Here is a 72089-nt window from a genome sequence, read left to right as displayed (position 1 = left end):
TTTTCAAGAAACCTCGGGAAGTACGGTTTTCCGATACCAACAAATCAAGGCTATCCCATGGTAGTCCAGCGAAGCCTCCTATTTTCTCTAAAAGAGGAGTCATTTCTATGTCGCCAAAATGGAAGATGACTCTCTTATCATCCCAAAACATGGTGGCGACCTCAATTAATGCATTTTTTGGCTGAATGTCTAATAACATATTCCCGAGGACTCTTTTTACATGGTTTTTGTCACATGGTGAGAGGTTTTTTCACCAATCTAGCAGCAAAGATGGGATATTTTGAACCATGTCGAACCTGGAGACTTTGTGCCTCATTTGTGCAAAACAAATAAAGTTAGCCCTTTTCCCCTCCTAATTTGACTATTTACCCATTAATGATCGGCATACAGTCATGTTTTCTCCAAATAATGCACATATCGTGATGGTATCCATTGGGATTACGGAAATTCCGGCGGACTTTGGACACGGCTTGCGTTAGCGGGTTATCACGTGGACAGCATTCTAACCCATGCTAGGTTTGGACATGATGCATGTACAGTTAATATTAGAGTGGAGTTTCTAGAAAAGTTTAGACAGGTACTCTCAAGCGGACAACTTGAGAGGGAAAGGCACAGAACCATCGACTGCACCGCTGATCGACTAGTTTTACTGCAAATAAGCCTTTCCAAATTTAAAGGGTGATTTCGGAAGAGCGCGGATACTCATCAAGCGCCGGCTATGGTATTAATTGGGCACGAGTAGAATATGATGTGGAGCATGCTTTATGTAAAGATAAACAACACGTTTTCAAATATGTTGCATGTTTAAATGCAGTATTAAAACGAAACGTAAAGACATGAAAAGAAAGGAAAACAAGAAGAAGTTAGTTCGCGTAATGCAGAAGTTGTAATAAAGTAAGCGAGGGAGTAAGGGTGGGGAGAGGCATGTTGTAGCAATTTAAAAGGCGACTTGGAAAAAATAAGTACGACTAAAAAAGGAACACGCATGTTAGAGCCAATTTGAGAAAAAGAAGGGAAAATAAGTGAAGGGATTTGCATACGAATTCAAATAGAGGTAGAATAATGGAAAGGGTGTGCATGAAGCAATTAAAAAAAGAAAACAGGGGCGGGATATTCATGTAGCAACAAAATAATAAAAGAACAAGGAAACACGTTTATCAGAGGAGACTAATTCACATGAGCCAAGTTTGTTATGGTAAGAGCCTAAGTGTAAGTCCCCAACAGAGTCGCCATGCTGTCGCGCCCCTTTTTCTCGCGAAATCGGGTTTCGACATGTGAAAACTCTTTTAAGGATGTATTAAAAGCGGAGAGTCACCACCTAACGGTTTAAGGTGTGTTAGGGAACTTATTTGCATATGACTCAGGTTTGACTAGTTTGCATCACCAGAGATCGGGTAAGGGCTCGAAATTACCTCGATGAGAAGGTGTTAGGCACTCTTCGAGGTCCACAATTGTGGGTCCCGATCTTGCTTTGTTCGTAGCTATTGGGGTCACGTTCTATCTTTCTTTTGTTGTTCTTTACTCAAGACAGTATATGTACTCGAGGCAGACAATTGTATTGTTATGTTACTCCTTTAGACGATTCATGAATTGTGCTATTAGTTACCAGGGGGTTGTATTTAGTATTCCATATTGTCTCAGATCTATCTTGCACTTTGTTCATATTATGACTGTAAGACATTATTATATTATCTCGTTTCATGATTATTTTCAATTTTAACAGGCTTAGTAGTTAGGTTAGCTAGGTACCATCACTGTCTTGGTGGTATTTGAGTTGTGACAAATTTGAAATGGCGAAAGGTGCCAAATGATATAAAAATATTTTGGGAGTATTCTTAGATAACTAAGAAAATACTTGCAAAGGAGGGTCAAATACCCAAAGCTACATGTACCAGTGTCATCGTAATTACATTAGTTTGCACAATTAAATAGTCATCCGTGATTTGGGTCTCCTTGGATGGGATTATGATTGCTAACAAAATTGTCGAAATCACAAGGTATTCTTCTGGAGACGCCTAGTCAATATGGGATAGGTGCTCGACTTCCATGAATATACACATAGTGATAGACATTATCAGGGGCGGCCCAAGAAGATTGGTGGCCTAAAGTTAATTTTTAATTTGGGGCCTTTCAGAAGGAAAAACAGAATTATCATAACATCAATGATTCATTCCGATGTTCCTACACATAGAACAACACAATTTAGCGCAATTGTCGCACAATAACTCACTTAAACCAACAAAATATAGGGCGAGTAATGTGCTAAAAGTATAGAGTTTTGGCCTAACATAAGTTGTTAATAGTTTCTTTTATAAATAATTTAGTCTCTCCTAAGATATTGTTGATCTTAGATAATAGAACCAAATTCATATAGATACCTCACTAATGATATCACTCGTAAAATTTAAAAAATGAAAAGTTTTATATCCGCGACAAGGGTTTAGGGAGAGTGATTCTCTTTTTCTATTTTTTGCTCAAACGGTTACATCACTACTAAATTAAAAGTTATCTTGACTTTTTATAAAATATTTTATTTTTTATTTTAATATACCCAATATATTTAGACTCTACCTCTAAAAATTGTTGTGAGATGTATTTGATCCAACTTACCTTAATTAGATATATTGGGTTCGAGTCGTGTAGTTAAACAAATCCCGTTAAAACGTGTTCTCTCTTTTATTAGGCCTTACGCGGTACGAGTCTAGATTAGTCGGGGTCTCAATACAAATACGAGTAAAAAAATAAATGAAAAATTTGGAACCTAAATCCTTTGCTTTAGTGGCTTGACCCTTGGGCCGCCCCTGGACATTATGTCAGTGATCAAGGACTCCTACGAAATATAAGAGTTTGTTTAAAGTTTCAAACTTAATTATGAATTACGAAATAATTTTAATTGCTGAATTGAGTTTTTTATGAAATATATTTATTGAATTGATATTGAATATGATCTTACCATGTCTTTCCAAAAAATCTCGACTCACTTTATAATTGAGGGGGTATATGATGCGCATTGAGTACTTGTGATTTTGTACTCACATACTTGCTCGGTGACGCTAGATCTCTTCGTGGATGCATGTATTATGATTCAAAATGATATGGATATTTACTATATAGGTTTCTCCCTCTCTTCTCTGGCTATTATAGTGAGCCCGCTACTGTTTATGTGGTACCTTCTAGTCTAGTTTATTTTATGCACTTAGGTAATCATTATTATATAAGTTCCATATACACTACAGGGGTCATGTATTTATGTATAGAGCATTTTCATTGTATTCATTAAGGTATGTATAAAGTTTTCAATAGCTATTATGCCGAACATTAATAATTCTAAAATATTTTTAGAATTTGTTTATCATGAAGCATGCATTGTTGAAGTCAAATAATAAAATTGATATTGATTCTCTCGGTCACAAATTTTAAAGCATCAGGTGCCATGTCTCGCTCCTCCAGCTTTGAGGCGTGAAAGTAAGCATTTTTCCCCCTCTTGTGTACTTTAGTTTTGACATATAAAACTCCAATTACGTATTTTCTTAAGAAACATATAAATTGAGAGCCATTGTGCAATTTTCCTTTTGGCTTAACTTTTAAAGGACCATAGATATCAAATCACCACGAATTTTCCTACGTTGATTCTGAAAATGGTGTCATACCCCTAATCAATACACCTTTGTCGTTAATACCAACCTTTTTGTACCGAAAAAATAGGTTTGTACCAACCTTTTGTATGGTAAGTTTGTTCTACAGGGTATCAATCCTATTTAACAAAACAAGAAATAATATAAAAAGTTTCTGTTGCATGCAAAAGAGCTTACTCAGCTCAGTCTTGACTGTCTTGTGTCTTTTGGCACATGAATCAAACAAAAAACCAAGACGCCATCCAATTTTGATTTTCTTTTTCTTAATTGTTTTTTATCGTGTTGTAAGCATGTCTCACATCTATTTGTGGCAGTTGAACCATTGAATTTAAATTGGACAGGTGTGGCAAATTTAAAAGTGCATATAGACGAAACGGAGGGGAACCTCACTGGAGATAGGTCTGAATCCTTTCTGGTTCTAGACACGCTTTCATATAAGAAAATCCATTATATAGGGGGCTATTCATAATTATTCAATTCTTACCTAATATAATACCCACGTTTGCCCCATGCATCCTTGTTAATTTTAATCAATTTTTTTCTCTTCGCAAGTGCGAATGCAAAATTATAAGCCAACCAGTAGCATAGGCAAGGACTATTTACACAGTACAGTCCATTGCTTTTCCTAGAAATTCAACGCTGCAATTTCATAACAAAATATAATCATTGCTTTTATATTTTTTATATTAATATATCATTTCCCTTGTGAATCATATGAAAATTACTAGAACTGCAATTAATCTATTCATGATAAAGCCTTCTTAAACTGGGGCCACTCCATGTCGTGAAACAAATCGCGGAGATGTACTAAGATTTCTCAATTATAAATAGATCTCATCACTGCAAGAGGTCCAATAATCCAAACCTTTGCAGAAAAAGACCATCACTCCAACTTATTATCCAAATCTCTTGAAAAAAGGTATGGAACATCAAGGATTAAGCATCGCTATGAGGAGAATCCTCCTGCTCATTAATTGTATAATACTTGCTGTTGGTATCTGCGGTGGCCCTCTAATGATGCGTCTATATTTTGTGGAGGGAGGTTCAAGAGTATGGTTTAGCAGTTGGTTACAAACTGCTGGATGGCCACTCACCTTTATACCTCTTGCTATCTTATACTTCTATCGTCGAAAAACCGAAGGCTCTAGTGCCAAGTTTTACTTTATAACACCCCGAATTTTCATTGCGTCATTCGTCATTGGCATTGTCACTGGTGTTGATGATTTTCTCTATTCGTGGGGCGGGTCAAAACTCCCTGTGTCAACCTCTTCACTGCTTCTTGCGGCTCAACTTGCCTTCACGGCAGTAGGTGCTTTCTTCATAGTGAAGCTGAAGTTCACACCCTACTCTATCAATGCAGTGGTTCTGCTGACAGTTGGTGCTGTTTTACTGGGTGTTCGTTCTAATGGTGATCGGCCGGAGGGTGTGACAAGTAAAGCCTATATTCTTGGTTTTATGATGACACTTCTCGCAGCAGCTTTATATGGAGTCATTTTGCCTTGTATTGAGTTGATTTACTTGAAGGCAAAACAAGTTATTACTGCTACGTTGGTGCTGGAGATTCAGATGGTCATGTGTTTTGCTGCTACTGCTTTTTGCACCGTAGGAATGATTGTTAATAACGACTTTAAGGTAATTCTTTCTTCCCCTATAGCTCATTTTTGCCCATGCATCTTACTCACTCCATCACATTTTATTTTTTTTATATTTTTATAATTTATTGATAACGTGGTAAAAGAGCAATCGACGTGTTATTACTAGTTAGAAATGTAAATGAACTTTACGGTAGAAGGGTGAATAATTTAAATCTTTTCTATATTTAGTCTATACAAATAAAATAATAGTTCATTTTTACAGTTGAAAGGTGTTTATGTTTAAACTACTAGTTTTAAGAAGTTTTTTACTGCCACACAATGCTAAAATCATAAGTTTGAAAAGTCTAAAAGATACACAAATATTATAAAATATGCTTAAAACCCAAGTTTCATAAATTTATTTTCATTTTGAAATTTCGAGACACAAATTATGTCACATAAATTAAAAAAGAGATCGTAATATATATGTTTCTCGACTCTCGTTTGGTGTTAATTGCCATTAGATCCCTAAGGCCTTCAAATGACCAGTCTATCAACTTCTCTTTAGGTGATGATCTATTGGCGTTCACTAACATCAATAGTCCATCTTTTAGGATTTCTTAAATTCGTTGGAAACCTCTCTTTTTGTTTTCTTTTTTCTTTTTTCTTTTTTCTTTTTTCTTTTTTCTTTTTTTTTCTCTTTTCATTTATTTCTCCTTATTTCATTTCCAATAAAGTTTGCTGATCTTAATGACAAGAGAGAACAAAAGCATGTAATGAGTTGTGAGTTTGACTTTAGCAGTAGAAACCCTAAATTATTCATATCCCACATAGAGGGATCAAGACTCTTGACATGGTTGACTGAAGACATATAGAAAGTATATGAAAGCTGGATGTAATATACTGGATTCGAATAGATTTACCTAAAAGTTTTGTATCATATATAGATACTTCCAAGGTTTCAATTTTGTCTTAGCTATAGACAATCTTTTTTTTTAAAGAGCAACGACTAAGAAATTGATTGAAATTTGCAGGCAATATCAAGGGAGGCAAAACAATTTAACCTTGGAGAAGCTAGATATTATACAGTAGTAGTGTGGACTACCATTGTTTGGCAGTGCTTCTTTGTGGGTGTCATTGGAGTCATTTACTGCTCTTCTTCTTTGATGTCTGGGGTTATGATCGCAGTTCTACTTCCTGTTACTGAGGTATTAGCTGTAGTTTTCTTTAGAGAAAATTTTTCAGGTGAAAAGGGCCTTGCTCTTTTCCTTTCTCTTTGGGGTTTCGTTTCTTACTTTTATGGAGAGTTCAGACAAACAAAGAAGCAGAAGAACAAAAGTCCACAAACTGAGATGACAACGACGCATATCGAGTCTGTTTGATTTACTATTAATCATGGCTATATAAATAAATAGTTTTTATTTTTTGTAGAAAATAATGTATGTTATTTTGTGGAATACTTATTATTCATTAATGATGAAACGAGAAATTTATTCAACTGAAATGAGCACTTTTCTTCTATTTTCAATATGTATTCCATCTTAAAAAGCAATGTTATCTAAAACCCAATTTGTTTATTTCACTCCATTTTTGTCTTCACAAGTGGAAAATGGTTTCAAGAAAAGTGAAAACGCAAATTTCCCCGCCAACTAGTAGTATATATGGATATGGCTATTTACATGGCGCAAGTCATGGTTGGGGTACTATTCTAGATGGAAAATAGTATTTTTGGTCTTTGTATTGTTACCTAATTATTATTTAGTCCACATATTATTTAACTTAGCAATTTGACCATCAATTAACATAAATATGTAAGTTTAGTCCCTGCATTGACTGTAATTTTGCCTTCTGACACTATATCCTTTTTATCCCCTCTACAAAGTGCATTCCATCGAAGTTTTCATCGTTAACAAGCTTTGGCAAACTAATGTCATCCGCGATCAGCTTTTTTTTGTTTTTCGTTTCAATTGAAAATAAACTCGTAACTCTATTTTTGTTCTTGCTTGTAGACTTCATTAAGAGATTTACATTATTTTATTATTTTAGGATCAAATAAAAAAAAAATACCTATATACATATATTTAATATATATGCTACACTTAGAGAATCATGTATTAAACCACGTATATTAACACATCTATAAGTAAAAAAAATTCCTTTAAAGTTCTTTTTCTTTTTCATCGTGTTTAAAGAAAATCTTATAAATCATCTAAGCTCTAATTCAATTAAAAATATTTTTATTTGTAATGTCGCCAAGATAGAATTATTTTATATGGAAATACATAAGGAAATAATAACTCTTCTATCTCGATTAAACTATAAAAAACTTATTTCAAAATTCACTAAAGTGTTTCACAATCGTGCGAAATGTGGACTACTTTACTAGAGTTTCATGGACACCCGTATTGCATAGCAGATAAATGATGAAAAGTGCATGTTTTTAGTATATTTGCATATTATTTCTTGTGTGAGTTGCAAAAGTTTTTGAAGTAAAATATGCTCATTACGTGTTTCTTATGTGTAGTAACGAGTTTTGATGATATTTGATCAAAAGATCTCAATTTGTTGCAAAAAGAAAAAGGTGGAAGAACCGGGAGCTCGTCCATTCTCGCCCATGGCACGAAAGCGGACACGAAAAAGGAGACAATTGAATGCACAAAACAGTAAAGTGGAGCGAAGGCACGGATCGCTTCGCAAAATGAAAAAATTTCAAAAGTTGAATCCGCGCCTATAGTCACACAATGCACGAAAGTTGATGTGAATTCTAGCTTTCCTATCCGAGATTGTATTGATTAGTTCTGCCCCATACAACCCCTAATTGATATAAATATATCCTAAAGAGTCCTTTTGAAGCGGGGATCGAGACAGTACTTTAGGGTTAGAGAAGAATTTGGAGAGGAGGAACACGCAAGGAGCAAGGTGGAAGATTCGACAATAAGTTTTTCCTTTCTTCTTTCAATTTCCATTATTAGTCATAAATTTTAGTATTGTAGTTTTACATACTATTATTAATAGCTAATCTCTTATCTAGGGTTCTGATGGAACATTTTGTAGGATAAATTCTTGTTATGTTTTTATATAATTGAGCCTTTGAATTTCTCTACTTGTTCAACTACGTATTTATTGTTGTTGATTGAATGGCCATCAATTGATTGTGCCTATTTATTATGTATTATTTGGGAAAGAGTACATATTTAGGTGGTTGTTGAACAACGTCACTCCTAACGTATGTGAGAAATTAATACGGTGGGTTTATGAATAACAAAGCCTTGATGTGATCATAGTGAGCGGTAAGATAGATAAAGCCAACTAGTGTAGTTCAAGAGAATATGTCTAGTAAATTGTTGTAGTTGCTCGAGAGAGAATTACGACACATAAAGTGCTCAAGATCAGTAAAGAATACTTAGGCAAAATTATAGGAGACGTAGCTGGAAGGATTCCGACAATTGGTGAAATCATAACTCTAGGCCCCTTAATCTTGTCTTCAACCCTTAGTATCTCTGGTTTAAATTAATTAATTAGTTAGACATAAGAGCCTTTATATTTATAACTTTAGAAATTGCTCGAGTTTGTCTTCATGTTGATAGTGAACAGTTGTAGTTAAACCTTAGTTCTCTGTAGAATTTGACTCCGAACTCTTAGATCGGAATATATTTGCAGTGACCACTTATCCTTTTTAGGACTAAAGTTGGACGTGATCAATAGCTAATATTTTCAAAGTTACAATATTGATGATCAGCTCAATCTTGACAGTCGGGTGTTCTTAAGCACATTGTTAGGTGTTTGTCCTTATTTTCTTACTATATTTGGTTTCCCTATCTCTCAAAAGAAAGGGCAACATATTTATCATAATTGGATTTTTCTTCTTGTAGAAGAAAATTATAAATCTTCCATATTTAGCTAGTCCTTTTCTTGTAGGAAAATGTTTTAGACCTCTATAAATTGAGGATCCTTCCTTCTCATTCATTAGCATCCACAAATGTAGCCATATGGGGTTTGAGAGTTGTATTTAGGGGGAGAACTTTACGGGACAAGTTTTAGTGTGTCACTTGTGTTTGCCTCTTCGTGAGGTTGTTCTCTCGATATTTTGTACTCTCTTTTATTATAGTTGATTGCTCATCTCCGTTATGGACGTAGGTCAACTGACCGAACCACATTAAATGTTTACATCTCTTTTGGTAGATTTTTCTTTTGTGGTATGATTTATCATCGTTCAAGGTTTGCTTTACCAGCTTACGCATAATACCTGATTTTTTTCGGTCCTAACAACACTAAAAAAAAAATCGAGAAGCCGTCCAATTTTGATTTTCTTTTTCTTAATTCCTGTCTTTTTTTTTTGTCGTGTTGTAAACATGTCTAACAGTTATTTGTGGCCAACTGAAACATTGAATTTTAAATTGGACAGGTGTTGCAGATTTAAAAGTGCCCATATCACTGGAGAGGTCTGAATCCTTTCTGGTTCTCGGCACGCTTTCATATAAGAAAAACTGTTATTGTTGGCATATGAGGGGCTAATCATATTTATTGAATTCGAATAAAGTTAACTAAAACCCACGTTAAGTTTATGGGTGACTATTCATATGTTTCTCTTCACAGGTGGAAATGCAAGGTTCTACCTACCCACTGATAATTATTCAACTCTTAGCTAAACCCACGTTTGTCCCATCCTTATTAATTTTAATCCATATTTTTGTCTTGTGCAAGTGCAAAATTCAACGCTAACCAGTAGAATAGGCAAGGCTATTTACACGGCACAGTCCATGGTCCGCTAATAGTTTTTCCTAGAAATTCAACGTTGCAATTTAACAACAAATCTACTCACAATCATTGCTTTTTTGGTCTTTGCTCTAATATTTTTTAATTGTTATATCCTTCCCTTGTGAATCATATGAAAATTTCTAGTACTGCAATTAATTAAATCAGAAGAAAGCCTTCTTAAAGTGGGGCCACTCCATGACGTGAAACAAATCATGGGAATGTACTAAGATGTTTCTCATTTATAAATAGCAGAGTACAGATCTCAGCACCGCAACAGATCCAAAATTCCATACCTTAGTAGTAGAAGAAGAAGTCCATTCAGCCTGAGCAGCAGACTACTCCAACATAGTATCCAAATCGCTTGCAAAAAAGTATGGAAAATCAAGGATTAAGCACCACTATGAGGAGAATCCTCCTGTTGATTAATTGTTTAATACTAGCTGTGGGTATATGCGGTGGTCCTCTAATGATGCGTCTATATTATGTCGAGGGAGGTTCAAGAGTTTGGTTTAGCAGTTGGTTACAAACGGCTGGATGGCCATTCACCCTTATACCTCTTGCCATCCTATACTTCTATCGTCGAAAAGTAGAAGGCGCTAATGCCAAGTATTACTTGATAACACCTCGAATTTTCATTGCATCATTCATCATTGGTGTTGTCACTGGTCTTGATGATTTTCTCTATTCGTGGGGCGGGTCAAAACTTCCCGTATCAACCTCTTCACTTCTTCTTGCTGCTCAACTTGCATTCACGGCAGTAGGTGCTTTCTTCATAGTGAAGCTGAAATTCACACCCTACTCTATCAATGCAGTGGTTCTGCTGACAGTTGGTGCTGTTTTATTAGGTGTTCGATCTAATGGTGATAGGCCAGAGGGTGTGACTAGTAAAGCCTATATTCTTGGTTTTATGATGACACTTCTCGCAGCAGCTTTATATGGAGTCATTTTGCCTTGTATTGAGTTGATTTACTTGAAGGCAAAGCAAGCTATTACAACTACATTAGTATTGGAGATTCAAATGGTCATGTGTTTTGCTGCTACTGCTTTTTGTACTGTTGGAATGATTGCCAATAACGACTTCCAGGTATTGTTTCCCCCTTAAACTCATCACTACCCAAGCATCTTACTTCCGGTTGCAGTTTATCTTACACTATTCTTTTGCAAGTTTAAATTATATGCATAATTATTTTTTACACAATCAAGTCATTTACAAGAAAATTACACGTAAATTTTATGACATATATAGATTAATTGATAACCTTATAAAAAGAACTTTACGGTTTAAGGGTAAATAATTTGAATTTTTTACACTATTAGTCCATTTTCAGATAAAATGACACAGTTCTGCATTTGAAGGTATTTAACTTTAAGCTGCTCGTTTTACCCTTAATAAGAAGATTTTTATAACTACACAATATTATGCAAGTTTAAAATCACAAGATGATGTATCATAGATACTTCCTCGGTATTAATTTTGTTTTAGCTATACACTATCTTATTAAAGAGCAAGGATTAAGATATTGATTGAAATTTGCAGGCAATATCAAGGGAGGCAAAACAATTTAATCTCGGAGAAGCTAGATACTATACAGTGATAGTATGGACTACCATTATTTGGCAGTGCTTCTTTGTGGGTGTAATTGGAGTCATTTACTGCTCTTCTTCTTTGATGTCTGGGGTTATGATCGCAGTTCTACTTCCTGTTACTGAGGTATTAGCTGTAGTTTTCTTTAGGGAAAATTTTTCAGGTGAAAAGGGCCTTGCTCTTTTTCTTTCTCTTTGGGGTTTCGTTTCATACTTTTACGGAGAGTTCAGACAAACAAAGAAGGAGAAGAACAAAAGTCCAAAAAGTGAGATGACAACAATGCGTACCGAGTCTGTTTGATTTACTATTCACGGCTATACAGATAAAGAGTTTGTATTTTTTTTGTAGAAAATAATGTACGCTACTTTGTGGAATACGTATCTATTCATTAATGTTGAAACGAGAAATTTATTCAACTCAAGTGAGCACTTTTCTTTTTTTTTTCAATATATCTTCCATCTTAAAAAGCAATGTTTTATTTTCTCTTCACAAGTGGAAATGCAAAATTCTCCGCCAACCAGTAGTATGGATATGGCTATTTACATGGCGCAAGTCATGGTTGGGGTACTAATCTGGTAAGGAAAATAGTATTTTTGTTTTCTGTATTTGTTACTTAATCATGATTTAGTCCACATATTACATACTTAGAAATTTTTACCTTCAATTAACATAAATGTGTGATTTTAGTCCCTGCATTGACAGTAGTTTAATTTAACGATGTTAGTATCGGCAAAGGGTTATATTTGCCTTCTAACACTATATCCTTTTTATCCCCTCCTCTACAAAGTGCATTCCGTCGAAGTTTTTATCGTTAACAAGATTTGGCAAACTAATGTTTTTTAGCTGGGTGAATTATCTTTCAACGAGACACAGAAATATTAGGCTATCAGCTCTAGTTTCTTTTCCTTTTTAATTTTTCAAATTTTAAAAGTGTTTAAACAAACTAATATGAAATAGTGTCATTATTTAAAAAAAGAAGGATTACTTACTTTTTGTTAGCTATAGAGAATCTCTTTAAAGTTCAACGATTAAGATATTGATTGGAATGCGTATTTTACAACTTGAACTAGAAAGATGAGAACTAAATGGGTTATTGATTATAAGTATCTTTTGTATTATGTAGATTGACTATAATTAGGTTAAAATAATTTTTAGATTAATCACGGTCAACATTCTTGGTAAACGACCTTGGATCGGTGTTTTGATGATTCTGGTAGGTTCGTATGATATTTTTGGAATTGTACGCACTTTTGGTTGGGGTCCGGGGTAACCCGAGCGCATTTCGGCATGGTATGTGAAATATAGTGAAAATAAGTTTTCAAGTTGAAATCATATGTTTTGATGATCGATTCATGTTATGTGATATTATTTTGATGATTTGACGTAGCGAACAATTTTGTATGATGTTATTATACTTGTGTGCATGTTTGATTTAAAGCTCGAGGAGCTTGGGTTAGTTTCAGGTGTGTATCAGATAAGTTTTGGATGATTTGAGATAGCTAGTGTGCTTTAGTTTATGGTGTTGATCTGCAGGTCTCGCACTTGTGAGGACCTATTCGCAAATGCAAACTCCGCTTTTGCGAAGTCGAGCTCGCATTTGCGAAAATGGGCTAGGCAAGGCAGTCTTCGCATTTGCAAAGAGATGTTCGTAATTGCGGACATCACCAGATCGCTTTTGCAAATGCTTGGTCACTTTTGCGACTGGGCACCAGACTTAGTCAGGTTCGCAATTGCGAACCTTTGACTGCATTTGCGATAAAGGAGTGCATCTCAAATGCGATATTTTTGTTGCATTTGCGACTTTAGAAGGTTGGGGGCACTGTTCACATTTGCGACCAGTGTTTCGTATTTGCGATTGTCGCAATTACGAACAAGAGTTCGTAATTGCAATACCTACGTCTGAGTAAAAGAGGAGAAAATCGGGACTTAGCTCATTTCACACCATTTTTTAAACCCTAAACACTCTAGAGGCAATTTACTTGAGAGTTTTTCCCAAAATTATTGGTAAGCAACTCTAATCCACTTTCTTTCAATTCCCCATTACTTTTCATGAGTTTTTAACATCAAATCGAGGATTTTCATGGTAGAAATTAGGAGTTTTGGGTAAAATTTAGGCATTTTGCAAAATTTGGATTAAGATCTCAAATTGAGATCGAATTTAAATACAAATCACATACTCGGGCTCGGGGGTGAATGGATAATCGGATTTTGGTCCGAATCTCGAATTTTGACCAAGCGGTCCCGAGGTTGACTTTTGTTGACTTTTTTAGTTTCATCAAAGATTGAGCCGTTTTCATTCGTGGGTAGTTTCTAAAGTTTATTTTGAATTGTTCGAGCGATATTTGGTTATATTTGGCTGGTTTGGAGGCTTGTTCGAAAGAAAAAGTCGTGGTTGGTTGTTGATTTGGTTGTGCAAGGAGGTAAGTGTCGTATCTAACTTCGACTTGAGAGATTTATGACTTGTTCGTCTGCTTGTTATGTGAATTATATAGGGAAATAATGTATATGTAAGGTGACGACTGTATATTCATTGTCACGGGTTATAACATGTGGGTTAAGCTATTTACCTTTATATTATCACTTATTCCATGTTATCTCTTGTTATATGCTTTGATTGCTACATGATCTTACTTATTATCCATGTCTTACTTGTTATCTGTTATTTAAGTTGTTGCTTGTTTGATTTCTTCATTTCTTGCTCAATATCTGCTTACCTGCTATATGACCCTATCTGAATTAATTGTATATCTTTATTGTTTCATGTCTTACGTGCCTTTATTGCCTTTGAACTACTTGTTGCACTTTATTATGTTATTCCGAGTTCTGAGAGTTCTTTAGCTAATATTGCATCGGTGACTTGTAGAAAGTTATGAATACGAGGTATTGGTTATTCTCTGTTTGAACTGATAGTTCCTTAATGTTCTGCTTGTTTATTTCCCTTTTATGTTAAGATTACGTAACTAGTTGTGTTAAGTTTTTATGTTAATGAATTGATATTGGGAACAGGTTACGCACCGCAATAGTTATTGTGTTAAGTATTGGGATCGGGCTGCACGCCGCAACAGTTATTGTATTAAATCTTTGGATCAGGATATACGCCGCAATAGTTATTGTATTAACTGTTGGGATCGGGTTGCGCGCCGTAACAGAGTTGATGTGTTGTGGTTGTCTGTAGTTGTAGAGTTTTATATCAGTATTGTGATATGAGATTTGAGATCATGTTATTCTGGGGCCCTCTGGTATTTGACTTTCGGGTCCGTTTTTTTGAGTTTACTGTTTTATTTCTATTTCTGTGTTATATTATTATAATTTGTACAGGTTTATAGTGAGTGTCTTGTTATAGCCTCATCACTATTTCGTCGAGGTTAGACTCGACACTAACAGAGTACATGGGGTCGGTTGTACATATGCTACACTTCTGCACTTCTTGTGCAGATCCTTGTGTTGGTCCTAGCGGAGCTTAGCGAAGACTGCTCGGATTCGACTGCTATAGGAGATACTAACTCTTCTATCTCGATTAAATTATAAAAAACTTATTTCAAAATTCATTAAAGTGTTTCACAATCGTGCGAAACATGGACTACTTTACTAGAGTTTCATGGACACCCGTATTGCATAGCAGATAAATAATGAAAAGTGCATGTTTTTAGTATATTTGCATATTATTTTTTGTGGAAGTTTTTGAAGTAAAATATGTTCATTACGTGTTTCTTATGTGTAGTAACGAGTTTTGATGATATTTGATCAAAAGATCTCAATTTGTTGCAAAAAGAAAAAGGTGGAAGAACCGGGAGCTCGTCCATTCTCCCCCATGGCACGAAAGCGGACACGAAAAAGGAGACAATTGAATGCACAAAACAGTAAAGTGGAGCGAACGCACGAATCGCTTCGCAAAATGAAAAAATTTCAAAAGTTGAATCCGCGCCTACAGCCACGCAATGCACACTACAAGAAATATACTTTTTAATAACCACTTCTTAACGAAGGGATATTAATCTGGTCGTAATTGATGTATTTATAGCGACCAACCTTTTTTCATGTCGTTAAAGCCAATTTTTAGTTTGACATTAACTAATTAATAATATCCGGTCGTTAAAAAATATAATTAATCAATTAAAAAAATAGGAGCTATCTTTTCCCTCTTTTCCCCCAAACTCACCCTACGTCCGCCCCACTCCCCCTCCAAAAAGACCCTTAGTCTACTGCTGATCAAAATCTGAAACTGCTATAAAAAATTTATGGAAAAGAGAAAAACGTTTGTCACCTCCGCCGGCATCAACTGCTCATCTTAGAGTTTCTTCTCATCAAGGTAAGATTTGAAAATTTACTCTCTTTATATTTTAATTTTGGTTCAAATTAATAGGGTTGTGATTTGGTTTTCACTTTGGTGATGTTGGTGTTCAAAAATTACGGCATGGTCGGTTTAGAATCAAGAATTTGTTGTAAGATCGAATTCAGTTTATCTTAATTTGGGCTTAAGAATTTTTTGATTATTTTAATCTGGGCTTAAGAAATATAAATTTGTGGAATGGTTAGTTTCAATGTGTAATCACCATATCATCATCTCTATCTATTCTACTGCTTTTCATTTGTGTTTTTCTCTTGCTTTCTCCTTCTTCATGACATGACTTCTGTTTTTCTTTGTGTTGAGTAAAAGATTCAGTCGTTCTCCAGTTGGGTTCTCAAAAATTTAGAGCCTTAGAAGGATAAATCTCAATGCGTGAAAATTAGGCAGTGGTTTTGACGATCGAAGCTTAACAGTAATTTGCATTGTTTTGGTGTTACCTTATAAAGGTATTTCTTTTGAGTTTTAGATATCAGCTTTGTATTTGAGTTTTTGCTTCACTTAATTGTTATGTTTCTAGTTCACAACTTGTAGCAACAAATCTTGTGATGGCTCTTTTTACTTTGTTTAATTTTTCAAAATCTCCTATAGAGAATTGTTGTCTAGTATTTGCGGAAATGATTAGTTTATTTTTTTCCCTCGATTGATCATTATAATAGGTGCTTAAGTTGTAAAAGCAGTCAAGCACTTGTCATTATAGTGAACTGTTGTTACTCTTTCAACTCTGAAAGAGGTGCATGACTAATGTTTAGCTTGCTGAGGTATCGATTTTACTGAATCCAGTAGCCTACCTTCTTTGCTGTTTTCCCTTGTTGGTTACTTGATATAAAGGTCATCTCTTGGAAAGAAAGAGAGTGACATTTTTCTTCCAAAACACGGCTTGTAACTTTCATATGATGTGATTCAGCTGGTAGAGCTGATGGACAATTACTCTGATACAACCAAGTTTGAATGTCGAGCTTGCAAATTATCATGGAGTTTAAAATGTGAAGTCTTAACTGCTATTTTTAAGGAAAGATTGAGAAAATCGATTATCTGCGATGGGACATATTATTTTTCTTTATTGTATAACATAAATTAAGTTCTATTATACGGGAAAAACAATGATTTATTTCATTGAAATGGTATGTCTTTGCATGTCATATTTCATCGATCATATATGCACGTGTATTCTTCAATGTGGCTCCTTATCTTTTTATATTTCACATGCTTGGGTTGATTGCTCAGACCACTTTTATATGAAGGAAACATATGGAAATGAATCTTCTGATTCTAGTGATGAAGATTTTGAGGGTGGTCCTTCACCCAAGGAGAGAGAGATCAGAAGTGCCAAAGCTACTATGACTTCTCCTAGTTCGACTTTAGCAGATACAAAGTACCAAAGTGGGAAGCAGAAAGGGAGTAGACATACTTCTGATAGGGATCTCTGTGAGAAACTCAAAATTGGAGGCATGGACACCTCTGAACTTCATTCAAGTGGTAAAAAGAAAACATATAGGGAAGGTGCCATCAAGGTATTGTGGGCTTTACTCTGGTTCCAACTTTTTACATATCTGATCAGTGTTTAAAGGTCCAACAACATCTTACTTTCCATGAAATTACAAACAATTTCTATTGAAGGTAGGAGGTCATTGTTATGTCATCCTTGAATAAGTTATATACAATGGATATCATAAACTAACTTTATTAGCTATTAAGCAGAACTTGTTTACTCTTTTATTGCCTCCAAAAAAAAAGTAGTAATACTTATTTGTAGTTTTGCTTGCCTAATATAGTAATGCCCTCTAAAAGAAAGTATTTTTAAAAAGATGTATGAGTGTATGATTTTTGTTTTTGTTTTGAATATCATGGTTTTTTGAATTTGCTTGAAGAGACAGTTTGATTAGTTTTAGAACGAATTGTGACTGAAGGTTTCATATGGCAGACCCACCTAGTTTGTGATTTAGAGCAATTGATCGACTTATTTCTTTACTTTACTAAAAGCATATTCTTTGATAGTTTTCATGCATTTCCCCACTTCAGCTCAATTATTTTTGGGATTTCAGAGGCTCTACGAATCCTTCAAGGAAAATCAGTATCCTGACCGTGATGCAAATGAGAAGTTGGGTAAAGAATTAGGCCTAACAGCTCACCAGGTTTTATGAGTTCTCCCTGGCATATATTAATTTCAGCTTCGTCCGCATTTTCTCCACTTGTATCTTCGATTTTGCTTCGCTGCTACCTTCTTTTTTCTTAGTTTCTTTTTGTCAAATATACAAGTCAGTAAATGGTTTGAAAATGCTCGTCATTGCCATCGTCATTCTTCTCGCTGGGACTCAATTATGAGTTAAAAAGTGTCGAAAGAATCTCCTTCCTCACCAAATATAATGGGAGAACCACTTGGAATTGAATCTCTATATGTGGTAAAGTTAAAGTTGAACAGAGTAGCATTTCTTATATAATGTTGGGATAAATATAAAATATGCATTTATTTTCTGCTCTATGAGCTATTTACATTACCAACAAGAAAACAAATCAAACAAATTGTTAGTAACTCATGAAAGGGGAACACTTTTAGATGTTTAAACTTCTGAGCATTCTTCCAATCTTGCGTTGTCTTCCTTTAAAGTGAACGTCTTAATTCTTTTTGTGTTTCCTCCCCGAGTAATGAATTATATTGTTCCTTGAGCCTTGCTTTAAACTTGGATTTTTTTTTAATTATGCCCAATCTTTGCTTTACATAATCCACGTGAGATAACTGCTGGGAGTCTGAATTTAGTTTTAGATTCTGCACCCTCCTGTTATTTGGATGACAATATATGGACCTGAAAAGGCCAAGATCTTTTCATATATTTTAAAGCTAAGTCACTTATACGCATCAATCAACTATGCCCATAGTAACTAGTTTTGATCATACTTCCCCGTCTATTTGATTCTAATTCTAACTGGATTCACAAGAATCCTAGGAGATTGTAGCTCCATGGAATCATATTTTAGCTTTAAAATTTTGATAAATTATTCTGTGACCAGAGTATCAATTTGAGCCTTGCTTTTTGAGAGGTATATTTACCACTACTAAGTAGTTGGGAAGCGTCACCAGGGGCGGATCCAGCCATCTAGTACCGGGTTTAACTGAACCCAGTGCTTTTATTGTGGAGTATAAATTTATGTGTAAAAATTTATTAAAATTACAATAAATAGTAAATATGAACTCATAACTTTAAAAATATAATGATGTAATGCTAAAAACCTTAATGGTTGAACCCATAGAATTTAAATCTTGGATTCGCCTCTGTGTATCTTCTACATTTACAAGACAGTTAGGTGTATTTGTTCGTGATCATTAAATGTGTCCATTGAGGGTATACTCATGGGCGGACATCGAAGAAGATAAGCTGGAACAGAGGAAGCTATTACTGTAAGGATTTAGAGCATCATTTTCTTGCTTTATTTTTCAAGCTTGATGCATGTCAAATAACTTGTGTTTGTTGCTGGTTGTGAACATTATATGTGAGACCTTGGACTCACTCTTTTTCCATCTTTACAGCCACGCGCCAATAATCTTTCCAATATTTCATCCTTTTAGACACCCATACTCACTAATCTGGTTTCTTTCAGTGGTTGTGGGGATTATTATGCTCGATGCTCTAAAATCCTTGTAGTATTAATCTTTTGTTTCATAATATTTGTATTTTCAATTATTATGCTCGCTGCATTAATGGAGATTGAGACTGTCATCAGATGCTTTAAATGAGAATTACTTAATTAGAAGTTGTGTATTAATCTTCTGAAGTAGCTTGAAAGTCTTACTTTCTCATGCTCCGCTAAAGGTAGATGATTCTTGTTTATTTGTTTATTTTCTTATTTTAGAAGGGAGATGGCTTTATTTTTAGATTCCGGATATATACAGTATAAAGATAAATTATTTGTTCTATGTTCAAATCTTACCTTAGTGGGGAAATCGAGAGCATGTTCACATTATTAGTCTTCTTTTCCTTTTGGCTTGTGTTAGGGTATCCTAACTGAATTTTTCAGTTAGTTTTATTTGATTATTAGCAATTAGAGTCTAGTATTTAGTGTTGCTACCGTGATGTATTTTCATATGTCCTGTATTTTGCTAAGCAGGTACTTTAGAACTTCTAAGATCATAAGTAATTGTAATTGTAAGGTATTGTCATCTCTCCAATGAGGAAGTAAAAAAGGAATAACCATGAGAAAGAATACAAATTCAGAATTTGCATAAAAGTCTTAGAAAATGAATTACCAAAATGATTTTGGAATTGTTTGTGTCTCAGTAAAAAGAAATTAAATGAGTCTTTTAAGTCCCTTGGTGAAGTTTGCAGCCAGTTTGTATAGCAGTTTGATTAAAGAAGATATTGAAGCCTTATTATTATTAGTATTATTTACGTTTCTTAATTTGTAATTTGTTATAATGAGATCTGACATTTTGTTCACTTTTGTCATGGACCTACTAGAGGCAATTTGATCAAGAAGGCTATGTAGTTCTAATACAAGTCATATACGAGTAAAGTGTAGCAGATCAAGAATTTGAAAGTTCGAAGTATCAATCCTTAAAACAGTGCAGAGCAAAAAGTTGAAATACAAGAAATTTATTTTCTTAGGGGTGGTTTAAAGACGTTTTATGTACATTGAACGCATTTTTTCTCTTTTTAGGAGTTGTTAAAACGTTGCCATACAATTTGGATGGTTTTATTATTCATATGAATATTGATTATTTAATATAGTTTTGATTGTGTCGTATGTCACACCTCCTTTTTCCCGATGGGGCGATAGGGATAAGGGAGTTTTTCCAATTTAAGTGACATTAATCGAAATGGGATTATTTATTTATTTCAGAGTCGCCACTTGGAATAATTTATGGTGTCCCAAGTCACCGATGTATTTTAAATCCCAAATCGAGGAAATTTGACTCTATTTATGGTCCGCGAACACAGAAGACTGGGTAAGGAATTCTGTTAACCCGGGAGAAGGTGTGAGGCACTCCCGAGTTCCGTGGTTTTAGCACGGTCGCTCAACTATTAATAATTGGCCTAATTATCTGATTTAATACATGTTTTAAAAGCTTATTGTGTATTTTTTTACTTTTTAACCGCTTTTAATTGTTTATGAAATTATTTCTGGAACAAGTCACGATGTCGTACACTTGTCATTTTGGCACACGTCGCAAACCGCACCACATGAAATGTACACGCGATTTACGACATGCTTATTTTTTATTATTGTTTGAAGTTGTGGCCGAGTCATGTGAAACGCACACTCGAATTGGGGTTGCGTATCATAACTATGCCACGGGAACCGTACCCATAGTCACGACAATTTATTTAATCGCGCCTAAAGCAAACTACGATGTTCATCAATTGCTATTTCTTAGAGTCTGGGATGGAACTGGCTAAAATTATAAGCCAACAAAGTTAAAATGCCTACATTCCAAGGACAGACAAAAACTCAAAACGGTAGCTTATTCATAAAGACAAGACTAAATTATACTACAAAGTTATACTACTAATACTTTTCAAAAAATAAAATTTTCAAAAAAACGAATGAAACAAGAAGCAGAAAGACTACTCTAAACTAAACATTTGGTCCAAGCATATTACAAGATATGTAACAAACATTAAGGCTAATTAATTAAACAAAGAACCACAAAATTATGCAATCATCAGAATTACACTCTGCTTATCATAGCCTTGAATGTATTGAATAGACATCAAACATTTAGAGCCAAAATCAGTCAGATTCAGATTCTTTTTTTCAGAGTATAAAATCAATAATCCTAAATCTATCTTAAATGGCTCCCATTATATTTTATCACACATAGAGAAAACTCAATATTAAAGAGAAAGATGAGATAAACCTGAAATTAGAGCTTTCCGATTAATTGAGTTGCGGCAATTACACGGATTGAAACGAAGCAACAATTACAGCCAAAAATTGACACAACTTCAAACGAAATCAGCACAAATCGAACCGGAATTTCGGACTTAAACCTCTAACGACAAACTCCACACGACTCAAACTCAAATACAGCTCCAAACTTCAATTAAACTCCATGTTTCAGAAACTAAGAATCGAATCAAGAATGAAGAAGACGAAGTATTTTTGTATTGTTTTTCGATTTTCTGAAATCAAAACCCAAAAATGAGGGGGTTGCGGCTGGCTTTTGGAATTTTGGTGATTAGGTTCCTCTTTGCTTTTGAAGCTAGGTGGTCTATTTGGGTCACCGGATTCCGGCAAGTTTTGGCAGTGAGAGAGACGATGGTTGTTCTGTCGCCGAGAGCTTTTTTGAGAGAGTGCTCTCCCGTCCTCTCACTATCTATCCCCTTTTTGTGTTGGGTGAGTGGAAAATATATAGGTGTAGGTATAGGGATTAATTGGTGGCCAAGAAAAAGAGTGTGTATGGGCATGTGCATTTTTTGAGAGAGAGAGCATGTGAGTTTGTTACAAAAGATAAGGAAGAATCTTGCCACATGGAAATGACTCATTGACTCTTGCTTTAATTAATATATATTTTTTTAAGAGTGTAAAATAAAAATACTAGCTAAATATTTTAAAATCAAGAACATATAATTTTTGTGATTTTTAATTTTCTTAAATAAACCTACTAAAAATGAAGTTAAGGTTAAAATATGTAGATTAAACTTAAAATTATTTACATACTAAAAAGTGTTGAAAAATCACAAGTATGGTAAAAAATTAGGTGCTCACAGCTGCCCCTCTTTGCTTGGGAACATGAAGAGTTTTCAAGCAAAGACAAAAGTGAGCCGTGTGACTAATTTTTGACCATAACGTTATTCAAAAGAGGAAGAAAATAAAAGGGAAAAGGTGCAACCGAGTCCTAACTTTGGACAACCTACATATCCCGGGTTATAAGGGAATCAGGTCGCGTGTAGTTCAAGAGGTGAATGAAGGGATGGAGTGTGTGGAGAGGATGAGAGAGTCGAGTGAGGTGCCGTTCCGTCGAGGTTCCGGTCCGCGATCCTGTTATTACATCAAAATCAAAAAATGAAAAAGACTAACTAAGCCTGTCAGCTATGAGTTACAAGATTCCTATCTATAAGTCTTCTGAAGCTTGATCTTGAGTCTTGAATGGTTCTTCATACGGACTTTTGACTTAAACCTTGGTTCTTCAAAGCTTGTGACTTCAGCCATGTCTTGAACAGTTCACATCTTTCATCGGCTTCTGCATTTTAGATTCACCCTTTTCCTTTTATTCTGGATTGAGACTTCTTCCTTTGGTTATCTCGGACATGTCAGCTCGCATTCTCGAGGCGAACTTTTGCTACTTCTAACTTGGATTGAATTCTTAAGTGACTTCCCTCGTTCTCCAGGTGGGCGCCTGATGACTTTAAACTGAAATGAATTCCCTCGTTCTCCAGGTGGGCACCTGATGACCTAAAAACTTGAAATATATTCCCTCATTCTCCAGGTGGGCGCCTGATGACTTAAAAACTTGAAATAAATTCCCTCATTCTCCAGGTGGGCGCCTGATGACCTAAAAACTTGAAATATATTCCCTCATTCTCCAGGTGGGGGCCTGATGACTTAAAAAACTTTGAAATAAATTCCCTCATTCTCCAGGTGGGCGCCTGATGACCTAAAAACTTGAAATATATTCCCTCATTCTCCAGGTGGGCGCCTGATAACTTAAAAACTTGAAATAAATTCCCTCATTCTCCAGGTGGGCGCCTGATGACTTAGAAACTTGAAATAAATTCCCTCATTCTCCAGGTGGGCACCTGATGTTGACTTAAAGCTAAAATGAATTCCCTCATTCTCCAGGTGGGCGCCTGATGCTGACTTAAAACTTGAAATAAATTCCCTCATTTTTCAGGTGGGTGCCTGATGCTGACTTAAAACTTGAAATAAATTCTCTCATTTTTCAGGTGGGTGCCTGCTGACTTAGAAACTGAAATGAATTCCCTCGTTCTCCAGGTGGGTGCCTACAATCATGACAACACAGACAAAACAGAGAAAAGTTTTTGCCCCAGTTTGTACCAGGAACATTCATTGATTATTAGTTGCATCCCATTATCCAGGAGGGTCCTGAAAACTTAAAACTAGATCCCATTATCCAGGAGGGTCCTGAAAATTTAAAATTAAATCCCATTATCCAGGAGGGTCCTGAAAAGTTGAAATTAACTCCCATTGTCCAGGAGGGTCCCGGAAACTTAAAACTGAACTTATCTGGAACATGCTTTCTCATGGAGGATTCTTGGCAAAGCAAACAAGATTTCTTGCCCCTGCTTGAAACAAAGAAAATTTTGTCAGTTTGAAACTGTGGCGGTTAGTTTGTGGCATCCTTGCTGAAGGTGTCTGCTTCTGTCACTATCCTGCTTCACAAAGAATTGTTTGACCTTTCAATCGGACCTCGAACACAAAACCTCTGAATGCCTTGAATCCCTTACACTCAACTCGCCGTATGGTACTTTCATTCTGACAACTGTCGAACCTTTGCATTTCCTACAAATTCACGAATCACTTGACCACCTGAACTTCAGTTACCCCCGCACTGCTAATTCTACATCATGTCACTTGGGATGTGCCTGGCCGAATTTCGCTTAGTGCAAATAAAGAGCTGGTAGTGGGCTTTGAAGTCCTTTCTTGCTTGCTTAACAACAGACTAATTTGACTGAGACTTAGAAGAATAGACCCAAAAGAAACGAAGCGAAGTGACTTCGAGAATTAGGAATAAAATAAAAGAAAAAAAATAGCGATGACTATTTGAAGAAAAATGGAAAAGAGACTTATCTGAATGAAGCAACTGGCTCCAATGATCATGACATGCATTTCGGACTGATCAGTCTAATCCATCCAACTAATCACATTTCAGTTCATGCCATGTCTTCATACTTCAAAACCGGGTTTTCCATAATTCAATTTCTTTGTAAAGTCATGAACCTGATTCAGCTTGTAATGCCCCGAGGGGTTTTCACCAGCAAACCTCTCTCATTTGCTCCTCTCTCAACTCATTGTCGCCTTACAGTGCCCGTAAGGGTTTTCACCAATAAGACTCTCTCATTTGGATTTTCTCTCGACTCACCATCGCCTTATGGTGCCCGTGAGGGTTTTCACCAATAAGACTCTCTCATTTATTCATTTTTCCTTGTGCCCATGAACCAAGGTGCTACCCGTGATGTAAATCGCACCTCTATCTCATTTGGCTTGGCATCCTCAAAGTTGATCAGAAGGTCTTTCTTTGGACTGTAGTGTAGGTTTTGGACAGGGTTAGAAAGAAAGGGTGGCATGCAGGCTCAAAATAATTTAAGATGAAGGGGTTTAAAATTACAACTTTTGGAATCAGATCTTTTTACAAAACTAAAACTTCTGCCCCAGTTTCTTCGAATTTGGGGAATTTTGGACTTTTATTTTGAGGGGACCGAACCGTGTAAGGTTGCCTACGTATCCTTAAAAGGAATCAGGTCGAACGTAGTTCAAACATAAGAGTTTTGCTTTTGTTACTTTGCTTTTCTTTTTCTCCTCTCTTTTCTTTTTTTCTTTCTTTGCTTTTCTCTTTTCTTTCTTTTTTTCTTCTTTTTTTTCCTTCTTTTTTTTTTCTTGATTTTTTTTTCTCTTCTTCTTCTTTTCTCTCTTTTTTCTTTTATATTTCTAATACTGCTTTTGATTCCAAAAGAGGGGTATGAAAGAAAATAAATAAGGCTCAAAAAGGGTAACAAATGATAAAAGTGTTTGGGATAGCAGAATAAAATGCCTTCGTCATTCCAACTTTGAACGTGTCTAGTACAAAATGCGATTGAAGATAAGCAAAGAAATCATACATAATATCTCTTGACTGCATCAGAATTAATAGCCATATCCACACATTTACCTTCTATGTCTGTTAAATACAAAGCACCATTGGGCAACACCTTTGTCACAATGAAAGGCCCCTTCCAGTTTGGGGCGAACTTGCCTTTAGCTTCAGCCTGATGTGGAAGGATGCGTTTCAATACCAGCTGACCCACTTCAAATTTTCGGGGCCGAACCTTCTTGTTGTATGCTCTTGCCATTCTTTTCTGATACAATTGACCATGACATACTGCTGCCAATCTTTTTTCATCAATCAAACTCAATTGCTCTAGCCGGGTTTTGACCCACTCATCATTATCAATTTCAGTTTCAACAACGACCCGCAGGGATGGAATCTCAACTTCCGCAGGTATCACTGCCTCGGTTCCATATACCAGCAAATAGGGGGTTGCACCTATTGAAGTGCGGACAGTAGTGCGATAACCTAGCAAAGCAAACGGTAACTTTTCATGCCATTGCCTCGAACCTTGTACCATTTTACGAAGTATCTTCTTTATGTTCTTGTTAGCAGCCTCAACAGCTCCGTTTGCCTTAGGACGATATGGAGTGGAGTTTCGATGCGTAACCTTGAACTGTTGGCATACCTCTTTCATCAAATGACTGTTGAGGTTAGCAGCATTATCTGTGATGATTACCTTGGGAATTCCGAACCGGCAAATGATGTTTGAATGAACAAAATCTACCACTGCCTTCTTGGTCACGGACTTAAAAGTTACAGCTTCGACCCACTTGGTAAAGTAATCAATGGCCACCAAAATAAACCTATGCCCGTTTGACGCTGCCAGCTCAATCGGTCCAATGACATCCATGCCCCAAGCAACAAAGGGCCAAGGTGCCGACATTGTGTGCAGCTCAGATGGCGGGGAATGAATCAAATCACCGTGCACCTGGCATTGATGACATTTGCGAACAAAGCTGATGCAATCACGTTCCATGGTGAGCCAATAATAACCTGCTCGAAGAATCTTCTTCGCCAAGACGTACCCACTCATATGTGGGCCGCAAACCCCAGAATGCACTTCGGCCATGATAGTCGAGGCTTGTTTAGCATCTATACACCTTAGTAATCCTAGATCTGGAGTTCTCTTGTACAATATTCCCCCACTTAAGAAAAATCCACTAGCCAGACGTCGAATGGTTCTCTTTTGATCGCCTGTGGCATGTGCCGGATATACCCCTGATTTGATGTATTCCTTGACATCATGGAACCAAGGCTCACCATCAAGTTCCTCCTCAACCACATTGCAATAGGCATGCTGATCACAGATTTGGATTCGCAGAGGGTCGACATAAATCTCATCCGGATGGTGTAACATTGATGCCAGAGTAGCCAAGGCATCGGCAATCTCATTATGAATCCTGGGAATATGCCTGAATTCTACCGACCTGAATCATTGACAAAGATCATGCAGACATTGTCGATACAGTATGAGCTTCAAATCACGGGTCTCCCATTCTCCCTGAATCTGGTGAACCAGCAAATCTGAGTCTCCCAAAACCAATATTTCTTGAACTCCCATATCTATAGCTAGCCTCAAACCCAGAATGCATGCCTCATATTCAGCCATGTTGTTAGTGCAATAAAATCGAAGTCGAGCTGTTACAGGGTAGTGATGCCTTGTTTCAGAAATGAGTAAAGCACCTATTCCGACACCTTTCATGTTAGCAGCTCTATCAAAGAAGAGTTTCCAACCTGGCTTTTCATCATGATCAGCCCCGTCAACATACATCACTTCTTCATCAGGAAAATAAGTCTTCAGTGGCTCATATACTTCATCCACCAGATTCTCGGCCAAGTGATCGGCTAGGGCTTGGGCTTTTATCGCGGTTCGAGTCACATAGATGATGTCAAATTCTGTGAGTAAAATCTGCCACTTTGCCAACCTCCCTGTGGGCATAGGCTTCTGAAAGATATACCTTAGAGGATCCATGCGAGAAATGAGGTAAGTAGTGTAGGATGACAGATAATGCTTCAACTTTTGCACCACCCAAGTCAGGGCGCAACATGTCCTTTCAAGAAGAGTATACTTAACCTCATAAGGAGTGAACTTCTTGCTGAGGTAATAAATGGCTTGCTCTTTCTTGCCCGTGATGTCGTGTTGACCCAACACACAACCAAAAGAAATATCCGTGACTGTCAAATAGAGGATTAAAGGTCTCCCAGGTTCTGGCAGGACCAACACAGGGGGGTTCAACAGGTAATTCTTGATCTTATCAAATACTTCCTGACACTCATCGGTCCACTTAATCGCAGCATTTTTCTTTAGTAACTTAAATATCGGCTCACAAGTCGTCATGAGTTGAGCAATAAACCTGCTGATGTAGTTTAACCTCCCGAGCAGGCTCATCACCTCAGTTTTATTCTTTGGTGGTGGTAGTTCTTGGATGGCCTTAATCTTTGACGGATCCAACTCGATGCCGCGTCGACTGACTATGAATCCCAACAGTTTCCCCGACGGAACACCAAATGCACATTTCGCCGGATTGAGCTTGAGGTTGTACCTGCGGAGCCTTTGGAAAAACTTTCTCAAATCCCCAACATGGTCGGACTGCTTCTTTGACTTTATGATCACATCATCTACATAAACCTCAATTTCCTTGTGTATCATGTCATGAAATATAGTAGTCATTGCCCTCATGTAAGTTGCCCCAGCATTCTTTAAACCGAATGGCATTACCCGGTAGCAATACGTCCCCCATGGCGTGATGAATGCTGTCTTTTCTGCGTCTTCCTCGTCCATCAGGATCTGATGATATCCCGCATAACAATCCACGAAAGACCCGATCTCGTGCTTGGCACAATTATCAATCAGAATGTGGATATTCGGCAATGGAAAGTTATCTTTTGGACTTGCCTTGTTGAGATCACGATAATCAACACACACCCTCGTCTTACCATCCTTCTTTGGTACTGGTACCACATTAGCTAACCAAGTGGGATACTGAGTGACCCGAATGACCTTTGCCTCCAGTTGCTTTGTGATTTCTTCTTTAATCTTCACACTCATATCAGTCTTGAACTTTCTTAACTTTTGCTTGACAGGAGGGAATGTAGGGTCGGTTGGCAATTTATGAGCTACCAAATCAGTACTCAAGCCCGGCATGTCGTCATACGACCATGCAAAGACATCTTTGTATGCAAATAGTGTTTTGATTATTTCTTCCTTGTTTTGCGGTTCCAGATGCACACTTATCTTGGTTTCTCTGACATTATTTTGATCCCCTAAATTGATTGCTTCGGTTTCATTCAAATTAGGCTTGGGTTTTTCTTCGAAGTGTTTTAGTTCTCTACTGACTTCCTCAAATACCGCCTCTTCATCGTATTCTGTTTCATCATCACCCTCTACTTCTTGGATCGTTGTTTCAGAATTAGATTGGCTTTTAAGATTTGGCTGAAAATTCCTCATGCATGTCATGTCATTGAAACCAGCATAAAAGGAACTGTACAGAAAGCAAAAACAAAAATGAAACGCTGTCAGGATTAATGGAAAACGGGAAATTGTATTTCATTGAAAATAAAAGGATAGGAGGGTTTGTACATCAAAACAAGCAAAAAATAAAAATCTGGATTACAACCCTGGAATAACCCAGATAGCAAAAAGGAAAACAAAGCAAACTACCAAAACTCCTTCCGGGCGGGGAGAGGAGTAGCTTTCCAATTGCTAAGCTTCACATTTGGCCCAACGAGCTGCACATCGGCATTACTGGAACCTTCCCCGATTTCTACCATATTAACCTCATCAAACAAACTCTGGAACCTCTTGATCAACTCTTCATCAAAGTCGACCACAGGTTTTGGGACCGCTGATATTGGGCGTTTTGCGACTCTTGGCTTGACAAAAGACTTGGAGATATGTGGAACATGCTTAGGAAGTGACCATGCCTTTCCTTTCAAACTTTTAGCCTTTTTCACGTCCTTCCCTGTGAGTGTGAATCCCAAACCAAATGTACCAAAAACTTTCACGTGGGCACACCGGATGCACAATACCCTGCAGAGATGAACCCAGACCTTTGCCTGGCAGAAAACCATTCTTCAACATTTCATTTGCTACCATGACAGACGCGGATGGTATCTTTGGACCTAGGATGCATTCTCCTTCGGGAATTTTCCCGACAGACACTGTTTCGAACATTTGGTAAACCCAAGGCCCTTTATCATCTTCAACTTCAATAAATGGAACGATTGTGTCATTGTAAGCAGATAAGTTCTCATCACCGTGCACAACTATTTCCTGTTTGTCCCATTCGAACTTTACCATTTGATGCAGAGAAGACGGGATTGCCTTGGCAGCGTGGATCCAGGGCCTGCCCAACAACAAGTTATAAGAGGCAGTCACATCTAGCACTTGGAACTCCATAGTGAACTCAACCGGCCCTATTGACAAATTTAGCATTATATCACCGACAGAATCTTTCCCTCCTCCATCGAAGCCTCGAACGCATACATTATTAATGTGGATCCTTTCGGTGCCAATCTTCAACTTTTGCAAAGTGGACAGAGGGCAAATATTCGCACTAGAACCGTTATCCACCAGTACCCTTGAGACAGCAAAATCCTCGCACTTCACTGTGAGATAAAGAGCTCGATTGTGTTCTGTACCCTCTATAGGGAGTTCATCATCTGAGAAAGTGATCCTGTTCACTTCGAAAATCTTGTTAGCAATCTTTTCCAAGTGGTTCACCGTGATCTTATCAGGAACATGGGCCTCATTCAAAATCTTCATCAGGGCTTTGCGGTGTTCATCTGAATGTATCAACAAAGACAGAAGAGAGATCTGAGCTGGTGTTTTCCTCAACTGTTCTACAATGGAATAGTCTTGCATTTTCATCTTTTTCAGGAATTCCTCAGCCTCTTCTTCGGTGATCGGCTTTTTTACTGGGATGTGGCCGTCCTTGGATGGCTTGGTTTTCCTCAGTTCTTCTGGGGCAAAACATCTCCCAGAACGAGTTAGTCCTCCGGTTTCATTGATTTCTTCTTCTACTTCTTTCCCTTTGTATGTTATTACCACCTGTTTGTAATTCCATGGGACGGCCTTTGTGTCAACCATCGGTAACTGGATTACTGGCTTAATGATAACGGGGGTAACACGAGCCCCTTCCACGATTATGACAGGCTTGCCCGGGACCCCTGGCACGACCACCTTTTGCCTCTCCTGGTTCGCTTCAACATCAACCAGAGGCCCTTTCACAACCAATACAGAAGGCTTCACGTTGAGCGCGCTTGGCTTCTCCGACACCCCTTTGATTGCCAAGGACATTGCTTTTGCAGAATCTAGAGCTTTGACTGGATTACTTTCGCTATCCCGGATCATCATGACAGACTTGGAAGAGTTTTTGGGCTCCCCATCCTTATGAACTATCTCGATCATATGTGTCTCTGCATGGGCCGGCAAAGGATTTTGGTTGATGTTTGGCGCCTCCGGGCTCTGGACCACAATTTGATTTGTATCAATAAGCTCTTGGATCGCCCTCTTCAAATGCCAGCACTTCTCCGTGTCGTGCCCCGGAGCATCAGAACAATATGCACATCTAAGGGAGTAATCAAGGTTCCTTGGAGGCGGATTTGGTATCTTGGGCTCAATCGGCCTCAAAACGTCCAACTGCCTCAACCTCTGAAACAAACTGGTATAGGACTCTCCAAGAGGGGTGAAGGTTTCTTTCCGTTGTTGCCTCTCTTTTCTGTAATCTGGCTTCGGTCGAAAACTTGGACCAGTAGGGTTTTGGTATGGTTGTGGGGGTGTATAAAGATTTTGTGGAGTTGGAGCACGCCATTGCGGGTAAGGAGGGGGTTGAGCATATGACTGTGCGTGGTGAACATGGTATTGGGGTAGCTCGACAGAATATCGAGGGTCTTGTGGCGGGAGATAGTGCTGAGATGGATTATATGGAGCTTGGGTGTAGGCTTGAGGTTGGGGTCGAGTTTGGGTGTACTGGTGAGGCGGACCCCTTGGGCCACGCCATGATCCAGAGACAAACATAGCGACATCTTCTTTCTTCTTTTTGCCTAACAGGCTTCCGGTGCCACTTTGAATTGCCTGTGTGGTCGCTTTTATGGCAGAGTAGCTCATGATCTTGCTTGACTTGAGTCCCTCTTCCACCATTCCTCCCATCTTTACCACATCGTTGAAGGACTTACCTATGGCTGAGATCAAATGGCCAAAGTAAGTGGGCTCTAGGGCTTGAAGAAAGTACTCGACCATCTCATCTTCCTCCATTGGAGGGTAGACTCGTGCAGCTTGTTCTCTCCATCTGAAACCATATTCCCTAAAGCTTTCATTGGGCCTCTTCTCTACCTTGGTCAAAGATAGGCGATCCGGGACAATGTCTATATTGTACTGAAAGTGCCGAGCAAAGGCCTGAGCCAAGTCATCCCATGTGTACCACCTGCTAGTGTCTTGGCGGGTGTACCATTCTAAAGCTGCCCCACTCAGACTCTGACTGAAATATGCCATTAATAATTCATCTTTCCCACCGGCGCCTCTCATATTGCTGCAGAAGCCTCTCAAATGGGCCACGGGATCTCCATGTCCATCGTACGGGTCAAACTTGGGCATCTTGAACCCAGCGGGCAGTTGAACATCCGGAAATAAGCATAAATCCTTGTAAGCCACACTTACTTGGCTTCCTATCCCTTGCATGTTCTTCAAAGATTACTCTAGGCTCTTCACTTTCCTGAACATCTCGTCCTGCTCCACATTCCGGGATGGTTTCTCAGTTTCGACAAGAGGTTCAAAGCGAGGGGCACGGGAATAAGGATCCGCGACTTTGAAAGTTGGTTCCGGACCATAATATTGGGTATTTGGAGCTTGGAACGCGGGTTCACTAGAAGATCTGTGGAGGGTAGCTCGCGGAGGGGCTACGAAAACAGGAGCGGATGTCGGAGCAGGGTATGCAGTTGTTTTGGCTGGTGGAGCATGAAAGGTTTGGGATGAGGTGCCAGGGTAGTGGTGATAAGGGGTAAAGCCTGGTGCGTGCTGAGGGGAAAGGTCAATGGTAATGGGATCTTGGGCTTGTGATAGTGGTGGAATGAAAGCGGGATTTTTCGAGTAGTTAGCGGGGAATGAAGGTGGGGGATGCCCCCTGACCCAGGCTTGATACATTTCTGCCATTTGATGCTTCAACCTGTAGACCTCTTCTTTCAATTCAGACTCCAATTCTACAACCTCCCTTGGCGGGTCGACAACACCCGTGTCCAATTCTTTGCTAGTCATGACTGCCTTGCACTTTGATCTGGTGTTATAAGGGTGACTTGCCAGGATGCCAACAAACTAACCACCTAAAACAAAACCTGTCTCTGTTCACACACAAAAACTTGGTCAGTTTTAAAAGCAATTTACAGATAGGTAATCGCACATTGGATATGCAATGCACCTGAGCAGTTAACGTTCCTAAATGCTTTGCGACGGTTCGTATGTTTCATCCCGGCTTTTTCAAATTCTCCAAATCCTGACTTTTCCCTCTCACCTCCTGCTATGTTTCGCTCATTTAGTTCTTATTCTTTCCTCTCTTTTTTTTAGTTTGGCCCCTTTTTTCTTTTAAGAATATGATCGAATCCTATGGGGATTGCCTACGTATCATGACGCCGCATGAATCAGATCATTACGTAGTTCAGAGCAATAGACGTGAAATAATTTATTTCATTAATAAAAGACAATCTTTTTGGATTTTCTATTACAAGGACTAAAGTAGAGATGACTGCAAAAAAGGAAAATCTACAGACTCGGCATAAAGTAATAGAAAACTTTGACAAAGGCGAACAAGACTCAAAGAAAGTAAAACACAGACTACTAAAGGAAATCAAAAATACATAAAAGCATCCACTGGTACTCCGGAGGCTTGCGGGACATCAGCCGGTCTCCGCATAGGCCTGCAGGCAATATCTTCTTGGAGGCGGTCTAGGTCAACCATCACTTGTCGGACGAATGTCATTACAGAAGCAAAAAACATAGACTTGGTCATGTCTTCACATTCATGGCATTTCATTACAACATAATCAGCTATCTCTTTAATCCTCATTCTGATGACACCCTTTTCTTGCAGCAAACGTCCAATCTGCTGGGCCCGAGCCTCTAATACTTGTGTATCTGTGTTGCTTTGGTCTTGTAACTGCTTCAGGCTTTCTTGTAGTTGGTAAATCAGTGCATAGAAATGCTCTCTTTCTGTCCTGAAATCCTTTGTTTGCTTAATCATTTCATTTTCCAGAGCAACCAACTTTTCCTGCAAAATCGCTACTTCTTTGTCATATTTCTACTTCAACTGGTGGGCTAATCTAGCGTGTTCTTCCGCACCTTTGGCCAGCTTTGCTTGAGCATTGAACAAATCCCCCTCGACCTTTGTCAAGTCAAAACCGTAATCATGCACTTTCCGCCTCAGGTTGGTTATAATTTTCTCATCTCTCTCACTTCTTGCTGGTGTCTCGGCGGCTATCTTCATTCTCTGAATTTGGGCTCGAAGGGCTTCATTTTCCTTGGCCAACCTCTTCTTTTCCCCTGCATCTTCAGCTGCCTGCAAACTACCATCAAATTTGATTTTTTCAATTTTCCCTTCGAGCTTGCTTATGGTGGTCCGGTACTCCCTTTCTTTGGCTAACCAAGCCCACTGCTCCTGCGATGCGTTCAACAAATTCTTGGATATGAGGTCTTTTAGTTGGTCGTTCGGGTTCACCACTCGTCGCGACTCTCTTTCCATACCAGGCAACATAACTAGGTAAGACCTCACCTTTAGACAAATCACGTACTCGGGTATTTGCCCCCAAATACTGGCATTCGCTCCAAATTTTACGAACCACTTCTTCGGGAAATTGGGCATCAGGACGGATTTCGACCACATAAGTGCTAAGATCTTCATCTCTAGGAACTGTCTGGCATCTTCCAAGCTGTCTCAAAACCCGGTACGGAGCATAGGGTTGGATGCTTCGGAGACCCATTAGCAAGAAGTAGGGACCAGTGGCGGGCATATAAACAATCTCATCAACGGGAAGCCAACCCAATGTCCATTCTACCTGATCTGCGGTCGTAGATTGAAGGCGGGTAATCCAATCTTTGACCCCTTTCGGCATCTCGAATCCTGTTACTCGTGCACTAAACTCTTCAATGCAGTTTTTTCCCGTAGACCCATAGTTCATGTATCGAGGACGATGACAGAGGTGTTCGATCATCCATACTTGCAACAACAGGTTGCATCCCTCGAAAAAGCTGGCTCCGGCCTTACAGAACGTGAGGGCTCAGAATATATCTGATACGATCATGGGTGCGAGAGTACTCTTGGCCTGAGTAATCAGAACGTGGACAACCCCAGCTATCCGCAAATCAATGTGCCCGTCCTCCCTTGGAAACACCAAAAGTCCTAAAAATGCCACCATGAAGGCAAAACATCTATGGGTCTCCCATTTTGATCGGTTTCCTTTACTGCAGAGTCCATTTTCAGGGTCTTCGAATCCCCCTAGATGCCCGTATCGCTGATATAGAAAATGAAAGGTGGAAATTCCCCGTGCTAGACTTCCCGTCTTGATTTGTCTGCTTATCTTTAATAAGTCCAGAAACTTGTGGGGAGTAACAGTCCTTGGAGATACCAGGTACTTGTGTCTCAGTCCTTCCGTGCTCCTAGTATAACCCGCTATTTCTTCCAAAGTGGGCATAAGCTCAAAATCTGAGAAGTGTAAAACATTATGAGCGGGGTCCCAGAATGCCACTAATGCCTCTATCAGGTCCCTTCTAGGTTGAATTTTCAATAGTCCAGTGAGCGCCCCTAGGTATTGGTTGACCATATCTCGTCCTTGTTTTCCCAAATCCTCCCACCACATGTGGAGTGCCAGTGGAATCTGATCCATAACCTTCACAGGTAAGTTCTGAACGGTGCTCATTCTGCACATTTTAAATTAGGGTGACTAGATTAAAATTTTGTACAAAACTGACCATGAAAAGATTACTATCATTATAGTTTTTGAAAAATATAACCGAAAACAAATCACGGCCACTTTTGCAAATACGGCCTTTCAACGCTTCGGAGGAGAAGATTTTAGGGTTGTGTTTGCGAAGTGGTCAATTTTTATTTTTATTATTATTATTTTTAAAAGAAAATATTTTTGGAATTTGATTATTCTATTTTTTTTTTAATTTTTGAAAAAGCAAGACTTCTAAAGAAAAAAGAAAATATTTCTTTTTTTTGAATTTTGATTTTATAATTATTTTTTCGGAATTTCGAAAGAAAAAACTTCTAAAAAAAAAAAGGAAAAGGAAAATATTTTTGGATTTTAATTTCATTTGTCTTATTTTTCTAATGAAAGACTCCTACAGATAAAATATATACTTGTTTTGGTTTAAAATTTTTTTTTTTAATCTTTTATTTGTTTGGGATTTTCTTTAAAAAAAAGACTCCTAAAAGAAGGAATTAAAGGAAATATTTTTTGAATTTTTTAAAATGGGGTCTCAAAGAAAGACTTTCTAAATAAGGAAATAAAGAAAAATATTTTTAGATTTTTGAAAATTGGGGGCTGGAACCGATGAGGTTTGCCTACGTATCTCACATCCGGTGAGAATCAGGCCCGCGTAGTTCGGTCATTTTGACGCGCAGAAAAATATGATTTGTTTTGAAATGATTCTCTCTTTATTTTTGAAATTTCGACAGAGTAACGAGATTTTTGAATACTGAAATTATTAAAACCAGGTGTTTTTCTGTCTTACCTCACTCTTGATTTTTCTCTTTTTTTTTTTTTTGGATTTTTTTTTTCTTACTCACGAAGCCGGTCAACATACAAGCCAAACAAATTAATGCACAAGTAGCACGTAAAGAATACATCAGGATGGTCTTTTAATTTTGGGTACACCTGTCCTAGACGGACCCAACCCCTGTGTTGAGTCCCCTAAGTCAAATGCACGTGATGCAAGCAAACGTACCTACTAGGGATCCGGCATGAGGCTATGTTATTCTAAGTTTAAATCCTGGGTGTATTGTTCTAGACCTGGCTTACCCGAGCGGACAACTCGAGCCGAGGGGGGCAACGTACCGGTAACCAAAAGGCCATCCGGCTTTGTAACTGATCCGATCCTCGTTCTAAATTAGGATATGACACTAACAGAAAAGAAGTCACGCCAGCGTGCACTTCCCAGAAGATTTAGAAGACTCAGAGAGAGGAAAGGTTTCGTAGCAGTTTATATACAATTCATACAATATCAAAGCGGTAAAAAAAAAATGGCATTTAGCACATTAGGCTCAAATACGTAAAAATAAGACAATCATGAAAGCCAATCATAACAGCTATTCTAAGCTCGAATTCTGAACCCTGAACCAGAGATTCTGGGTTCGATCCCCAGCAGAGTCGCCAGAGCTGTCACACCTCCTTTTTCCCGATGGGGCGATAGGGATAAGGGAGTTTTTCCAATTTAAGTGACATTAATCGAAATGAGATTATTTATTTATTTCAGAGTCGCCACTTGGAATAATTTATGGTGTCCCAAGTCACCGATGTATTTTAAATCCCAAATCGAGAAAATTTGACTCTATTTATGGTCCGCGAATACAGAAGACTGGGTAAGGAATTCTGTTAACTCGGGAGAAGGTGTGAGGCACTCCCGAGTTCCGTGGTTTTAGCACGGTCGCTCAACTATTAATAATTTGCCTAATTATCTGATTTAATACATGTTTTAAAAGCTTATTGTGTATTTTTTACTTTTTAACCGCTTTTAATTTTTTATGAAATTATTTCTGGAACAAGTCACGATGTCGTACACTTGTCATTTTGGCACACGTCGCAAACCGCACCACATGAAATGTACCTGCGATTTACGACATGCTTATTTTTTATTATTGTTTGAAGTTGTGGCCGAGTCATGTGAAACGCACACTCGAATTGGGGTTGCGTATCATAACTATGCCACGGGAACCGTACCCATAGTCACGACAATTTATTTAATCGCGCCTAAAGCAAACTACGATGTTCATCAATTGCTATTTCTTAGAGTCTGGGATGGAACTGGCTAAAATTATAAGCCAACAAAGTTAAAATGCCTACATTCCAAGGACAGACAAAAACTCAAAACGGTAGCTTATTCATAAAGACAAGACTAAATTATACTACAAAGTTATACTACTAATACTTTTCAAAAAATAAAATTTTCAAAAAAACGAATGAAACAAGAAGCAGAAAGACTACTCTAAACTAAACATTTGGTCCAAGCATATTACAAGATATGTAACAAACATTAAGGCTAATTAATTAAACAAAGAACCACAAAATTATGCAATCATCAGAATTACACTCTGCTTATCATAGCCTTGAATGTATTGAATAGACATCAAACATTTAGAGCCAAAATCAGTCAGATTCAGATTCTTTTTTTCAGAGTATAAAATCAATAATCCTAAATCTATCTTAAATGGCTCCTATTATATTTTATCACACATAGAAAAAACTCAATATTAAAGAGAAAGATGAGATAAACCTGAAATTAGAGCTTTCCGATTAATTGAGTTGCGGCAATTACACGGATTGAAACGAAGCAACAATTACAGCCAAAAATTGACACAGCTTCAAACGAAATCAGCACAAATCGAACCGGAATTTCGGACTTAAACCTCTAACGGCAAACTCCACACGACTCAAACTCAAATACAGCTCCAAACTTCAATTAAACTCCATGTTTCAGAAACTAAGAATCGAATCAAGAATGAGGAAGACGAAGTATTTTTGTATTGTTTTTCGATTTTCTGAAATCAAAACCCAAAAATGAGGGGGTTGCGGCTGGCTTTTGGAATTTTGGTGATTAGGTTCCTCTTTGCTTTTGAAGCTAGGTGGTCTATTTGGCTCACCGGATTCCGGCAAGTTTTGGCAGTGAGAGAGACGATGGTTGTTCTGTCGCCGAGAGCTTTTTTGAGAGAGTGCTCTCCCGTCCTCTCACTATCTATCCCCTTTTTTGTGTTGGGTGAGTAGAAAATATATAGGTGTAGGTATAGGGATTAATTGGTGGCCAAGAAAAAGAGTGTGTATGGGCATGTGCATTTTTTGAGAGAGAGAGCATGTGAGTTTGTTACAAAAGATAAGGAAGAATCTTGCCACATGGAAATGACTCATTGACTCTTGCTTTAATTAATATATATTTTTTTAAGAGTGTAAAATAAAAATACTAGCTAAATATTTTAAAATCAAGAACATATAATTTTTGTGATTTTTAATTTTCTTAAATAAACCTACTAAAAATGAAGTTAAGGTTAAAATATGTAGATTAAACTTAAAATTATTTACATACTAAAAAGTGTTGAAAAATCACAAGTATGGTAAAAAATTAGGTGCTCACAGCGTATGTGTGTGAAAGCATATGAAATAATTATTTTATATTCAGTAAAATAAAGTTTTATAATTATATTTAGTAAAACTTCTCATTAGCGAAGGGAAATTTGGGCATTAAAAGTACCTGTAACGACCAAATTTGTTGCTCCCATAAATTTTTTTAACGACCAGGATGACAATTTAGCGAAGGGAAAATCTGTCGCTAAAAGTACATACAACGATCGGAATTTATGTTATCGCTAAAGGACCTTTAACGACCGACTTAGAGTCCGGTCGTTAACTTTTAACGTCAAGGCTTTTAACGACCGGTGATTGGACAAGGCCTGCACATCCATGACTAGTGGCCTCTCTGCTTCCGGTAGATATGACAAGCTGCCCATATACTCGACCTTTCTACTCAAGACATCGACTATCACATTGGCCTTCCCGAGATGATACAGAATAGTGATGTCATAGTCTTTCAGCAATTCTAACCATCTCCGCTACCGCAAGTTAAGGTCCTTCTGCTTGAACATAAGCTGGAGACTCTGGTCGTCGGTATAGACCTCACATAGAACACCGTACAGATAGTGCCACCGAATCTTCAATGCATGAACAATATTTGCCAGCTCTAAGTCATGAATTAGGTAATTCTTCTCATGAACCTTCAACTGTCAACACCACGCCAAGCCCAATATGCGACACATCACAATACACTATGTAAGTCCCTGAACCCATAGGCAACACCAACACTGTGGTTGTAGTCTTGAGCTTTTGAAAGCTCGCCTCACACTCCTCGGACCATCTGAAAGGAGCACCCTTTTAGGTCAATCTAGTCAATGGTGCAGTAATGGATGAAAAACCCTCCACGAATCGACGATAATATCCAGCCAAACCAAGAAAACTCCGAATCTCAGTAGCTGAAGACAGTATACGCCAACTCTGAACTGCCTCAATCTTCTTCGGATCTATCTTGATCCCTTCACTAAACACCATATGACCCAAAAACGCCACCGAATCCAGCCAGAACTCTCACTTGGAGAATTTTGCATATAACTTCCTCTCCCTCAGGGTCTGGAGCACGATCCTCAAATGTTGCTCATGATCCGCCGGACTGCGAGACTATACCAAGATGTCGTCAATAAACACGATGATGAAAGAATCAAGATATGGCTGGAATATACTGTTCATCAGGTGTATAAAAGTTGTTGAGGCATTGGTCAGCCCAAATGACATCACTAGAAACTCGTAGTGACCATACCGAGTCCTGAAAGCAGTCTTCATGATATCCGAATCCCAAATCTTAAACTGATGATACCCTGACCTCAAATAAATCTTTGAGAACTCTTTGGCACCATGAAACTGGTCAAACAAGTCATCAATGCGCAAGAATAGGTACATGTTCTTCACTATAACCTTGTTCAGCTGTCTATAATCAATACACATCCGCATAGTACCATCCTTCTTCTTCGCAAAACAAAACCACATCGGTGGTGCTTCAAAAATGGGTCGTAACTGAAAAAAGCACATTCAGTGGCGACTGAGTTTCCACGAATAACCTACAATAGTCAATAGCAATAATCTTGTCACCACAGAAAGGTACTTCGTTTTCGCGGCAAGTTTGGGGTACTATTGAAGCCTTTTCCTGTGGGTTGCCATGGAAGCATCTTTTTCTAAAAAATAAATAATTGAAAGTCGTATTCTCAACAACATAAACATTATAATAAAACACCACCAAATATGCTTAAATAAAGTAACTTAGGAACTTTTTATTACAGAAATTAATCTATGTAACAAAGTATACAGCATTCCATAATACATTGTAATTGCTAATAAACATGAAAAAAAAATCAAATTTTTTCAAGCTCCTCGTTGTCCAACATCATTTCACTTGTTGAAGAACCTTGTCTTTGCAATTTTAAGAAAAAATGCAACGAATCATTATGGTAACCCTCACAATAAAAGTAACTTTTATTTATGATATATCAATTCGAGCAAATTTATGTATGTTGTCCATACTAGCTTAACATGATAGGATGTTATGTATGTTGGATTGTATGAGTTACTTGCTAGTCATACATCAGACATATGCATTATAACTTGCATATATTATTTCAAACTTAATGTTGTCACGTTGAGTTGTCCATGCTGCCATGCAAGCACGTAGAGATTGGTCTGTTCCGTTATTACATTGTGTGTGGATATAGATCCATCCGTCATGAGTCATCCAACCATGTTTCTATTTTGGTGGTATATGTGTAGGTTTTTAGGACACGTGGAGAGTGCCGAGTTGATATAAAATCTACGTCTTTACCATGCATTAATGATATCAGGCTCTTGTTGTAGTATTTCATAAATGATACTTTGTGAATATCTCTAGATATGTTGTTTAGATGCATTGACATATGCATTGGATTTGTTATTTAAGGAAATCATGCATTATATCTCAGATTGTGCACATCTTATACAGTGTTTTCATGCTTTACTTTTGTTATTGGGTATACTTATTAACTGCACATATAATGAAATGAGTGTTTTTGACTAATCCTTCGTCAGTATTTTATTGGGGGAAAAGTCAATAAGTCATATTTGGTACGTGTCAGTATATTCATACTATACTTTTACATATTCTTGCGCAAATTCAGATTCCAGTACTAGTGGAGCATCTGAGAGCGCTTAGGAGTAGTTTAGGAGACTTAGATGTGAGCTATCTTAGGTGACTTGTTCGTAGCTATTGGGGTCACGTTCTATCTTTCTTTTGTTGTTCTTTACTCAAGACAGTATATGTATTCGAGCAGACAATTGTATTGTTATGTTACACTTTTAAACCATTCATGAATTGTGCTATTAGTTCCTAGGGGGTTGTATTTGGTATTCCATATTGTCTCAGATCAATTATTGCACTTTGTTCATATTATGACTAAGACATTATTATATTATCTCGTTTCATGATTATTTTCAATTTTAACTGGCTTAGTAGTTAGGTTATGTACCATCATTGTCTTGGTGGGATTTGAGTTATGACAAATTTGAAACGGCGAAAGGTGCCAAATGATATGAAAATATTTTTGGGAATATTCTTAGAAAACTAAGAAGATACTTGCAAAGGAGGATCAAATACCCAAAGCTACATGTACCAGTGCGAGACTTTGATCGTAATTATATTAGTTTGCGCAATTAAATAGTCATCCATGATTTGGGTCTCCTTGGATGGGATTATGATTGCTAGCAAAATTGTCGAAATCACACGGTATTCTTCTGGAGACGCCTAGTCAATATGGGATAGGCGCTCGACTTCCATGAATATACACATAGTGATAGTCATTATGTCAGTGATCAAGAACTCCTACCAGATATAAGAGTTTGTTTAAAGCTTCAAACTTAATTATGAATTATGAAATAATTTTAATTGCTGAATTGAGTTTTTTATGAAATGTATTTATTGAATTGATATTGCATATGATCTTACCATGTCTTTCCAAAAATTCTCGACTCACTTTATAATTGAGGGGGTATATGATGCGTATTGAGTACTTGTGATTTTGTACTCACATACTTGCTCAGCGGCGCTAGATATCTTCGTGGATGCATGTATTATGATTCAAAATGATGTGGATATCTACTAGGTATCTCCCCCTCTTCTCTGGCTATTATAGTGAGCCCGCTACTGTTTATGTGGTACCTTCGAGTCTAGTTTATTTTATGCACTTAGGTAATCATTATTATATAAGTTGCATGTACACTACAGGGGTCATGTATTTATGTCTAGAGCATTTTTATTGTACTCATTAAGGTATGTATAAAGTTTTCAATAGCTATTATGCCGAACATTAATAATTCTAAAATATTTTTAGAAATTGTTTATCATGAAGCATGCATTGTTGAAGTCAAATAATTAAGCACAAGTTTTAAAGAATCAGGTGCCATGTCTCGCTCCTCCAGTTTCGAGGCGTGAAAGTAAGCATTTTTCCCCCTCTTGTGTACTTTAGTTTTGACATATAAAACTCCAATTACGTATTTTCTTAAGAAATATATAAGTTGAGAGCCATTGTGCAATTTTCCTTTTGGCTTAACTTTTAAAGGACCATAGATATCAAATCACCACGAATTTTCCTACGTTGATTCTGAAAATGGTGTCATACCCCTAATAAATACACCTTTGTCGTTAATACCAACCTTTTTGTACCGAAAAAATAGGTTTGTACCAACCTTTTGTATGGTAAGTTTGTTCTACAGGGTATCAATCCTATTTAACAAAACAAGAAATAATATAAAAAGTTTCTGTTGCATGAAAAAGAGCTTACTCAGCTCAGTCTTGACTGTCTTGTGTCTTTTGGCACATGAATCAAACAAAAAACCAAAGACGCCATCCAATTTTGATTTTCTTTTTCTTAATTGTTTTTTATCGTGTTGTAACTTGTAAACATGTCTCACATTTATTTGTGGCAGTTGAACCATTGAATTTAAATTGGACAGGTGTGGCAAATTTAAAAGTGCATATAGACGAAATGGAGGGGAACCTCACTGGAGATAGGTGTGAATCCTTTCTGGGGGGCTATTCATATTTATTCAATTCGAACAAAGTTAATTAAAACACACGTTGACGTATGGGTGACTATTCTCGTCACAAGTGCGAATGCAAAATTATAAGCCATCAAGTAGCATAGGCAAGGACTATTTACACAGTACAGTCCATTGCTTTTCCCTTGTGAATCATATGAAAATTACTAGTACATGGGGCCACTCCATGTCGTGAAACAAATCGCGGAGATGTACTAAGATTTCTCAATTATAAATAGATCTCATCACTTCAAGAGGTCCAATAATCCAAACCTTTGCAGAAAAAGACCATCACTCCAACTTATTATCCAAATCTCTTGAAAAAAGGTATGGAACATCAAGGATTAAGCAGTAGGTGCTTTCTTCATAGTGAAACTGAAATTCACACCCTACTCTATCAATGCAGTGGTTCTGCTGACAGTTGGTGCTGTTTTATTAGGTGTTCGATCTAATGGTGATAGGCCAGAGGGTGTGACTAGTAAAGCCTATATTCTTGGTTTTATGATGACACTTCTCGCAGCAGCTTTATATGGAGTCATTTTGCCTTGTATTGAGTTGATTTACTTGAAGGCAAAGCAAGCTATTACAACTACATTAGTATTGGAGATTCAAATGGTCATGTGTTTTGCTGCTACTGCTTTTTGTACTGTTGGAATGATTGCCAATAACGACTTCCAGGTATTGTTTCCCCCTTAAACTCATCACTACCCAAGCATCTTACTTCCGGTTGCAGTTTATCTTACACTATTCTTTTGCAAGTTTAAATTATATGCATAATTATTTTTTACACAATCAAGTCATTTACAAGAAAATTACACGTAAATTTTATGACATATATAGATTAATTGATAACCTTATAAAAAGAACTTTACGGTTTAAGGGTAAATAATTTGAATTTTTTACACTATTAGTCCATTTTCAGATAAAATGACACAGTTCTGCATTTGAAGGTATTTAACTTTAAACTGCTCGTTTTACCCTTAATAAGAAGATTTTTATAACTACACAATATTATGCAAGTTTAAAATCACAAGATGATGTATCATAGATACTTCCTCGGTATTAATTTTGTTTTAGCTATACACTATCTTATTAAAGAGCAAGGATTAAGATATTGATTGAAATTTGCAGGCAATATCAAGGGAGGCAAAATAATTTAATCTCGGAGAAGCTAGATACTATACAGTGATAGTATGGACTACCATTATTTGGCAGTGCTTCTTTGTGGGTGTAATTGGAGTCATTTACTGCTCTTCTTCTTTGATGTCTGGGGTTATGATCGCAGTTCTACTTCCTGTTACTGAGGTATTAGCTGTAGTTTTCTTTAGGGAAAATTTTTCAGGTGAAAAGGGCCTTGCTCTTTTTCTTTCTCTTTGGGGTTTCGTCTCATACTTTTACGGAGAGTTCAGACAAACAAAGAAGGAGAAGAACAAAAGTCCAAAAAGTGAGATGACAACAATGCGTACCGAGTCTGTTTGATTTACTATTCACGGCTATACAGATAAAGAGTTTGTATTTTTTTTGTAGAAAATAATATACGCTACTTTGTGGAATACGTATCTATTCATTAATGTTGAAACGAGAAATTTATTCAACTCAAGTGAGCACTTTTCTTTTTTTTTTTTCAATATATCTTCCATCTTAAAAAGCAATGTTTTATTTTCTCTTCACAAGTGGAAATGCAAAATTCTCCGCCAACCAGTAGTATGGATATGGCTATTTACATGGCGCAAGTCATGGTTGGGGTACTAATCTGGTAAGGAAAATAGTATTTTTGTTTTCTGTATTTGTTACTTAATTATGATTTAGTCCACATATTACATACTTAGAAATTTTTACCTTCAATTAACATAAATGTGTGATTTTAGTCCCTGCATTGACAGTAGTTTAATTTAACGATGTTAGTATCGGCAAAGGGTTATATTTGCCTTCTAACACTATATCCTTTTTATCCCCTCCTCTACAAAGTGCATTCCGTCGAAGTTTTTATCGTTAACAAGATTTGGCAAACTAATGTTTTTTAGCTGGGTGAATTATCTTTCAACGAGACACAGAAATATTAGGCTATCAGCTCTAGTTTCTTTTCCTTTTTAATTTTTCAAATTTTAAAAGTGATTTTCTTTTTAAACAAACTAATATGAAATAGTGTCATTATTTAAAAAAAGAAGGATTACTTACTTTTTGTTAGCTATAGAGAATCTCTTTAAAGTTCAACGATTAAGATATTGATTGGAATGCGTATTTTACAACTTGAACTAGAAAGATGAGAACTAAATGGGTTATTGATTGTAAGTGTCTTTTGTATTATGTAGATTGACTATAATTAGGTTAAAATAATTTTTAAATTAATCACGGTCAACATTCTTGGTAAACGACCTTGGATCGGTGTTTTGATGATTCTGGTAGGTTCGTATGATATTTTTGGAATTGTACGCACTTTTGGTTGGGGTCCGGGGTAACCCGAGTGCATTTCGGCGTGGTATGTGAAATATAGTGAAAATAAGTTTTCAAGTTGAAATCATGTGTTTTGATGATCGATTCATGTTATGTGATATTATTTTGATGATTTGACGTATCGAACAATTTTGTATGATGTTATTATACTTGTGTGCATGTTTGATTTAAAGCTCGAGGAGCTTGGGTGAGTTTCAGATGTGTATCAGATAAGTTTTGGATGATTTGAGATAGCTAGTGTGCTTTAGTTTATGGTGTTGATCTGCAGGTCTCGCACTTGTGAGGACCTATTCGCAAATGCAAACTCCGCTTTTGCGAAGTCGAGCTCGCATTTGCGAAAATGGGCTAGGCAAGGCAGTCTTCGCATTTGCAAAGAGATGTTCGTAATTGTGGACATCAGCAGATCGCTTTTGCAAATGCTTGGTCGCTTTTGCGACTGGGCACTAGACTTAGTCAGGTTCGCAATTGCGAACCTTTGACTGCATTTGCGATAAAGGAGTGCATCTCAAATGCGATATTTTTGTTGCATTTGTGACTTTAGAAGGTTGGGGGCACTATTCACATTTGCGACCAGTGTTTCGTATTTGCGATTGTCGCAATTACGAACAAGAGTTCGTAATTGCAATACCTACATCTGAGTAAAAGAGGAGAAAATTGGGACTTAGCTCATTTCACACCATTTTTTAAACCCTAAACACTCTAGAGGCAATTTACTTGAGAGTTTTTCCTAAAATCATTGGTAAGCAACTCTAATCCACTTCCTTTCAATTCCCCATTACTTTTCATGAGTTTTTAACATCAAATCGAGGATTTTCATGGTAGAAATTAGGAGTTTTAGGTAAAATTTAGGCATTTTGCAAAATTTGGATTAAGATCTCAAATTGAGATCGAATTTAAATACAAATCACATACTCGGGCTCGGGGGTGAATGGATAATCGGATTTTGGTCCGAATCTCGAATTTTGACCAAGCGGTCCCGAGGTTGACTTTTGTTGACTTTTTTAGTTTCATCAAAGATTGAGCCGTTTTCATTCGTGGGTAGTTTCTGAAGTTTATTTTGAATTGTTCGAGCGATATTTGGTTATATTTGGCTGGTTTGGAGGCTTGTTCGAAAGAAAAAGTCGTGGTTGGTTGTTGATTTGGTTGTGCAAGGAGGTAAGTGTCGTATCTAACTTCGACTTGAGAGATTTAGGACTTGTTCGTCTGCTTGTTATGTGAATTATATAGGAAAATAATGTATATGTAAAGTGACGACTGTATATTCATTGTCACGGGTTATAACATGTGGGTTAAGCTATTTACCTTTATATTATCACTTATTCCATGTTATCTCTTGTTATATGCTTTGATTGCTACATGATCTTACTTATTATCCATGTCTTACTTGTTATCTGTTATTTAAGTTGTTGCTTGTTTGATTTCTTCATTTCTTGCTCAATATCTGCTTACCTGCTATATGACCCTATCTGAATTAATTGTATACCTTTATTGTTTCATGTCTTACGTGCCTTTATTGCCTTTGAACTACTTGTTGCACTTTATTATGTTATTCCGAGTTCTGAGAGTTCTTTAGCTAATATTGCATCGGTGACTTGTAGAAAGTTATGAATACGAGGTATTGGTTATTCTCTGTTTGAACTGATAGTTCCTTAATGTTCTGCTTGTTTATTTCCCTTTTATGTTAAGATTACGTAACTAGTTGTGTTAAGTTTTTATGTTAATGAATTGATATTGGGAACAGGTTATGCACCGCAATAGTTATTGTGTTAAGTATTGGGATCGGGTTGCACGCCGCAACAGTTATTGTATTAAATCTTTGGATCAGGATATACGCCGCAATAGTTATTGTATTAACTGTTGGGATCGGGTTGCGCGCCGTAACAGAGTTGATGTGTTGTGGTTGTCTGTAGTTGTAGAGTTTTATATCAGTATTGTGATATGAGATTTGAGATCATGTTATTCTGGGGCCCTCTGGTATTTGACTTTCGGGTCCGTTTTTTTGAGTTTACTGTTTTATTTCTATTTCTGTGTTATATTATTATAATTTGTACAGGTTTATAGTGAGTGTCTTGTTATAGCCTCGTCACTATTTTGTCGAGGTTAGGCTCGACACTAACAGAGTACATGGGGTCGGTTGTACATATGTTACACTTCTGCACTTCTTGTGCAGATCCTTGTGTTGGTCCTAGCGGAGCTTAGCGAAGACTGCTGGAATTCGACTGCTATAGGAGAATTGAGGTAGAGATGCTCGACGTTCGCAATCCTTGTAGTCCCTTTCTATCATGTTTTGTTTTTATTCTAGTTTCAGACAGTATTATATTTCATTTCAGACCATGTTTGTAGCATTCTAGACGCTCATGTATTCGTGACTACGAATTTCTGGGATATGTTTAGACTGTGCTATGTTGTATTTATCACATCTATTTCAGATTATTTCAGTTTCGTATTATTAATGTTTTGCTTTAATTGCTAAAAATGGGAAAAATTACAAGTTAACATATGCTTGCCTAGCAAGTGGATGTTAGGCTCCATCACGACTCCATGTTTGGAATTTCGGATCATGAGAAGTTGGTAATAGAGTACTAGGTTGTCTAGGTCTCACGAGTCATGATCAACCTTAGTAGAGTTTAGAGGATTGGTATGGAGACGTCTCTACTTATCTTCTGGAGGCTATAGAGCTTTAGGAAATTTTACTCTTTTCTTTCTCTATCATGTGACATTATTCTATAATTGATATTTGAACCATTATATTTTTGTTCCCTTGCAGATGGTGAGGACACGCACAACATCCACAGCCGAGTAGGAGCCAGATCCCCAGGTTACATCTACTACCAAGGGTAGGGGCCGGGGCAGAGGAAGAGGCATAGCTCAGCCTAAAGCACGCGTAACAACACCTATTGTAGAGCCTCAGATCAAGTAAGAGGAGAAGATCCCTGTTGAGACTGCACCTGCTGGATCAGCTCAGGTCCGGAGGGGTTTATAGCCACTCCCGCACTTCAGGACGCCCTAATCCATCTAGTGGGGCCTTATAAAAAGTGTGGCCCAGGCCGGAGTATTTTCTATGGCACCCGCTGTCTCTCAGGCTGGGGGGGAGGAGCCCAGACTCCTGCTACTAACACTCTGGAGTAGATGTCTCCCATATATCACACTCTGGTGGTCCCGATTGTCGGAGTAGTTCAGCTAGTTATTACTACACAACCCATGGGGGCGCCCGCTATATCTTTGGAGGGGCTTAAGAGGTTGGACAAGTTCACCTAACTCTTTCTGATTCATTTTGGCGGTACACCTTATGAGGACCCACATGTTTACATGAACCGCTGCCACGAGGTATTGCACAACATGTGTATTGTGGAGTCAAATGGAGTCGACTTCGTAGTGTATCAGATGACTAGTTCTGCCAAGAGATGTGGCGGGACTATGTTCGAGGTACACCAGCAGGTTCACCTCCACTTACTTGGGATCAGTTCTCACAGCTATTCTTGGAGAAGTTCATCCATGTTATTCTGAGAGAGGGCTACCGCAACCAGTTTGAGCGTTTGCAGCAGGGTAGCATGACTGTTACCCAGTACGAGACCAGATATTTTGACCTATTTGTCCATGCAATTATCTTGATCCCTACTGAGATGGAGAGGGTGAGGATATTCATAGATGGCCTTACTTATGATATCAGGTTACAGATGGTTAGAGAGACTGAGGATGACATCTCTTTTAACAGGGTTGTAGAGATTGATAGACGGTTCGAGAGGGTTTATGGTCCGGCATAGGGGCGAAATCTGAGAAGAGGCCTCGTCATTTTACTACTTTCAGTGGTGCCTCATCTGGAGGTAGGGGTCCATTTAGTAGAGGCCATCCTCACATGCCGATTCAGTCAGTGCTTCAGGTAGCACATAGCGCCTCGAGCAAATGTGGTTCTTCAGGGTGTCGTCCTGAGCAGCTTGTATTAAGGACACCTTCAACTCTTATCAGTGCACCACCGCTATAGAGTTACTACGGTGGTCATTCGGGTCATCAGGGATCGTCTCCAACTCAGCTGTTAGGTCAGCTGTGGGGTTGCTTTGAGTGCGACGCATGTCATATCCGGATGTACTATCCTAGATTGAGGAGTAGAAGACCACCGCAGGGTACTTGTGCCATTATTCCAGCACTGGTATCGGTTCTATTTGATATGGGTTCCACTTATTCATATGTGTTATCCTATTTTGCTTCATATTTTTATGTGTCTCATGATTCTTTGACTGCTCCTGTTTATATGTCAACGCCTGTTGGGATTCTATTATAGTAGACCGGGTATATCGTGCTTGTCTGATCACTATCAGGAGCTATGATACTAGGTAAACTTTCTACTTCTTGATATGGTGGATTTTGACATGATCTTAGGCATGGATTGGTTGTCACCTTATCATGTTAGTTTGGACTGTCATGCCAAGACGGTGATATTAGCCATGCGGGATTTCCTCGATTGGAGTGGAGAGGGACTCTTGGCCATTCTACTAGTAGGTTCATTTCTTATGTGAAGGCTCGACGTATAGTCGAGAAGGGGTGCCTGGCATATTTGGCCTATATCAGTGATCCTAGTGCAGAGGTTCCTTCCATGGATTCAGTACTAGTTGTGCGTGAGTTTTGAAAGGTGTTTCCCACAGACTTGCCGGGGATACCACCCGATAGAGATATTGACTTTTGTATTTACTTGGTTTCGGGCACTCAAACCATTTCTACCGCACCATATCATATGGTCCCGGTTGAGTTGAAAGAATTGAAGGAGCAGTTATAGGATTTGCTTGATAAGAGATTCATTATACCGAATGTCTCGCCTTGGGATACACCCGTGTTGTTTATGAAGAAGGATGGAACGATGAAGAGGTGTATAGATTATCGGTTGTTGAACAAAGTCACTGTTGATACCCAATTTTTCCCTCTTATTTTCTCAAACATTATACATATTTTTAAAATATCACTTTGTGTCATTACTTAGTTTACAAGCATTTTCTATAATTTTCCATAATTTGTAAAGCTCAAAAATTAATTTCTTTCTACATTTTTATTATATAAATATCTAATAATTATCCTTTAAAATTATTTGGGATGACTTAAGTACCTAAAATTATTATTTGCATCCATAATAAATATTTCAAATATTTTTACTTTATTTTGTAATTACAGTGGTATTTTAAGCTATTTGCACAATCTTGCAGGCATAGCCTATATTTTGCATTTGTCATTTTGGTCAGGGTCAAAATAATATTTTACATTTTTTGTAATCTCCTACTATTATTTTAAAGTATTAATTTGCATAAATAGAATTTTTATATATTTATTTAATTATTTTTTATTAAATTATTTCCCTTTTAATCTCCTATTTAAAATTAGCCCAATTCTAGGATAATTTTCGGACCAATCTTGGCCCAAATCCTAAGCCCACACCCTCTCCCCTCTCAGCAGCCCAAACCAGTCCAAACCTTTAATGAACCCGGTCGCGATCCGTTTTAAACGACCCGCCTCACTCCCCTTTCGATCTTGGCCGTTGATGTCAAATGATCAATGACCCATAATAATCCCCTACCTCTCCTTATAACCCCTCAACCCCAAACCCTAACTTCATTTTACCCGTCCGCTGCCCCCAAATCCTCTCGAAGCTTCCCTTCTCCTCACAAACCCTAACTGTCGCCTCCCCAATCTTCTCCAAATCCGAGTAAATCATGGATTCCCTCTGTGATTTATTTGCCTTTTATGCATTATCTCATTGTTACTTGCAAGATTATAGTGTTACTTGGTACTTGCCTAAACATGGCAAGTACTACCTCTCTGATTCTATCCGAACGAGTCCTATTTCTTGAATCTGGACCGTATTTCGTCTACACACGTCTGATCCTACACTGTGTGAGTGCGATTTTGTTTGGATTTCTGTTGATTTACACTTTCCCTAAAAAACTAGGGTTTACCGGATTTTTCTCTTAAATTGATTTCAAATTAATTGCATGTTGTCTTCCCTTATTTGTTGCTTAATTTACTCTGTTTTCTTATGTGCTTGCTCGATTTTTGACTGCTATATAAACCCCTCCTCATCCCCCTTTGGGGCAGATCATAATCGCTAGACTTTCACTAAAAATTGGAGTTATTACTCTATTGTTCTCTTATTCTCTTGTTCTATACATTGATTCTTGGCCGGCTGAAAGCCCAGGCCACCGGGATTCCATTTTAACCCCTTTCTCGGTACAAGCACTGTCCGGGGTTCATTTGAAGCCCTTGGGAACTCTGATGCACTAAGATTTGGATTCTTGCTCTTTGATATTCAGAAGTACTATGGAATCTGTCCTTTCTTGTTGTCTGTTTAACTGGTATGTTTCTTAGCTTTATGATTTTTATTCTTTTGTGTTTATGTCCTGCATATTTACCCCTCTGAAATTTTCATGACTTAGTGTGTTTCCGGGTTCCCTCTCTGTGTGCAACCTTGTTTGCATTGAACTTGTTTTGTAATATGAACTTCTCCTAGCACTTGATTTCACATAATGCTACCAGTTGTGGGACATGTCTTTGCCTAATTTGAATAATTTGGACTCTCTTAAGTTGGTTTAGTTAATGTATTGGTGCCTGAATGTTCATATTTGCTGCTGGGCATGAGTATGCTTTCCTACTTTGTTCTGAACCTCTGTAATAAATGCCTCATAGTTGTAATGTGTTATAATCTGTGTTAAGACCTTCACTATTAACTATGGCCCGCTCCCTTGCTGTTATGTCACTCAACATGTCTTTGTTTGCTTAATTCCATATCCTCAGTAATTGTTCGAAACCTTTAGAGTAGCTATTTCAACTTGTGTTTTCCTGCCATGTTTGATACTGTTAGCATGTCTGTCCTTTGACACTGTAATGGGTACTTAACATAATTGGGATCCTTAGGCTCTAAACTCTTTAAGTTGGTACTCTACTCAGATTTGTTTGGTATTACTCACCTTTGTATGTTAATCTTGCAACCCCAAGAAACTTGACTCTTCCTTAATTCTCAATGTGTTTCTACCAACATGTTAATTCTTGCTAAGTGTTGAACCTGCTTCTAAGTCTTGTTGACCCTCTTAATTAACATGTTCTATGTTTAGACAACCCTGCTATGCCTGTTTTTTAAAATACAAGTATGTCACTTAATCGTAGTTCTCTCACTCTCTTTGTTACCTACATTATTCTGAATCTATCACTCTTGGCCGGCTGAAAGCCAAGGCCACTAAGACCCTCTCTATTGATCTCTCTAGTGTGAGCACTGCTCAGGGTCCATTTGAGACTCTTGAGAACTCTGACACACTAGGACTTGAGGTTCTTTGTCCATTCTCTTTACTACTAAAACCTGGGCTATCTTCGACACTCAGTTCTGTCCCCCTTCTGTCTACTGAATCTGCAAATTGGTTTGTTTATGTTTGGGTCATATTGTAAATCTATGGCTATTTGGTTTGGTTTGAGTTTCTCTACGGCTTCTGGGTTGTGCGGATGGATATAGCTCCCTGTTGGGATCTGGGTATGCTAATTGGTGAAGAAAGAGTTTAGTTGAAGCCTTGGCAATGCTGTGTATCTCTTTTGGCCCTGCTTTGGGCCTACTGTTATTGCTTGTACAACATTTGTAATTATATTCATTACTGGGTCTGTAATAATTCTGTAATAAATAATTGGGGTGTTAGTAAAATTGAAAAATGGGTATATTCTAATGTTTGCATGAAAAGGATAGAAAGCATGCCTATAGGATTCATATGATCTATTTGCTATCCAACCTGCTATATATGTCATTCAAATTTCTACGTGCACTATTAGAAATCATGACACTAGGGAAATCACACACTCACACAACTTGTATGCTATCAAAGCATACATATTTCATTTATTCCCATGTCTACTACTATGTGTCGCTAGATAGCATGCCTATAGGAAATAAATGCCAATAACTGCCCTTCAATTTGTATAACTGCACCATGTTTATAAGATATCATGCCTATAGGATTTTAATTATTTAATTCGCCATTGCACCTAGAAAACATGCTTATAGGAGCTAAATATAAAAAAAATCGGTTCCAATCGCCAATCTTTAGAAATCCTGCCTATAGGGTATTACTACTCGCTCTAAAGTGCTGATACTGGACTCTTCAAACGTTGTTTATTGCTTAGCCACGCCACTATTAGAAAGCATGAGTAATTCTAAGCATTGCCAATAATTTTTACTGTCCCTTACTGTGTAAACCACTTAGAGATCATGCCTATAGGTTTTATTAACTTATAATCTGTAATCTCAATAAATAACTTAGCAGTATCAGATACTCTCAAACTGGTAATTTAGAAATCATAGGTCTAAAATGGCGCCCTGCATCTGAAACTGCTTGCTTATTGGATCAGATCATATAGAAACCATGTCTATAGAGCTTAATGACTTCAATCTTCCTCAATTTTGAAACTGTCTAATGCCTAACGTAGAAATCTGTTTGCGTGCATTTGTTGTCTAATTGTGGAGGCTAACTTGAGACTTTAACTATTCTTAAGTGCAGTCCTATTTGTTTTGAATTGTCGCCTAGTTTTGACATTTTCTGAGCAGCCTAAGTCTAGAACTACCCAAAATAGAGGTCCAATGCCTACTGGACCATAGGTATGGGACAGGTAGTACACGCATAAGGTACGACTTATAATTGAACTAGTGCGCTTTAGATAATAACTTAAAGATAGTAATCGGGTAGCAGGAGATGATATTCTGTGCCCACTAAATAATACGAGTAACACCCATCTTGAGGGAATTACGAAGTATTATTTATGTTGCACGGGGTGATCGTTTAGGCTAAAAAACTTAGGACCCCACATCTTATTCCCTTTTTATATTTGAATCAAGTGTTTGTATTTCCTCAAAGCCTTTTAATAATAACATTTCTCAAACTTCTTGCTTTTTCTGTCTTTATTTAACCAACTAATTCATATAATTCAAGTCCTAAGTCTCCTAAACTACTCCTAAGCGCTCTCAGATGCTCCACTAGTACTGGAATCTGAATCTGAAGAAGAATATGTAGCAGTATAGTATGAATATACTAACACGTACCAAGTATGACTCATTGACTTTTTTCCCAATAAAATACTGACGAAGGATTAGTCAAAAACACTCATTTCATTACATGAGCAGTTAATAAGTATACAACAACAATAACAACCCAGTATAATCTCACTAGTAAGGTCTGGGGAGGGTAGTGTGTACGCATACCTTACCCCTATTCTGGGGTAGAGAGGCTGTTTTCGATAGACCCTCGGCTCCCTCCCTCCAAGAACTCCCCACCTTGCTCTTGGGGTGACTCGAACTCACAACCTCTTGGATAATGCTTAAGGTAGAGATGAAGGTTTTGTATACGGTTAAAACCGGACCCACCCAATTTTACTATTTGACCGAGACCGGGAGGTTGCATCGAAGGATGGCCCTAACGGAACAAATCACGAGGATAAGGTACTGAGTTCAGAATTGAGGTACCTGTTGAGATCGAGGCTAGTAGCGATCAAAGCCAAATAAGACAGGCATCGAGCAAGATCGAAGATAGCACAATAACAGAAAGGCGAGATATCCATGACTAGTCGAGGAAGATGGCGTAAATCTCGAAACGGATCAAATCAGAAACAGTTAATTAGCTAATCATGAGATTTTCTTATGTAATTAGAATTATACCATAAGAGGAATTCCTTCTACTATTTAAAGGGGGTTCTAATCATTTGTAACACACATTGTTCACAGATATCAAAGCAATATAATTCTCTTTCTCGTTTATACTATTGTTCATCAGTTTGTTATATTGTTCTTACATTAACCAGTTCGAGGGTATCCAAACTCGAGGGCTGAGTTCCATTCAAATACTGGTTTGCTTTACTTTATAGTTCATTTCTATTATTAATCTTCATATTTATCAATTGGTATTAAGTGAAATTACGTGTCCTTAGAGACATATTATAAGTTTAATTGTTATATAATTTTAAGGGTAAACAGAGGACACTGTGGGGCCAAGGATAATAGTGATTGCTTAATACTGATTCCGATAACACACACTGCTTTACACTTGTTCTCGTAAGAATCTTTGTTTTCAGGATAAACATGTCAAACTCACAAGCAGCGCCTACACATGGTGACAACGGCCTCGAATTTCAGGGGAAAAATGACAATATAGCCGCCCTAGGGATAAAGGCGCCTCAGGCTGACCTCGAGGGAGCACCATTTGCAAATCTCGTCGATGTCAGTTCACATGTCGCCCCAAATACAAATTTGGGCGTTGATCCCAAAAGTAGCATACGCAGGGAAGTTCGATCAGGTGGTCGAGGTACGCAGGGCGGAGAAGATGGTGGAGTTTGCCTCCAATTGATATTCGAAATGTTACAGGCTCAACAAGCCGCTATAGCACAACTACAAAACCAGCACCGAACACCGAGTAGGATCGAACCAGAAGTCATTAACAGGACCGAGCCTGTGCCGGAAAGGTCGAACGCCAACGAATCAGGGACTGACCCCGCCATTATGAAAATGCTCGAGGAGCTCACTAAACGGATTGAATCGGGACAAAAAAAATCCAGGCAAATGACAAGAAAGTAGAGACATACAACTCCCGGGTTGACCAAATACCGGGGGCACCGCCGATTCAAAAAGGTATGGATTCAAAGAAATTCGTACAGAAGCCTTTCCCTCCAAGTGCGGCTCCGAAACCCGTTCCAAAGAAATTCCAAATGCCAGAAATTCCTAAGTACAATAGGACCACCGACCCTAATGAGCATGTCACTTCTTACACATACGCAATAAAAGGGAATGACTTGGAAGACGATGAGATTGAATCTATTCTACTGAAGAAATTTGGAAAAACCTTGTCGAAAGGAGCAATGATATGGTACCGCAATTTGCCGCCTAATTCCATCGATCCCTTCGCCATGCTTGCAGACTCCTTCGTAAAGGCCCACGCCGGAGCAATAAAGGTTGCGACTAGGAAGTCAGACCTCTTCAAGCTGAAATAAAAAGACAACGAAATTTTGAGGGAATTCGTATCTTGGTTCAAGATGGAACGCATGGAACTACCACCGGTTACAGACGATTAAGCTATTCAAGACTTTACTCAAGGTTTGAACGAACGAAGTTCGGTGGCATCATGACAGCTAAATCTCTTTAGTATTTGATTAACGGAGTACATCTCCTCTTTATTCAGGAATGAATTTGGGTAGAATGAAATCTAACAGGCTTGTATAGTCGGGTTTACTCGGTTGAGCGTCGGTCGCGCTCCCCGAGTTTGGGGCGTGACACAAATATGAAGCAAAATAGGATGACACATATGAATAAGTGGAACCCGGATCAAATAGAACTGATACCGGTGCTGGAATAATGGCACGAGTACCCTGCGGTGGTCTGTTGCTCCTCAATCTAGGATAGTACCTCCGTATATGACCTGCGTTGCCGCACTCAAAGCAACCCCGTGGCTGACCTAACAACTGAGTTGGAGACGATCCTTGATGACCCGAATGACCACCGTAGTAACTCTGTAGTTGTGGTGCACTGATAGGAGTTAAAGGTGTGCTTAATATTAGCTGCTCAAGACGAGACTCATAAGAACCACGACTTCTCGAGGCACCATGATAAACAATATCAATTTTATTATTTGATTTCAACAATGCATGCTTCATGATAAACAATTTCTAATTTTTTTTATAATTATTAATGTTCGGCATAATAGCTATTGAAAACTTTATACATACCTTAATGAGTACAATGAAAATGCTCTAGACATAAATACATGACCCCTGTAGTGTACATGCAACTTATATAATAATGATTACCTAAGTGCATAAAATAAACTAGACTCGAAGGTACCACATAAACAGTAGCGGGCTCACTATAATAGCCAGAGAAGAGAGGGAGATACCTAGTAGATATCCACATCATTTTGAATCATAATACATGCATCCACGAAGAGATTTAGCGTCGCCGAGCAAGTATGTGAGTACAAAATCACAAGTACTCAATATGCATCATATACCCCCTCAATTATAAAGTGAGTCGAGATTTTTTGGAAAGACATGGTAAGATCATATGCAATATCAATTCAATAAATATATTTCATAAAAAAACTCAATTTAGCAATTAAAATTATTTTGTAATTCATAATTAAGTTTGAAGCTTTAAACAAACTCTTATATCTGGTAGGAGTCCTTGATCACTAACATAATGTCCAGGGGCGGCCCAAGGGTCAAGTCACTAAAGCAAATGTTTTAGGCCCCTAAATTTTTCTTTTACTTTTCTACTTGTATTTGTATTGAGACCCCGATTAATCTAGACTCATACCGCGTATGGCCTAATAAAAGAGAGAACACGTTTTAACAAGATTTTTTTAACTACACGACTCGAACCCAATATATCTAATTAAGGTAAGTTGGATCAAATACATCTCACAATAATTTTTAGAGGTATAGTCTAAATATATTGGGTATGTTAAAATAAAAAATAAAATATTTTATAAAAAGTCAAGATAACTTTTAATTTAGTAGTGATGTAACCGTTTGAGCAAAAAATGGAAAAAGAGAATCACTCTCCCTAAACCCTTGTCGCGGATATAAAACTTTTCATTTTTAAAATTTTACGAGTGATATCATTAGTGAGGTATCTATATGAATTTGGTTCTATTATCTAAGATCAACAATATCTTAGGAGAGACTAAATTATTTATAAAAGAAACTATTAACAACTTATGTTAGGCCAAAGCTCTATACTTTTAGCACATTACTCGCCCTATATTTTATTGGTTTAAGTGAGTTATTGTGCGATAATTGCGCTAAATTGTGTTGTTTTATGTATAGGAACATCGGAATGAATCATCGATGTTATGATAATTTTGTTTTTCCTTCTAAAAGGCCCCAAATTAAAAATTAGCTTTAGGCCACCAATATTCTTGGGTCGCCCCTGATAATGTCTATCACTATGTGTATATTCATGGAAGTCGAGCACCTATCCCATATTGACTAGGCGTCTCCAGAAGAATACCTTGTGATTTTGACAATTTTGCGAGCAATCATAATCCCATCCAAGGAGACCCAAATCATGGATGACTATTTAATTGTGCAAACTAATGTAATTACGATGACACTGGTACATGTAGCTTTGGTTATTTGATCCTCCTTTGCAAGTATTTTCTTAGGTATCTAAGAATACTCCTAAAATATTTTCATATCATTTGGCACCTTTCGTCATTTCAAATTTGTCACAACTCAAATACTACCAAGACAGTGATAGTACCTAGCAAACCTAACTACTAAGCCAGTTAAAATTGAAAATAATCATGAAACGAGATAATATAATAATGTCTTACAGTCATAATATGAACAAAGTGCAAGATAGAATGTGACCCCAATAGCTACGAACAAAGCAAGATAGCTCACATCTAAGTTTCCTAAACTACTCCTAAGCGCTCTCAGATGCTCCACTAGTACTGGAATCTGAATTGTAGTGATTTTTTGTTGCGAATCTCCCAATTAGATACCTTTGCATTATTGTATGCATCTACAACTCGAGACCAAAATTGATCTCTAGATTGATAGACGCCCGTTATTGGATTTGAGAAATATCTAAATACAACAAAAACAACAACAACAACCCAGTATAATCTCACTAGTGGGGTCTGGGGAGGGTAGTATGTATGCAGACCTTACCCCTACCCTGGGGTAGAGAGGCTGTTTCCGATAGACCCTCGGCTCCATCCCTCCAAGAACTCCCCACCTTGCTCTTGGGGTGACTCGAACTCACAACCTCTTGGTTGGAAGTGGAGGGTGCTTACCACTAGAGCAACCCACTCTTGTCAACAGTTAATATGTATACCCAATAACAAAAGTAAAGCATGAAAACACTGTATAAGATGTGCACAATCTAAGCATGAAAGGATGTCATAAAAGGATAATGCTTAAGGTAGAGATGAAGGTTTTATATACGGTTAAAACCGGGTCCACCCAATTTTACTATTTGACCGAGACCAGGAGGTTGCATCGAAGGACGGCCCTAACGGAACAAATCACGAGGATAAGGTACCGAGTTCAGAATTGAGGTACCTGTTGAGATCGAGGCTAGTAGCGATCAAAGCCAAATGAGACAGACATCGAGCAAGATCGAAGATAGCACAACAACAGAAAGGCGAGATATCCGTGACTAGTCGAGGATGATGGCGTAAATCTCGGAACAGATCAAATCAGAAACAGTTAATTAGCTAATCATGAGATTTTCTTCTGTAATTAGAATTATACCATAAGAGGAATTCCTCTACTATTTTGGAGGGAATTACTCTACTATTTAAAGGAGGTTCTAATCATTTGTAACACACATTGTTCACATATATCAAAGCAATATAATTCTCTTTCTCGTTTATACTATTGTTCATCAGCTTGTTATATTTTGATTGTTCTTACATTCGAGGGTATCCAAAATCGAGGGCTGAGTTCCATTCAAATACTGGTTTACTTTACTTTATAATTTATTTCTATTATTAATCTTCATATTTATCAATTGGTATTAAGTGAAATCACGTGTCCTTAGAACCACATTATAAGTTTAATTGTTATCTAATTTTAAGGGTTAACAGTTTGGCGCCCACCGTGGTGCCAAGGATAATAGTGATTGCTTAATACTGATTTCGATAACACATACTGCTTTACACTTGTTCTCGTAAGAATCTTTATTTTCAGGATAAACATGTAAAAATCACAAGCAGCGCCTACACATGGTGACAATGGCCTCGAATTTCAGGGAGAAAATGACAATATAGCCGCCCTAGGGATAGAGGCGCCTCAGGCTGACCTCGAGGGAGCACCATTTCCAAATCCCGTCGATGTCAGTTCACATGTCGTCCCAAATGCAAATTTGGGCATTGATCCCAAAAGTAGCGTACGTAGGAAAGATCGATCAGGTGGTCGAGGTACGTAGGGCGGAGAAGATGGCGGAGTTTGCCTCCAATTGATATTCGAAATGTTACAGGCTCTACAAGCCGCTATAGCACAACTACAAAACCAGCACCGAACACCGAGTAGGATCGAACCAGAAGTCATCAATAGGACTGAGCCTGTGCTGGAAAGGTCGAACGCCAACGAATCGGGGACTGACCCCGCCATTATGAAAATGCTCGAGGAGCTCACTAAACGGATTGAATCGGGACAAAAGAAAATCCAGGCAAATGACAAGAAAGTAGAGACATACAACTCCCGGTTTGACCAAATACCGGGGGCACCGCCAATTCTAAAAGGTATGGATTCAAAGAAATTCGTACAGAAGCCTTTCCCTCCAAGTGCGGCTCCGAAACCCATTCCAAAGAAATTACAAATGCCAGAAATTCCTAAGTACAATAGGACCACCGACCCTAATGAGCATGTCATTTCTTATACATATGCAATAAAAGGGAATGACTTGGAAGACGATGAGATTGAATCTATTCTACTGAAGAAATTTGGAGAAACCTTGTCGAAAGGAGCAATGATATAGTACCGTAATTTGCTGCCTAATTCCATCGATTCCTTCGCCATGCTTGCAGACTCTTTCTTAAAGGCCCATGCCGGAGCAATAAAGGTTGCGACTAGGAAGTCGGACCTCTTCAAGGTGAAATAAAAAGACAATGAAATTTTGAGGGAATTCGTATCTTGGTTCAAGATGGAACGCATGGAACTACCACCGGTTACAGACGATTAAGCTATTCAAGCCTTTACTCAAGGTTTGAACGAACGAAGTTCGGTGGCATCACGACAGCTAAAGCAGAATTTAATTGAATATCTAGCGGTAACCTGGGTCGATATACATAATCGGTACTAGTCAAAGATCAGGGTCGAGGATGATCAATTGGGGACCCCTTCCGGTTCCGTTTATCCAAACATGCCCGTCGGCAGAACTCAAAAGGATATCGACAGAGAACCCTGGCCAAATAGAGATCGGTATCAACCATACAATGCGGATCATAGAAACAGCGGCCCAGGACGCAATCCCATCCGAAATGATCGAAGGAACGATTGAGGACAGAGCTCTCGAGGGCCCTTGAGCAAAAGTGGCTTCGATAAACATGCCAATCCCACAGAAGCACCACGATTATCATAATACAACTTCAGCATCGACGCATCAGGTATTGTGCCATCCACTGGGAGAATCAAAGATACTAGATGGCCCAGACCTCTACAAATCGATCCATCCCAAAGAAACCCCAATCAAATATGCAAAAAATACCATGGTACACATAGTCATAGAATCGAAGACTGCAGACAACTAAGGGAGGAGGTGGCCCTTCTATTCTACGAGGGTCACCTTCGAGAATTATTGAGTGACCGAGCTAAAAAACATTTTAGAGACAGGGATGCAAATAGGAAAAACAAGCAGGAAGAACCACAACACGTGATTCACATGATCGTTGGTGGGGTCGATATTCCACAAGGGCCCGAGTTCAAATGCACTAAAGTATCAATCACCAGGGAAAAACGAACTCGAGACTATGTGCCAGAAGGCACTTTATCATTCAATGATGAGGAAGCAGAAGGGATCTTACAACCCCATAATGATGCTTTGGTAATCTCTATCCTTATGAATAAAATTCAGGTTAAACATGTTTTAATTGATCCAGGAAGCTCGGCCAATATTATTCGATCGAGGGTCGTGGAGCAGATCGACCTACAAGATTAGATCGTACTCGCAGCTCGGATTCTCAATGGCTTCAACATGGCGAGTGAAACAACTAAAGGTGAAATCATCCTACTAGTAAATGTAGCTGGAACTATTCAAAAAACAAAGTTCCATGTGATCAAGGGCGATATGAGATACAACGCACTACTCGAAAGACCCTGTATTCACAACATAAGGGCGATTCCCTCAACCCTTCACCAAATGCTGAAGTTCCCAACACAGGATGGAGTAAAAATGGTGTATGGGGAACAATATGCTGCCAAAAAGATGTTCGCGGTCGACGAAGTAATACCTGTATCGGCGCTTTCGTCAACAAAGGGATCAGAGTCCAAAGGAAAACATGAAGCTATATAGCAACCACAACCACCAGCCTCGACTCAGTTGGAGAAGCAGGGAACGAACGAATACGATGACTACTGGACCCCTCGATCCTTCATAATCCCCGAGGATTCTGACGCCATCAAATTGACAGTCAAAGAGCTGGAACAAGTCATACTGATCGAGCATCTACCCGATCGAAAGGTATACCTGGATACGGGGTTAACCCCCGAGCTCAGAGAAAAACTCATTAAATTTCTTATCAATAATATGGATTGTTTTGCTTGGTCCTACTTAGATATGACAGGGATCCCGCCAGAGATCACTACACATCGACTGAGCTTGGACCCGAAGTTTCGCCCAGTAAAACAAAAGAAAAGGCCCCAGTCCAAGGTAAAACATGCATTCATCAAGGACGAGGTAGCCAAACTTCTCAAAATAGGATCCATTCGGGAACTAAAATATCCCGAATGGTTAGCAAACGTAGTCGTAGTCCCTAAAAAGGGAAATAACCTTAGAATGTGCGTAGACTATAAAGATTTAAACAAAGCACGTCCTAAAGACTCTTTTCCTCTGTCGAATATTGATCGCATGATCGATGCCGCGGCCGGTCACGAGATCCTTAGTTTTCTCTATGCCTATTATGGGTACAATCAAATACAAATGAACCCGGAGGATTAGGAAAAGACTTCGTTCATCACTAAGTACGACACCTATTATTATAATGTAATGCCGTTTGGACTAAAAATGCTGGTGCCACTTATCAACGCTTAGTAAATCGAATGTTCGAAGAACAATTAGGTAAATCAATGGAGGTTTATATTGATGATATGCTAGTTAAGTCCCTGCGATCAGAGGACCATTTGATACATTTGCATGAGACCTTCGATATACTAAGGAAATACTACATGAAACTCAACCCAGAGAAATGTGCATTAGGGGTCGGCTCAGGCAAGTTCCTCGGCTTTATGGTATCAAATCAGGGGATCGAAATCAACCCCAATAAGATCAAGGTAATCGAAGACATCACAGTCGTGGACAATGTTAAGGTCGTACAAAAATTAACAGGGCGCATAGCTGCCCTAAGCCGATTCATCTCGAGGTCTTCAGATAGAAGTCACAGGTTCTTCTCACTGCTCAAAAAGAAGAAAATTTATGCATGGACCCCAGAATGCCAACAAGCATTGGAAGAATTAAAGCGGTACCTCTCGAGCACGCCACTACTTCATACTCCAAAGCGGACGAGCAACTCTACTTGTACTTAACAGTCTCAGAAATCGCGGTAAGTGGGGTCCTAGTTTGAGAAGAGCAAGGTACACAATTTCCTATTTACTATGTTAGTCGAACTTTAGGTGAGGACGAGACCCGGTACCCACACTTAGAAAAATTAGTGCTTGCCCTCATAAGCGCCTCTAGGAAATTAAAACCATATTTTAAGTGTCACCCGATCTGTGTGGTGACTACTTATCCCCTTCGCAATATTTTGCATAAGCACGAAATTTCAGGCCGATTGGCCAAATGAGCCATCGAGATCAGTGGGTACGATATCGAGTATCGATCCCGAACGACCATGTCTCAAATCTTAGCAGACTTCGTGGCCGACTTGACACCAACACTCATACCCGAGGTCGAAAAGGAACTATTATTAAAGTCGGGTACATCATCGGGGGTGTGGACCCTCTTCACAAACGGCGCTTTGAACGTGAAGGGGTCCGGGCTAGGCATCGTTTTGAAGCCCCCCACGGGTAATACAATTAGACAAGCTATCAAAACTTACAAGTTAACTAACAATGAGGCTGAGTATGAGGCCATGATTTCAGGTCTCGAGCTAGCTAAAGGTTTGGGAGCAGAGGTCATCGAGGCCAAATGTGACTCCCTGCTTGTGGTAAACCTAGTCAACAGAACCTTCGAGGTTCTAGAGGATCGAATGCAGAGGTACTTGGACAAACTACAGGTGACTCTACACTGGTTTAAATAATGGACCCTACAGCATATGCCTCGAGAACAAAACAGCGAGTCCGATGCCCTTGCAAATTTGGGGCCATCAGTCGAAGACAACGAGATTAGATCGGGGACTGTCATACAACTTTCAAGGTCAATAATCGAAGAAGGCCATGCCGAAATCAACTCCACAAGTGTGACCTGGGATTGGAGGAACAAATATATCGAGTACCTAAAGAACGGGAAGCTTCCATCTGATCCTAATGAATCGAGGACTCTATATACGAAGGCCGCACAATTCACATTGGCCGAAGATGGAATACTATATAGAAGGATGTTCGATGGACCATTGGCAATATGTTTGGGACCAGGGGATACCAACTACATCCTATGAGAAATCCACGAGGGCACTTGCGAAAATCATTCCGGTGCCGAATCATTGGTTCACAAAGTCATCAGAGCAGGATACTATTGGGCCGATATAGAAAATGATACAAAAGAGTTTGTTCGAAAGTGTGACAAATGTCAAAGGTATGCGCCGATGATTCACCAACCCGGAGAGCAACTCCACTCAGTCTTATCCCCATGGCCATTCATGAAATGGGGAATGGATATCGTTGGCCCTCTACCATCGGCCCAAGGTAAAGCTAAATTTATTTTGTTTATGACTGACTATTTCTCTAAGTGGGTTGAAGCACAGGCTTTCAAGAAAGTTAGAGAGAAAGAAGTCATAGACTTCATCTGGGACCATATTATATGCCGATTCGGGATGCCTACTGAGATCGTATGCGACAATGGAAAGAAATTCGTTGGCAGCAAAGTGACAAAGTTTCTTTAAGAGCATAAAATAAAAAGGATCCTATCGACGCCATATCATCCTAGTGGGAACAGACAGGCCAAATCGACAAACAAGACCATCATTCAAAATCTAAAGAAAAGATTGAACGACGTTAAGGGAAAATGGAGAGAAATATTGCCCGAAGTCCTTGGGTGTATCGAACAACGTCAAAATCCAGTACGGGGGCAACACCATTCTCTTTAGTATATGGCACCGAAGCTCTGATCCTGGTTGAAGTCGGGGAACCTAGCGTCAGGTTTCGATATGCAACGGAAGAGTCAAATCATGAGGCTATGAATACAAGCCTCAAATTTCTAGATGAAAAATGGGAAGCCACCCTCGTTTGAATGGCCGCACAGAAATAGCGGATCGAAAGGTACTACAATCGAAGAGCCAATCTTCGACACTTTAAAATTCGGGACTTGGTTCTGAGGAAGGTCACCCTCAATACTCGAGACCCACATGAAGGAAAACTTAGCCCGAACTGGGAGGGACCATATCAGGTCCTCGATATCATCGGAAAGGGATCCTACAACATTGGCACTATGAACGACGAAAAATTACCAAACAATTGGAATATATCACTCCGCAAATGATATTACTGCTAAGGTACGACCTTTTCCATTTTCGTTTATATTTTATACTAACTATTTGCAGATGTTTAATCGAAGACATCAAAGGATTCTTCAAACACAAAGTCGTTAGGTCTGAAAGAACGCGTTGCACTCTTTTTTCCTTAGACCGATTTTTGTCCCAAATGGGTTTTTCCGATGAGGTTTTTAATGAGGCAACCATTGTTCGTTCTAACTTAGAGCAATTCAATAGTATCCAAGGTTCCTTTACAATCAACCTCGAATACTGGGGGGCATCACCCTCGGATAGTTATAAGGAAAATACTTCGTGTCGACAGGGTCTTGATAGGTAAAGGACCAAACGGTCAAATGAACCATGTCCATATAGATTACTCGAGCCCTAATGGCAAAACATGTACGCATGTATAATCTATTGAAAGAAGTATTTTTCCTTACCAGATGTTCCATGCCTTAGGAAAATTTATACTACAATTTCATACTTATGATCTATTGTGGAAACTGGCTTAAGGGTCGATAACAACTGAAGTTCAAACAATTTACCCTATACTCGAGGACTGCCGTCCAAAAAATCGACATGAACGAATTACTAAAACTCGAAATTGTAAGACCTTAAAAAGGCAATCCTCGATTTTATAGGCCACGGCCACCCCACTCAGGGACTAACACTTCAAACGAGTTCGAAGTATAGCAGGGAAACAAGCCTAAGGGGCAAATCCCAAACTAAAGGCTACGGCCAAATTAACACGGTTCGTAGACGTCCGAATTTTGTTATAAAACAGGCCTTTAAATATTCTCATAAACCGGTTAAAAAAGGCAACCTTCGGCTAAATTACTAAGGGTCTCGATAATATCGACCCTCGAAAAACCCTAAGGGGTATCGAATTGTTCGAACTCCCGGTCAATTTTGTGCGAAGGCATAACAAAGCAAAGGATTTCAATAACACCAATCTTCGAAAAATCTAATGGGTATAAATTTATCTCCTGCTAAGGCATAAAAAAATTTTATGATTAATTTTTCAAGCCGAAAAAGGGGAAGAACCATTCTTTTGAGGCCATATCGGCCTAATTCAAAAGCCTAAGGGCCATTTTATTTTTTGGGTTCGAGAAATCGTCCTTACTCAACTAAAACCTAAGGGTCACTCTACTTCGAGTTCGAGCAAGTACTCACTCGATTTTAAAGACTACATTGGTCCGACTTCGGTCTAGTTGCCTAAAGTCCCAAACTTGTGAGAAAAATCTTCATAAGGCATAAATGCATGAATGAAATAGAATAAAGACAAGTCAAAGAGAAAAAAGATCTTTTATATATACGAAAATATTTACAAGGACCGATCAGGGTCCCGCCCAAAAAATCAAAAACGAAAAAGCCTAAGAGTCCTATTTTTCCTCAGGGGCAGCTTCTTCTCTATCGAGGTCCTCCCCATTCTCGGATGCGCTCTTGCTACCATCATCATCATCGGAAGAGGCCTACGCTCTAGCATTAGCTTCATACTCTTTAGCCTTTATTATATTGTCGGTAAGATCGAAACCTCGAGCATGGATCTCCTCGAGGGTTTCCCTCCGAGATTGACATTTGGAGAGTTCAGCAATCCAATGTGCTCGAGTTTGAGCGGTCTCAGCTGCCTCTCTCGCTTGGACTTGAGCGGCTTCAGCATCGACCAGGTAGACTTCCACGATCACCTCGGACTCGGCCTTTGCCTTTTCGGCTTCAGATTTGGCCTTTGCAAGTTCGGAAGCCAACCGAGCCTCGAGCTCCTCTATGTTTTTTACCTGAGCTGAGCTTTTCTCCTTCATGCCTCGAAGCTGACTTTCGACAGATGACAATTGGGCTCGAGCAGCCTCTTTTTCAGCAGCAAAGCGGTCCATACTTTCTTTCTACCCCAAGGTCTCCGCCTTTATTATGTTGACCTCCTCGCAGAATTGCTAGATCCTCTCGACCTTGTGTTGCAGCTGTGAGATTAAAATGTTAGCTACCGTTACTGAATCGAGCCCATGAGCTTTTAAGATTTTCATTACCTACTCGATTAGGTCGGTCTGATCTTGGTGAGCCTTGGCCAACTCGGCTCGGAGGTCCTTGATCTCCTCTTCTTTTTTCCACTGAGAAGTTTAAGGGAATTTCTCTCCTCCTGAGCCCTCGAAGGTCGGCCTCACATTGGCTCAGCTATGCTCGGGACTTTGAAAATGTATCTTGATGGAGTGCCAAAGCCTATACGGAAAAAAAAGAAAGGAGATTAGAAGGAAGTGAAAGTAAAGTTTGAATCAATGAGAAAGCGGTCTATTTATTGGATTCACAACGACGGTTCAAAGGCACTAGTGGCTGACCACCAACTGACACTCATTAATGACTTGGGGAACTGTACCGACGGGACGTTTCGGTCACTCCCGTTGTTTATGTTACGAGGATGACGTTATGACAGGTCGAGGTAGAAAATCGAAGGCTCAATTCATTTCTTGTCATTTCACTCCAAAAAATGAGGGGACTATCTGTATACGGTTAAAATCGGGCCATCCAATTTTACTATTTGACCGAGACCGGGAGGTTGCATTGAAGGACGACCTTGTAAGGGAACAAATCACGGGGATAAGGTATCGAGTTCTGAATCGAGGTACCTATCGAGATCGAGGCTAGTAGCGATCGAAGTCAAATGAGACAGACATAGAGCAAGATCGAAGATAGCACAATAACAGAAAGGCGAGATATCCGTGATTGGTCGAGGATCATGGCGTAAATCTCAGAACAGATCAAATCGAAAACAGTTAATTAGCTAATATGGGATTTTTTTTATGTAATTAGAATTATAACATAAGTGGAATTCCTTTACTATTTAAAGGGGGTTCTAATAATTTGTAACACATATTGTTCACAGATATCAAAGCAATATAATTCTCTTTCTCGTTTATACTATTGTTCATCAACTTGTTATATTTTAATTGTTCTTGCATCAACCAGTTCGAGGGTATCCAAACTCGAGGGCTGAGTTTCATTCTAACACTGGTTTGCTTTAGTTTATAGTTCATTTATGTTATTAATCTTCATATTTATTAATTGTTATTAAGTGAAATCACGTGTCCTTAGAACCATATTATAAGTTTAATTGTTATCCAATTTTAAGGGCAAACAGGTTTACTGGTGCAACGAACAGTAGTTATTGATATTGTTCATTCCATAAGTCTATCATGTATACAATTTGATATGAATTTTAGTTGGATTTGATATGTACTTCACATTTGATCTAAATTTTCTCGAATTGATATATCATAAATAAAAGTTACTTTTTTTGTGAGGGTTATCATAATGATTCATTGCATTTTTTCTTAAAATTGCAAAGACAAGGTTCTTCAACAAGTGAAATGATGTTGGACAAGGAGGAGATTGAAAAAAATTAATTTTGTTTCTTATTGTTTTTTTTCATGTTTATTAGAAATTGCAATGTATTATGGAGTGTTGTATACTTTGTTACATACACTAATTTCGGTAATAAAAAGTTCCTAAGTTACTTTATATAAGCATATTTGGTGGTGTTTTGTTATAATGTTTATGTTGTTGAACAACCGGTAAGAATAAAACTTTCAAGTATTTATTTTTTAGAAAAAGATGCTTCCGTGGTTGCCACAGAAAAAGGCTTCATTGGTACCTAACTTGCCGCGAAAACGAAGTACCTTTATGTGGCGACAATATTATTGCTATTGACTATTGTACGTTATTCGTGGAAGCTCAGTCGCCACTGAATGTGCTTTCTTCAGTTACGACCTATTATTGAAGCACCACCGATGTGGTTTTGTTTTGTGAAGAAGAAGGATGGTACTATGCGGATGCGTATTGATTTTAGACAACTGAACAAGGTTATAGTGAAGAACATGTACCTATTCCCGCACATTGATGACTTGTTTGACTAGCTTCTGGGTGTCAGAGAGTTCTCGAAGATTGATTTGAGATCAGGGTATCATCATTTGAAGATTCGGGATTCGGATATCATGAAGACTGCTTTCAGGACTCGGTATGGTCACTACGAGTATCTAGTGATGTCATTTGGGCTGGCCAACGCCTCAACAACATTTATACACCTGATGAACAGTGTATTCCAGCCATATCTTGATTCTTTCATCATCGTGTTTATTGACGACATCGTGGTATATTCTCACAATCCGGCCGATCATGAGCAGCATTTGAGGATCATGATCCAGACCCTGAGGGAGAGGAAGTTATATTCAAAATTCTCCAAGTGTAAGTTCTGGCTTGATTCGGTGGCGTTTTTGGGTCATATGGTGTCTAGTGAGGGGATCGAGATAGATCCGAAGAAGATTGAGGTAGTTCAGAGTTGGCCTATACCGTCTTCAGCTACTGAGATTCAGAGTTTTCTTGGTTTGGCTGGATATTATCGTCGATTCGTAGAGGGTTTCTCATCCATTGCTACACCTTTGACTAGATTGACCCAGAAGAGTGCTCCTTTCAGATGGTCCGAGGAGTATCAGGCGAGCTTTCAAAAGCTCAAGACTGCATTGACTTCAACCCCAGTATTGGTGTTGCCTACGAATTCAGGGTCTTACATTGTGTATTATGATGCGTCGCATATTGGGCTTGGCACGGTGTTGATGCAAGACGGTAAGGTGATTGCCTACGTGTATCAACAGTTGAAGGTTCATGAGAAGAATTACCTAATTCACGACATAGAGTTGGCAAATATTGTTCATGCATTGAAGATTCGGTGGCACTATTTGTACGGTGTTCTATGTGAGGTCTATACTAACAACCAGAGTCTCCAGCATCTGTTCAAGCAGAAGGACCTTAACTTCGGTAGCGAAGATGGTTAGAGTTGCTGAAAGACTATGATATCACTATTCTGTATCATCTCGGGAAGGCCAATGTGGTAGTCGGTGCCTTGAGTAGAAAGGTCGAGTATATGGGCAGTTTGGCATATCTACCAGTAGCAGAGAGGCCACTAGTCATGGATGTGCAGGCCTTGGCCAATCAGTTTGTGAGATTGGATGTTTCGGAGCCCAGTCGGGTTCTTGCTTGCGTAGTTTCTTGGTCTTCTTTATATGAGCGCATCAGATCGAGAGCGTCAGTATGACGACCCCCATTTGCTTGTACTTAAGAACACGCTGCAGCACATCGATGCCAAGGAGGTTTCTATTGGAGATGATGGGATATTGCGGATGCAGGGCCAAATATATGTGCCCAATGTGGATAGGTTGCGTGAGTTGATCCTTGAAGAAGCACATAGTTCATGGTATTCAATTCATTCGGGTGCCACTAAGATATATCGTGATTTGAGAGAGCACTATTAGTGGAGAAGAATGAAGCAAAATATAGTGGAGTATGTGTCTCTGTGCTTGAACTGTCAGCAGGTGAAGTAGGAGCATAATAGGCCGGGCGGTTTGCTTCAGAGACTTGAGATTCCCGAGTGGAAGTCGGAGTATTACCATGGATTTTGTTTTTGGGCTCCCACATACTCTGAAGAAATTCGACGCAGTGTGGGTAATTGTGGATAGGCTGACCAAGTCGGAATATTTCATCCGGTGGTGACTACCTATTCTTCAGAGGAGCTGGCTCAGATCTATATCCGTGAGTTTATTCGTCTCCATGGTGTCCTGGTGTCCAATATCTCAGACCGACACACGCAATTCACATCACATTTCTGGAGAGCCGTGTAGTGTGAGTTAGGCACACGAGCTGAGTTAAGTACAACATTTCACCCCTAGACGGACGAGCAGTTCGAGTGTACCATTCAAATCTTGGAGGATATGCTATGT

At 38.4% G+C, this 72089-nt stretch overlaps 3 protein-coding genes and 1 long non-coding RNA gene across 7 annotated transcripts; all 4 read left to right on the top strand.

Annotated features, from left to right (window-relative positions):
• Positions 1–4423: 4423 nt before the first annotated feature.
• On the top strand, positions 4424–6707 carry LOC107782979 (purine permease 3-like). The gene is made up of 2 exons (XM_016603934.2): positions 4424–5267; positions 6244–6707. The coding sequence occupies exons 1-2, from the start codon at positions 4557–4559 to the stop codon at positions 6589–6591; spliced, it is 1059 nt and encodes a 352-aa protein (XP_016459420.1). The 5' UTR covers positions 4424–4556; the 3' UTR covers positions 6592–6707.
• A 3516-nt stretch (positions 6708–10223) lies between these two features.
• On the top strand, positions 10224–11968 carry LOC107782978 (purine permease 1-like). Its single transcript, XM_075231075.1, has 2 exons — positions 10224–11051; positions 11505–11968. The coding sequence occupies exons 1-2, from the start codon at positions 10341–10343 to the stop codon at positions 11850–11852; spliced, it is 1059 nt and encodes a 352-aa protein (XP_075087176.1). The 5' UTR covers positions 10224–10340; the 3' UTR covers positions 11853–11968.
• A 3713-nt stretch (positions 11969–15681) lies between these two features.
• LOC107782980 (pathogenesis-related homeodomain protein) lies at positions 15682–20642 on the top strand. 4 transcript variants are annotated; one of them, XM_075231073.1, is made up of 5 exons: positions 15683–15861; positions 16210–16346; positions 17142–17411; positions 17943–18032; positions 20352–20642. In XM_075231073.1, the coding sequence occupies exons 3-5, from the start codon at positions 17238–17240 to the stop codon at positions 20403–20405; spliced, it is 318 nt and encodes a 105-aa protein (XP_075087174.1). In that variant the 5' UTR covers positions 15683–15861; positions 16210–16346; positions 17142–17237; the 3' UTR covers positions 20406–20642. The 4 variants fall into 4 exon arrangements, with proteins under 4 accessions (XP_075087175.1, XP_016459422.2, XP_075087174.1 ...); XM_075231074.1 differs by lacking the exon at positions 16210–16346 and having other exon boundaries at positions 15682–15861; positions 17174–17411; XM_016603936.2 differs by lacking the exon at positions 16210–16346 and having other exon boundaries at positions 15682–15861; positions 17125–17411.
• A 23053-nt stretch (positions 20643–43695) lies between these two features.
• Positions 43696–45123, top strand: LOC142169912 (uncharacterized). Its single transcript, XR_012699547.1, has 2 exons — positions 43696–44206; positions 44660–45123. It is a non-coding gene; the product is annotated as an uncharacterized LOC142169912 (long non-coding RNA).
• The last annotated feature ends 26966 nt before the right edge of the window (positions 45124–72089 follow it).

The sequence above is a fragment of the Nicotiana tabacum genome, chromosome 15 (assembly GCF_000715075.1).
Source record: "Nicotiana tabacum cultivar K326 chromosome 15, ASM71507v2, whole genome shotgun sequence".
Lineage (NCBI taxonomy): Eukaryota > Viridiplantae > Streptophyta > Magnoliopsida > Solanales > Solanaceae > Nicotiana > Nicotiana tabacum.
Note: the sequence above shows the minus strand (reverse complement) of the source record. Positions and strands in the feature narration are given on the sequence as shown.

Excerpts from the sequence above, each read along its gene's own strand:
- LOC107782979 (XM_016603934.2), top strand. The coding sequence starts at position 4,557 with ATGGAACATCAAGGATTAAGCATCGCTATGAGGAGAATCCTCCTGCTC. Across the intron at positions 5,268-6,243 it reads TTGTTAATAACGACTTTAAG|GCAATATCAAGGGAGGCAAA; the intron begins GTAATTCTTTCT and ends TGAAATTTGCAG.
- LOC107782978 (XM_075231075.1), top strand. The coding sequence starts at position 10,341 with ATGGAAAATCAAGGATTAAGCACCACTATGAGGAGAATCCTCCTGTTG. Across the intron at positions 11,052-11,504 it reads TTGCCAATAACGACTTCCAG|GCAATATCAAGGGAGGCAAA; the intron begins GTATTGTTTCCC and ends TGAAATTTGCAG.
- LOC107782980 (XM_016603936.2), top strand. The coding sequence starts at position 17,136 with ATGAAGGAAACATATGGAAATGAATCTTCTGATTCTAGTGATGAAGAT. Across the intron at positions 17,412-17,942 it reads ATAGGGAAGGTGCCATCAAG|AGGCTCTACGAATCCTTCAA; the intron begins GTATTGTGGGCT and ends TTGGGATTTCAG. Across the intron at positions 18,033-20,351 it reads TAGGCCTAACAGCTCACCAG|AGGCAATTTGATCAAGAAGG; the intron begins GTTTTATGAGTT and ends TGGACCTACTAG.